The sequence below is a fragment of the Nymphaea colorata genome, chromosome 2 (genome assembly GCF_008831285.2).
Source record: "Nymphaea colorata isolate Beijing-Zhang1983 chromosome 2, ASM883128v2, whole genome shotgun sequence".
Taxonomy (NCBI): Eukaryota; Viridiplantae; Streptophyta; class Magnoliopsida; order Nymphaeales; family Nymphaeaceae; genus Nymphaea; species Nymphaea colorata.
The window spans coordinates 20,075,157-20,147,245 of record NC_045139.1 but is presented as its reverse complement, the minus strand read 5'-3'; the positions used below and the strand labels follow the sequence as shown (position 1 = coordinate 20,147,245).

Genomic DNA, 72,089 nt, shown 5'->3' with positions numbered 1-72,089 from the left:
TCCATGAAACCATAGCTAATGAAATAATGGTGAAGGCTCTACGTCTTAGAGGCTATGATGCATCTCCATGAATTTATGGTCCAACTTGAAGAAAAGAATGAACGACTATTGGAAATGCTCTGTCTAGCATAATTCATGTAACATAGTAGTTGTTCTTCATGTAGCATTGTTGGGACACTAGGGATCCCTTCTCTTTTTTCCTGCATTAAATAAAGAGATGATTTTGTTATGAAAGTTGTGTTTTGTTATGAAAGGTGTGCTCTCCCACTTGTCTGTTCACTCATATTACCACATTACTACTGCATCTCACAAAAAAGTGTTTTTGTAGGCCCAATATGGCATGCAAGTCTCGCAAGTTGATAATCAACAAGTTGATAATCAAAAAAGGTTTCAAATTAGAGTGTGTCCCACAATGCCAAAAATCTTTAGAGCGTAAAAAAAAAGTACATATTGAATCCGCTCATCCTTCAAATCCCAATATTAAGTAAACCACTTCTATTGTATATCTATGTGAATGACTTGGCTTGTGGTGGATTTTTGGCTCAGTATAAAGAAGATTGTAAAATTGAACATGCAATATACTATGTGAGCATGACCTTTGTAAAATGTGAAAAACAATATTCATCAGTCGAGAAAACTTGTTTAGCATTGGTCTTGATGTGTCAAAAACTCGGGCACTACCTTCTTTCTTGTGAAGTCAAAGTAATTTGTCGACTAAATCCACTCAAATATATTTTGGAACAACCATTTCTCAGTGGTTGAATCGCTAAATGGCAAGTACTCCTCATGTAGTAGGATCTAAAATACATTCCTCAAAAGTTTATAAAAGGGCTTGCAATAGCCGATTAGCTGGCTAATTTTCCCTTGACAGAAGAACTCAAGTCAAAGGATAGTTTCCCTAATGAACTTATCTTACATGTAGATTTTGCACCAGCATGGACCTTGTTTTTTGAAGGATCTAGGAACATGAATGGAATAAGAATATGAATTCTCCTACTCTCACCTGAAAATGAAATGATACCATGTTCTTTTAGGCTGGATTTTATCTACACACACAGTATGGCAAAATGTGAATCCCTTATTCAAGACCTCAAGATACTATTAGAATTTAATGTCATGTCAGAAGAGTTTACATTTACAAAGACACTCTTCTTATTGTAAATCAGGTCAATGAAGAATGGAAAGTGAAAGATTCCAAACTCATGCCATATTAAGAGATGACAAAAGCATTGGCCAAAGAATTTTACGAATTTCAGCTTGTCCACGTCATAAGAAAGTTCAATCAATTTGCAGTCGGTCTAGCAAGCCTAGGGTCTATTGTTACCTTCAAAAAATCTGAGCCATGTAGAGCCTTTAAAGTTGGAAGACTAACTCAACCAGCCGACGAAAAGACAGAATAGGTCAACCAAGTAGAATTACAAGAAGCACCATAGTATTAGAATATAAATAACTGTCTAGAAACTAAAAACTTCCCTCTAAACATGTCCAAGAAAGAGCAGAGAGAAATCCAAAGAATGTTTGGTCAATATTTCACACTCATTGGAATTTTATACAAGAAAGGCTTCAGCGTAGAATATTCCAGATGCTTAAACAAAGATGAAGCACAAGAGGCAATTAAGGAAGCCCATGGAGGAAGCTGTGGTGGCCAGACAAGCTACCAAATTCTCACCAAACAGTTAATTACAGCCTGTTATTATTGTTCGGCCATGCGACAAGATTGTCACAAATATGTCAAAATGTGCTTCAAATGCCAAATTCATGCAGACTTCATTCATGCGCATGTTGCATATTTGTACTCTGTAGTCTCACCATAGCCTTTTTCAATGTGGCCATTTGATGTTGTGGGGGAAATCAATTCATCTACCTCTAATGGTTATAAGTACTTCATTGCAGCTATAGAATACTTCACCAAGTGGGTAGAAGTTGTCACTCTCAAAGTGGCTTTCATTCACAAGAACATTCTATAAGATTTGGGGTGCCTCATGATATTGTTTTATATAATGGGACACACTTCAAAAATGAATGCATGTGCAATTTTTGCTCAAAATTTAGGATCAAACATCACTTTTCAGCACCTTACTACCTACAAGGCAATGACCAAGCAGAAACCACAAACAATATCTCGATCAGAATCTTAGAACAAATGACCATGTGCTAAGTTTGTCATTGAGAGAAAATTCAATGTAAATGACCTTGTGCTCAGATCAAACATTCCCTGGAGACATCGTTTGCAAAGAAAGTGGGCATCAAACTGGGATGGCCATATGTGATCAGAGATATTCTTCTTGGGGATTCTTACCACCTAATCAATGCAGACTATGTGCAATTACATGATCCTATCAATGCATTTCATTTGAAAAAGTTCTATGTTTGATGTATTCTTTTTCCTTTCATCAATAAAGATTGCATTTTCTGATGGTCAAACTTATCTTATCTCAAGTAATCAATTATTCATCTTTCTTTCAACTATAGAATTAAGAGTATCTTTTATTTCAATACGCCACATCACATTATCCAATGGCTAAAAATTTTTTAAGGAACTAGTACCCAGTCATTTTGGCACAATTTTCTAAATTTTTCTCCAAAAGGGAAAAGAATCTAGAGGTTTTCAAAAGGTCTTTGAATGAACATATGACTTCAAATTTACAATCATGATTTCAGTGACTCTTGAGTAAATGTTTTCAAGAATAACATGGAGCTGTCATGTGAAAATATTGAATACCAACATGTATAAAAACATACCCATGTTGCAGAGAAGCTTTTGAAACTTAGTCTGACCTTCTCTGTAAATAAAAAAAAAAAAATGAAACAGCAGAGGTCACAAGAGTATCACACTAGTGTCTGCATGCAAAACATCTCACATAGATACATCATTTTCTAGTGTTGAGGCACACCAGAGCCTCAACTCACGCCTAGATGCGCCCATTTTCTATTGTCTAGGCACACTAGAGCCTCGTCCCATGGCTAGATGTACCAACTTTCTAGTGTCTAAGCACATCAGAGCCTTGTCCCACTCCTAGATGCACGCATTTTCTAGTGTCTAGGTACACTAAAGTTTTGTTCTACACCTAGATGAGCCCATTTTCTAGTGTCTAGGCACACCAGAGCTTCATCACACATAGATGTGCCCATTTTCTAGTGTCTAGGTGCACCAGAGCCTCATCGCATGCCTAGATCCACTCATTTTTTAGTGTCTAGGCACACCAGAGGTTCGTCTCACGCCTAGATGCACCCATTTTCTAGTGTCTAGGTGCACCAAAGCCTTGTCTCAATTCTAGATGTGCTTATTTTCTAGTGGCTTGGCACACCAGCACCTGGTCTCATGCCCAGATATGCCCCTTTCTTGTGCTTAAGCACAAACCAGCATTCTAAAGTAAAGCATGTAGATTTCGGAATGGAATATCTCAAGAAGACTTGTTTATTGAATTTTAGTATTACACGTAAAAGAGAAACAACCTTTAATCATTGCATGAGGAGATTCAAGGAGCAAGTGCCTCGATAATGTCACCATATGGAACAATAAAGAAAGCTTAATGACTTTAAAAGAATTGAATTTAGGAAATATGATTGACTCAAATGATCAAAAGTTACCATGGGTACCTAATGAAGTTCATGAGAAAACAATGATTTGAATTGGTTCGGGCTGATCAAACGAGCCACTGCAAAATGAGTATTGAGAGATAGGCTCGAGGCAAGTATTGTCATTTCTCTGGATTAGTACTCAGGAGTACCAGGTAGGTGTAAAGCTTGATTTGCGTCTATTCTGGAAAGTTATGTGGTCCATGAATTTTTACCTAGTTATGTCTTCTACAGTTTTTTGAACTCGAGCAAGTAAGTGTGAAGGGTGTTTTGCACCTGGTACCCTAAGGCCAACTACCTGGGTGCTACCGACTAGAAAGCTCGTTATAAGGATTCCGTAGAAAGCCCAATAGACATAACATTGTACATGATAGAGCTATACAATATCACTAAAGCTGTGAGGCTCCATGGTATCCTGTGGGATGGTGAGGTATTTCCCTTGCATGGTGAAGGTTGACCTAAGAAAAAGCAAACAAAGAGTTTAAAAGCCAAATGGCCACAAATTCAGAGGAAGGAATGCAAAAGCAAAAGTGAAAGAGAAAAATGAGTGCCTGCTTGAAAGACTGCAATTGTTCGCAATCTAAAATTCTCTCGTGGACAACAAGAAATGCCTTGTGGTGTGAAAGTAATTGAATCAATAATCACTCCTTTATGAGATTCTTTATGAAGATGAGAATACACCATCCAAAATTTCATAAAATGATAATGAAGGGATCTTTATTCTATGAACCTCAAGAGGCTTTAATTAGAGTGAGTTTTTTAGTCCTTTCAAAATATGAAAAGATCAAAGCAAGTCCTTGAAAGGATATCAATATCGCAATGAACACGACTTACTCAAAATGTTGGATTTTGCATAAGCTCCTGCCGCTTTCAAAACTTATCCACCATAGGCACACAATATCACAATGAACATCGAGTTCACAACTGGGCATCTTGTTATTACGATCCTGTACTTTCACAATGTTCACCTAGTTCACACTACTGGAGCATTTTTTTTATCATGGATTTTCACAATGTCTACTTAGTTCTCAAGCTCAAGTATTTTTTGTTACAATGTTTGGAGCAACATATTCTCTCATCTTTCAATTTGAAATATTTTATTCTCACAACGTCAAGTTCAATCAAATTTCTAAATGATCGCCTAGTATTCACACTGGGGCATCTTTATCCTTTTAAAGAAGATTTTTCTTAGATCATTTGTAAAATGATTTTCAAGAGATGAGATCTTTTCCATACACTGGGGCATTTGTTTTTAAATTTGGTGTGTCTTACCTTTGCCACTAACTATGGCTTAACACCAAGGGGGCATATGTGAACACCCCAATTTTTTTATTTTTAAAATGACCATTTTATCCCTCTTAATAGAAGTTTTTTGTATTGATTTTCTCCAATTAATTCAATTACATATGCCAAGGATCACACTGACACGAACTTCATCATCCAAATGTTCAGCAGTTGCAACCAGATTACACAGCCCGCTATTGGACAAAAAATGAAAATTTTGCCCTTGATTGCCCTCATTTTGCCCAAATTTGATTCAACCTTCATGAAAATGCTCTAGAACCTCTGAGAATTATGTTCTACCATTTTAACTATGAATATTCTCACATTTACAAACCACCAAGAGCTTCCCCAACACATTTTTCAATTCACATTTGGTCAAATTTAGCTCAAATGACCCATTTTTGCCATTGTTCAGTAACTTCTTCACACTCGATTATCCGTTGATCTTAGAAACATTATGTTCAATGTCAGCAAAATATGTTAAGTGAAACCTTCAATTTCTAATGCCAAATTTCCATCATACATCCCCTTTCCCAACATGTCAATTGAAATGATCTCATTAGATCTTGATTGGCATAATTCTCAGTGCTGACATATTGTTAGCACCCATGGAGCTCACATTAAAGTTTTCTCAATGCTAGGAGAGTGTTGTCAAAGTTATTTTCTACTAATTCTTCCTAATTTGTGATCTTGAGAGTTATCCTAACACCAAAGTCATTCCTCTCCTCCATTTTGAGTGTCTTCTGAAATTCTCTTGATCTTGGGTTAGTTAGATTGTTCCAACCTAATAACAAGTTCTTTAGTTTCATAATTGACTGTCTTTAGCTCAATTTGGATTAAGTCATCAAGAATCTAGTTCATTTCTCACTTCTACTCACTTCTCGTACATGTCTAGAGCTCTTAGTGATAGCTCAAACTTGCCTGGGTGCCGCCCGACAGTATGGACAAATGGGCAGCGCCACTCGACAACCTGGGCACCGCTGTCGATGGCGAAGCTCCTCCTTCCTCCTTTCCCTTCATTGCACCACCCATTCAAAAGAATAATAGAATAAAAAGTAAAAAAAAAAACAAAGGTAAAAGGGAAATCAAATAAGAGTTTTCCATCAGAAAGATGAAAAGCTCATGGAGGACCCTCATTTGATCTCTATATCACTAGAACCTTGGTTGGATGACTATATATATACATGTATATATATATATATTTATTTATTTATTTATTTATTTGAAAGTGGATAAAACCAAACCACAAACCACTTAGGTAAAAGACAAAAATCAGGCCTATTAAAATTAATTAATAAAATATTTTTTGCAATATAACGTATAGATATTTCTTAAGAGTGATTTGATGAGAAACATATATTAAGTTAGTTATTTTTTTATTTAAATAATATTTCCTTTAATAGTTAAAAGGATGAACACTCTTATAACATCAAAATTTTGATTGTATAAAAATCAATTATTTCTACAAAAAATGGCTTGAACTAAAGCATGATTTGTATTAAATTACTGTTCTTAAGCACATTATAAGGTTCACATTTTGTTTAACATATTTTTTTTACATGAATTTGAGAGGTTTCATTTTTATCCCTTTCTCAGGCGGTTTGGTATCCACCAATCATTATATATATATATATATATACATTTATTGTATTAAATTTGTAGTTGACGTGCTCCTTTATCTCCCCCACTATTTTATATATATATATATATATAAACCCATAATTATAAGGACCAATGGCTTTTTCGGTAGCTAACATATAAGTACTTGTGGCTGTTGTAAATAACAGCCATAGCCAAGGCCCAAAACCATGGCCGATGTTTGCAACAGCCATAGTCTAAATCATGGCAAAAGATCAATAGCCACAATGCTATTACCTCTGCCACTTTGGTTAACAGTCATAACAAAGACCATGGTTGAAACCAAAATACTTTTGCTAGAAGCCAACAACAATGAATGTTAAGAAGATCCATTAATTCAAAAAAGGGATTGATGACGGTAATACTACCATTGATAACACAAACAATATATGTAAACCTTCTGATGTAACGTGTCTTGACATGAGAGAGACGCACAACCCTTTGTACTCAACATAATTACATTCTAAAGAAAACTCTCAACACAATTTCATCTATGAAGAGAGAACTATAGAGGACGTAGGTGTAGTGTTGCGCCGAACCTCTATAAACACTTGTGTGCTCACGTGCTTGTCTCGCTTTTTGGTGTTTTGATAGGGACGAGAGTGGCAACATGTTTTTGGTGTTGGGAGGATGATGGGGAGTGGGCGAAGGGAATGATGTGGAAACGGTGGAAGACTTCAACTTGCAAAAACGATTTTGCATTTTCTATCTGTCCAGCGACGACATTAACGTGCCCCCGCTTTTCACCAAACTCTTCGGCAGCCTTTGGATGGCCTTCGGTGAAGGTTTGATCTAATTTTAGTGAGTATTTTTGTCTATCTCTCATGTATTTATCTCTTCAACGCCTTCGGTTAAACTGTTGATGTCTATCAACAAGAATAGTAGATTGGTTGGTAGTTATTCTTGCTGGTTTTTCAAGATGTCACATGCTTTATGGTTCATCTACATTGCATTAGACATCTAAATTTGATATTATATTGCATGAAATTTATTTTAAGGAACAAAACTTGTCGACTTGATTTCATCAGTTATTGCGTACCTGCTCATTTTATTGGGTATCTTGTGTGTTAAAACTCTTTTATTTCTCATTTTACAGGTTTTATGAATTGAGGGCCAAGATTTTCTTTCTTTCATACAAGCATAAGAGTTAACAAGCGAAAAAAACTTTGGACCTTTGGTTTTTAAGTTTTCATGAAATCTTATTGTACTTTGAACAAACATATTTATCATTGTTTTTATTTTTTTCAAGTTGGAAACCATACTTCTATAATTAGTTTCAATTTATAGAAAACTATGCATAAGTAGTTTTTTCATATAATTTAGTTTCCCAAATCATTTAGACCTTTTTATTTTTCATTTTTTTAATAATATTATATATTTCAAAATTTTGGACCTGATGGTTATGCGCCACATCACCACATTGCACGTCGTGTAGCCTCACAGGCCTAACGAATCGCTTCCCACCAACGCACTTAATAACATTGTCCAAAACTAACCAAGTGAACAAAGAGTCACCAGTCGCAAAAGGTTGGGACATAGGCCAATGCAACATTAACACAACTTCATTAGAAGTCGAGGTGAAGTCTCTGAGAGGGGCTGGCCAGTGGACACAGCAGACAAAAAAGTACCGAGTATACTGGAGGGATCAGGGATGAGACAAAGGGAGAGTGGAACTTACAATGGTCCCACACATACAAGAGACCGAGGATTGTGAAGGCGACATTTAATAGTGGGCAACGAAGTCATAGAAGACCACAAGGGGCCGTGGTTTAAGATCAGGGACAAACCTAGCTGGGGCAGCCTAGACAGAAAGTTACAGTGTAGGATAACAGTGATTGCATTCATGGTGATGCCTAAAAATTCTGTAAAAACAGTGAGAACACCACAAGTTGCTAGGATAGGCAAGGTGTGATGAGGTCCTCTGAAAATGCCACTGAAAGACGACATCTGGCGAGGCCAAGCTAATGAATTAGTACTGCCAAACTATGAACGATTGAGCCTGAAGAAGAGTGCATCTAAGGATCGCAATGCCTTTGCCGAGGAAAACCTCACTATGAATGGAGTACACAAACATACGAGCATCTGCTAAGTCACAAAAGAAATAGCCATTGCTGCATTGAGGAAGCTTGAAAGAGTTGTGAAAACCACCAAAGAAAGTTTGAAAGGAACAAATAGGGATGTTGGGATGTTGAAGTCTGAAGCCAAGAGCCAAGCATTAACATTGACCACCATATTCGTTTCGTAGGTAGCATATGTTTGGTGGGAATGGCAAGGAACATATTCCAGAAGCGATCATGCAAAAGGGCAAAATCACCAGGAGTGGCGAGGCCGACTCATGGTGCCAAAGAGAGAGCTCATGTATGTGTGTGTGTGTGTGTGTGTGAGTATGCATTCAACATTGCAAATCCAACAATGTGTTGGACAATAGAGTACAAAACCGGTACATTACACAAAGAAACAAAAAACCAAAATCAATGAAAGTCGAGGCCAGACTTGCACGACCTGTGCAAGGCAATACAAAAACACCAACATGAACTATGAAAGATACCTAGGGATGCATCTCTACAACATATATGACTTTTAGTAAACCAGACGACCCTCACCTATGAAAGGAACCCATGTCAACACTCGACATTCAAAAAAATGACGCGCTATTTACGAATTCTTCTAGACGGAGGAGAGCAAGTGGTGTGTTGCCTCTTCTTGGCCTTCCCCTGCTTGACAGGCTTACCAATCCCTGGGGCTTCCCCTGCTTGACCGGCTTACCAATCCCTGGGGCCATACTATAAAGCATGTAAGCAAATCCTCTTCAATGCCACGCACCCCTGGAGCAGGGAGATCCACCTTAAGCAACCGGAAAACCTTATCAATGGTGTGCTGCAAAGGGAACTCGAGTTGTGTGTGTGTGTTAGATAAAGAGAGAGAGAGAGAGAGAGAGAGAGAGAGAGAGAAGCCGATAAAATGATAATGTATAACAAAATTTGAGGACAAGAAATCTCCTAGATATAAGAACAAATCGCAAAAACAAAATAAAAAGAACAAAATATACAAGTCAGCAGCATAATAAGCAACTGTGCTGCCTGCAAACAGAAACCCACAAAGACAGGATGTGAGCAAAGAGGAGGAATGAGGAGGAGAGGATCCCTGATGACTCTCATTCCAAGGGGATGTAACACAAGAACTTTAAGAGGTCATTCATGCTAGTACTACTCATGTTCAAGCACACTAATTAACACCACGGTGTGGAGTTATGATAAGATCCAATGACGGTGTTAGTGCTGGTTCACAAAGGCCACTTAACCACACAAATTAAAAGATTTCTTATACTTCGAGGGAGAATGGTATGCATGTCAATTGTTTTTCACCAATTTTCAAGGCAAAAATAAAGGGTTCCCCCTTGTAAACGAGCAAGCTCCTGGGGCTGGAGGGCCCCATTTAGCTCCTTATTTAATACAATGAGAAAAAATTACAGAAATTCCACTTCCCTTTCAACTTTAATGCAATGAAAACAGGAAAACCGATTAAGACAATGGAATAGACATTAGACTACAAGGAAACATAAGAAAACAGAAAAAGTTTCCCAAAAGTCTGTAGCAACCCGTGAAGGTTTTGACAGGTATGTGACTGACATAGCTAACAGCTTAACAGCATGCGGCTCAACGGGACACTCGATCTCATAAAACGCCAGCACCATACTTCACATGCCTGGTCCTTGTCGCAAGCGCCTCTTGTGAAAAAAAGAAAAAATGGCATCACTATATTCACGGGTTACAAAATAAAATATTAAAAAAAGTCATTGCATCCATAAAAGAAGCTCTTGTGCGACAGTACAGCTCATAGCTAATCATGAAGCTCTACTCTGTTAGCATCCTTGCAGCCATTCTCGTCACAGCGGCAGGTGATAATGAAGGAAGACTCACATCCAGAAGCATTACAGTCATTGGCAGCGTGTTCTGCGACTCCTGCTTGCAGAAAACCTTCTCTAAGCACAGCTACTTCTTACAAGGTAGGCGTTCAAACCTCCAGCGAAACACTTGATGACCATTTTGTTGTAATATCAACTTAATATTCGTAGAAATGTGGATTGTAGGTGTGGATGTCCATATAGAATGCAGTATAAAAGTGGGATTACAATCAACGAAGAGTTTAGCATACTCTGTGACGACAAAAACAAACAGGTATGGTGCTTACAGATTCAAGCTCCCCTTTGTGGACGGGTATGACTGCAGAAATGGCTATCGGAAGGAATCCTTTTGTAAGGCCACCCTCGGAAAGAGTCCTCCTGCTGCCTGCAGTGTTCAAGGTATTAACACAACAAGAGAGATGTACATCAGGTCCAGGCAAGGCAATTCTTGCATCCTTTGCGTGAAACCTTTGAATTACAGACCGCCCACGGTTGACCTCTCCATCTGTGGAAATGAAAGGCTGGAGTCTGTAAACAATTCGAAGTTCCTGTGGCCGAATCCATGGTTCCCACCGTTTACTTTCCCTTTCCCACCTCTACCACCAATGCCTCAACTGCCTCCTTTTCCCTTCCTCCCTCCTTTTCCTCCTTTTCCACCTCTGCCTTTTACAAGGCCCCCAACTTTGCCATTCCCATTCCCCTTTTCGCCGCCGACACCCTCATGGCCACATCTTCCTCCGATTCCATCACTATTTCCACCACCTCCACCTCCTCCTTTCTCGTTAGGCGAGCCACCATCTTGGTTCCCTTTTTGGCGTCCTCCATCCCCACCTCCTCTCCAGGTTCAACATCAGCCATAGGGAGAGTTCCTGTGTGTGCGTGTGCTTAAGACAAGCATCGTTTTTCTAGCATTTGGTACAACACTCGGAGTCTACTTAATAACAGTGAAATTAGTTGCTATTTCCGGGCAAGCTTATGATGATAAAGAATTCTGGCAAAGGCAACAACGATGTAAATTCTTACCAGCCAACATGTAAATGAATATTTTCATATTTACTCTGCGTGTGCGCGTGAGAGAGAGAGTACTGTAAGTTTCAACAGGCAAGGATCGTTATCTAGAACGTTAGAGCGCAATGGGGGATGTAAATTTTAGAGGCAAGCTCATTTTTTACAGGCAAGCTCATGTGGGAAGGAAATTGGCAATGGGCGATGTAAATTTTATGAGTCACATCTAAATGCAATCTCTCATACGTTCTCTTCTGTGTGCGCGCACGTTTGCTCCAGTGGGCTTCTGATCGGTGGAACGGCATACTGAAAGGCCTCCGATCCCTATCCAGTGATTTTAGAACAATAGAATTCAATTGCAAGTGGGGGTGAAGAGGGAAATGGAAAGTGTTAAAACTCAAAGAGAAACTAAGGAGAAAGTGACTCAAAGGAAAACAACGATTTGAACGTGGTTCAGCTTTATGCTTACATCCACGTCTCTGCAATTTCTCTCAATGAATTTGAAAGATGCAGGTTCCACTATTTATTTATGTGGTATTACATTTGGGTAGATATGGTTGCCTACAGAATTGCTGATTTTTAGCATTTGATATGACAAGCATATTTTTTTCTTTCCTTATCATGTCCATCACTAATTTTGTCAGGTATATCACGAGAGATTTGATCGTGATTTTCATTTATCTTAACATGCCCCCTCAAGCTAATCTCCATGAGAAGGAGATTGAGCTTGTCTCGAAGAAATATGAACCGAGGTCCTAGCAAAGACTTGGTTAAAATGTCTACAAGTTGTTCGTTGGAAAGAATGAAACGAATTTGAATCTCTTACCTTGCGACCTTCTCCCAGATGAAATGAAAATCAACTTCTGTATGTTTTGTACGGGCGTGAAATACAAGATTTGCTGCCAGATATGTAGCTCCCAAGCTATCACACCCTATTTTTGGAGTGACTGAATTTGTTACGTGCAATTCTTGAAGAATTTGTTGCAATCAACTGATTTCAGCAAATACTGCTACCATAGCCTTATATTCAGCCTCTGTACTAGACTTAGTCACTGCTCGTTGTTTGGATGAATTCCATGAGATAAGATTGGCTCCAAGAAAGGTAAGGTACCCACGAGTGGATTGCCGGTCATTCGGGCACCCTGCCCAATCAACATCAGCATACCCAGCTAGACCAAGATTTAGAGTGCCTTTAAGATATCTCAAGATTCGTTTGGCATAGATCCAATGCTCCTCAGTTAGATCATGCATAAATTGGCAAGCTGTATTTACTGCAAAAGAAATGTCAGGCCTTATAAAAGTGGCAGTCCAACAACTATACTCCTATAAGTAGAGAGCTCTTTGAAAGCATGCACATTATATTTAGATGGTGTGGAGTTAACTATTGCAGGAGTAACCGTTGGATTGGCTTCTTCCATATTGGATCAGTGAAGTAATTCTTTAATATATTTGCACTCAGATAAAATTAAGCTTTTTGCTGTTGTACCAATTTCAATGCCAAGAAAGTAGTGAATGGATACAAGATCTTTAATAGAAAAATTGGAAGCAAATGCCTTTATAAGACTGTGAATATGATCATTGGAGCTGCCTGTGATAACGATATCATCAACGTAAATAAGTACGAGTGTAGTTTGATTATTGCTATTAGCAATAAATATAGAGGAATCTGCCTTGGAGTTATGAAAACTTGATTTTTCCATATATATCCTCAATTTGTCATACCATGCTCTAGGAGCCTGTTTAATAACGCTTTCTATAGTTTGCATACATAATGTGGTATGTGTTTATCTTCAAATCCTGGATATTGTATCATATAGACATCCTCTTATAGTGCTCCATGAAGAAAGGCATTGTTGACATCAAGTTGTCGAATAGTCCACCCACGACTTATGGAAATAGAAAGGACTAGACGAATAGTGGTAAGCTTGACAACATGACTATATGTCTCAAAATAATCTACCCCTTCCTGTTGACTATAGCCCTTGGCAAACAATCTTGCCTTGTGTCGAGCAATAGATCCATCAGCATTGTGTTTGAGTTTGTAAATTCATTTACACCCAATAATATGTTTGTTGATCAGTGGTAGAACCAAATTCCAAGTTTGGTTCGTTCAAGTGCCGACATCTCCTCATTCATGGCATTTAACATTGTTTTGAGCTTGTTGAAGGGTGTGAGGTTCCTCATCTTTTTTACTTGCTCCGAGATGGGTGGATAGAAAGGACAAAGGAACTTTAAGGCATCTTGTGCCATCTTGCGATCTGGTCACCATGTGATGGGTGCATTGAGGCATGTGATTTGTGATTTCTGCATCATTGGATGTCCATGTAAATCTTGCTGAGGGATCAATTGGTTGTCTTCTTGTCTAGGTTGAGACCTAGGACTAGGTTGAGACCTAGGAAGAGTATTGTGAAGAGGATTTGGTAGCTCAATAATTTCATTGTTTGACATGCTTGTTGAAGGCAGTTTTTCCTCTAGAAGCCATTTAGCTATATCTGGAGCACAAAAATTCTTCTTTGGGAATAAAAAATGATTTTCATTAAAAACCACATGACGAGATAGATGGTTTTTCTAGAAATTAGACCATAACAGAGATAGCCTTCATAGCAAATGTCATATCCAATGAAAACACATGTCTTAGATTTAGGAGGAAGCTTATTTGACCTATAAGGCTCCAATGCATGATAGCATGTACGTCCAAACACACGAAGATGTTTTAAATCTGGTTTATGTTTCAATAGCATTTCATACGAAGACTTCTTTCCAAGATGGAAAGATGAAAGACAATTGATAATGTGTACTGCAGTTTTGAATGCATCATACCATAAGAAATCCTTTAGCTAAGCATGAGACATCATTGTAAGACCAGTTTCAACCACATGTCGATGTTTACGTTCGACGACGCCGTTCTACTGATGTGTATGTCGGCATGATATTCTTCTTTTAATTTCATGATCATTAAGAAATTGAGAGAACTCATGACTCATGAACTCACCCCCACCGTTGCTCTGAAAAATTTTTATTTTCTGACCAAGTTGATTTTCAACAATGTTTTGGAAGTTTTTGAAGCAATGAAAGGTGTCTGACTTCTTGGTGAGAGGAAAGATCCATGAAAATTTGGAGAAATCATCAACAAGCAACAAATAATACCAATATCCATTTCTAGAGACTTGAGGAGCTGGTCCCTACAGATCCGCATGCACAATTTCAAGAGGTAAACTAGCAACTTTGTTGGAACTTGCAAATAGTAAGCAAGAATTTTTCCAACCACACAACTAAAACGAAAATCAGCATATTGAAAGTGTTTAAATAGAGGAGATGTCTGATTCAAAAGATTCAATATTCTAGAGCTAGGAGGAGGTGACAATGCCAAACCATGGCATCTTTATTCCATGCTAAAGTAGACAATGCTTGATATGTTGATAATTTATCTTGTGTCAGCTGCACACCAGCCTGTTTCCCACTATGAGAGTCCAACAATAAGGTCTAGACATAAAGTACATGCTTATTCAGTCCCTGATGAAGTGTGTGTTTGGTCTGCATATCCTTAACCAAGAATTTATGATGATAAAATTCAAAGAAACAATGATTGTCTTTAGTAAATTTTGCTACAGACAGCAGATTTTTAGCAATTCCAGGAACATAGAGAACATGAGGCAAATTAAATTTTCTTCTATTAGTAGAGATAGAGGCATTACCAATATTCGAAATACGAGCATTAGATCCATTTGCGACCATCACACCATCTGTACCCATATAATCTAATTTATTTAGAGGATGTCTTCTTGAGTAGTCATATGATGAGAAGCGCTTGTATCCAGGTAACATGTTGTATCCGTAGGTTGTTGTCCCAAGGCAATAGTAGCAAATGCCTTAGGAATATCATAACATTGACAAGCTGTGTGGTTTTTCCTGCCACAGAATTGACATACTATAGGCTGATTCATCGAGTTAGAGTCCTTAAACCCATGGTTACCTTGATTTTGATAAGAACTTTTTGGCTGATTTCCATTATGTTGAGAATATTGTTGTGGATATTGTTGTCTGCCCCTACCTCGACCTCTATGGAAACGACTACGCCCATGTCCTCGCTAGCTAAAGAAGGCCACTAAATTTTCAACTTGTTGAAAGGAATGATGATTCATATTTTGAAGTCGTTTCTCATGGTTTAACAAGAGATCATATATCTCAACAAATGTAGGCAGATTCTTCATGGTAGTGATCGAAGTTATGAAACTTTCATATTTAGTGGATAACTCATTAAGAGTATGGTGTACAATAGTATCAGAAATAAATTCATTTGCAGCACATAAAGCATCAGCAAGAAATCTAACTTTATTCAAGTATTCGACCATAGGGAGATCTCCCTTTCACACGTCTTGAAGATCTCATTTTAGCTATAAAATTCACATACTGGATTGTGATGCATAAGATTTTTCCAATTGAATCCATGCATCTTTAGACGTGGGGGACCTAATGGTTTGACCCAAAACAGATTTATCTACAGTAGCCTTGATCCAGCTCAAGGCTAACTGATCTACTCGCTTCCAAATAATAAACTCAGGATTAACAACTTTGTTTGCTCCTTCGCCAATAAATTGATTTCGAGCAGGACAAGAACCATCCACAAATTTAATCAGATCTTGATTGAACATGATTCTATTTGTGATCTCCATAGCAAATAGTTGGAGCTATCTATCTTTACTGAAACAAAATTGGAGAAAGCATTCCATTGAAACATGGATTGAGACGAAAGAGAGATGGAACCTATATTTGATATAGGTGATGATGGATTTTATGCTGCCAGGACTCCAAACCAATGTTCGTTTTCCTTGATTCGTCATTGAAGGAGAGTGGCAAAACAGCGTGGCGGCACTTCTAAAGTGCCGTAACAGAGTGCAACAAGTGACCCACGCAATGGCGGCACTTCAAAAAATGTACAGAAAGATCTTTAAAAAATTTAAAATTGTGTGAGAATGCTCCTCAGACACTTAGGAATCCGATAGACTCCTGCTCGACAGCAAAAATCTACAGAGCAAACAGCGCCTGAGGATTTTGTTGTCGTCAAACCCTTGAACGCCCAAATCTGGTAGTAATAGCGCAGATGGCTGGAAAACAGGTGATTCTGGCCAGTACCGATGACTTTGGTGGTCGAGCTCAGGCTTCTTGGGACCGCCACTCGTCCAAGTCTCTGCCTAAACAATTTCACACCGATTGATGGCCGGTGGAAACAACGCCGAACGAAAGAAGACTGCGATATCTGGTTCGGCAGTCAGAACATGTGGGAAACAGGGTCTCTGATACGGGTCTGCCTAGGACTAGACCGGGACTAGCCTCACTCGCTGCCGAATGCCACCTACTACCCAAGACCCGGAACGCAATGCTCGACTGTGCGAACCCTTTGTCGCCAGGAGAGCCCGAGAGGCTTAGTGAGCGTGTGACTTGGCCACACGACGTAGGAGGATTAGGGGCTGTACTAACCCTTGTGGATGCAGGTCATAGCACTGGAGACGCCGCACCCAGCGCCGCAACACGTCACGTGACCTTGCCGGACCAGCCACTGCAGGTCGAGGCCACCCCACAGCTGCCGAGCGTGGCCGAGCCAGCCGCAGACGACGGACGCACTTGTCGCGGAGGGGACGACTGCCGAGGTGACCAGGAGAAGCTGCCGGGCGTGGCCGAGCACAGGAGCGCTGGCCGCAGCCAGGACGACCGTCGGAGTGGCCAGGAGATGCAGACGGGCGTGGCCGAGCCAGCTGCCGCAGCCCAGGCCGCAGAAGAGACGGTCGCCGGGCAGAGCAGACGACGCTGCCAGGCCAGCCGAGGGCGGGCGTTGCCGCACCAGGCACTGCCGTGCCGGACGTTGCCGCGCCAAACACTGCCGCGCCGGGCGCTACCGCGCACATGGAGACCGCCGAGCGCAGCCGGACAGCTACCACCGCAGCCACTGCCAAGCCCCTGCCGCAGACCACAGGGAGGTTGCCTTCAGCCGACGCCCTTGCCCAGACCTTGTCGAGGTTCATTGTGAGGCTACAGTCCATGTTCCAGACACCGTCCGAAAAGATAGGGAGGCTATCCATCGAACCCAGCTCAGGACCACCGAGCCCAGCGGTCCGTTGACCAGAGCCCAGACAGGTTTGACCAGAGGTGCGCAGCGGACCATGTTTGACCGTGGACTTGATACAGGAGATCCAGATGCAGAGATCCAGACCCGAACAGTTGATCCAGATCCAGACAGATTCGGAGCGGGTCCTGGAGCAGGAGCGACAGAGCAGATCCATGGATCAGGATCCACCATTCAGACCGAACCGGTTCAGTGAGTGAGACGGACCGAGACGGGACGATTCTTTTATCGAATCGGTTTTCTGAAACCGGTTCCTAGTTCTAGGAGTTTAGCTCGATACGTTGGTGTATCGACCCGGCTCAAGCGCCAACCTGGGACGAGACTTAGACCGTCCCGGCACGCGCAATAGTATAAGTAATAGTGCTACAGTGCTTTAGGGTAAGTTTTGAAATGGAAAAATAACCAAAGTTTGAGATGTTCTCTCTCATCCTCCGTTCTTTCCTCCTTCCTTTGTCTGAATCATCTTCTTCATCGTCTACGTCTGAAACGCCTTCACTTGAGAGCTCGTGTAGCTCAAACCTCTGCAACCGAAGATCACGGCAGTGATCTTCCCTTCTTCTTCACGCTCCTCTGGTGATCCTCAGCGACAGATTCCGACGTTAGGAGCAGCGTCGGGTAGAAGAGAACGCGTGCAGGCCTCAGCAAGACGACGCCTCCTTCTCCTCGATCAGACCCCGAATTGACGGTATCTTTTGGGGATTTTGCTCCCATTGCATTCCTCTCGGAGTCTACTGCAACTTTGCCTTTTGAACTTCTGGATTTGGTGAAGAATCGAGCAAGAATCGATCGGAAATAGGCGGCTGGTCTCTATCAAGCATTTCCACCGACCAGTTCCTGTTTTCGGTGACATTTCCGGCGATCGGACCGTCGGATTGTGTTGATCTCGGTGCCATTTTCTTCTTGACATCCTGAAGATCATTCCCACCAAGTTTCGCGTCGATCGGACCACGGACGGCACCTGGAGGCCATGATCTGAATCAGGTGGTTTCAGACGGCGAGTGGTCTTGAGCGCCGTCAGGCAACGGGCAACTTCTAGGCTCAACGAGTGGGCCTTCTGTTGCTTGGATTCTCCCCAAATTTTGGGCGTCCACTCCTGAGGATGTTGGCTTCCTCTCCACCAATTTTCGAGATTTTTGGACTCTTCCACAAATTGTTACGAATTTTGGAGTGAAGCTCACTCCGTCAGGCCTGAAGCTGAGTCGACGGACAGCCTCTTTCCGGTTCCGTTTCAATCTTTCCACAAGGAACAAGCTGAGCGAGATCTTGGGCAGTTGGGATCCTCTAGAGAGCGGCCTTCGACAGCCCTTGCAACCGGGGATCCCACCTGTTTGGTATCAGAGCCACTTGGGGCTGACTGAGCCGTCATGGCCAAGAAGAAGTACCCGTTGTCCGTGCTACGCGAATCGGAGATGGGAAGCGAAGACGCCGCAATCGAGTTGGCGCAAGCGGCGGGCGACAAGAGTGTCCCAAACAAAGAACGTTTTTCGCGCCTTGAGTCCAATCTCAACATCGTTAAGGACAAGCTCGTCCAACTTGAGCGCATTCCCCAAATGGAAGCGCAACACACGGGTTTTGAAGACTACATGCGCGATCAAATGACGCAAATCAACCGTAACTTGAGCATGTTGGCTGGCCAAACCGCCAAGATCGGACCCATGTCCGAAAGTATCGATTCACTTAACCAAAGAATGAGTAAAATGGAAAGGTCTTCACGTCAAGAAGTGAGTCGAGAAGAAAAAGGCAAAGGGGTGCTTGAGACTCCCAACACGTCTTACCAAGCTACCCAAACTCACGTGGAACCAACGTTTCGAGATCCTAAGACTTGGACCAACCAACAATTCGGGTCAATTCCCCAAAAAGGGAAATCAACATTGGAGGATCTCGCCCTTGGGGACCCAACGAGGCAGCCACCTCACGCCTCCCAACGGGAAATGAGTATGAGGACATTTCGGATGATGGCAGCCAAGAGTTTGGTCGTTTAGGTCCTAAGAGGGCAAACCAAAGTAATGATCAACCCACAATCGGCCCTAAGATGGACTTTCCTCGTTTTGACGGCAAAGACGTCCAAGGTTGGATGATTAAGGCCGAGCAATACTTTGAGTGCCAAGGAACAAGAGAGGATCGTAAGATCATTAACGCAATGATGAACTTCGAAGGGCCAGCCATTCGGTACTACCGGTGGTACAAAAAGAAAGGCCTACGAATGGAGTGGGAAGCTTTTTTCGAAGCATTGCTCACACGATTTGGCACGTCTACCTACACCAACTACCACATGGAACTCATTAACTTAAAGCAAACTTCTACGGTAGAAGAGTTCCAAGGGCGCTTTGAAGATCTATCTTGCATGGTAGATGAATGGCCCGATGATGCACTCATGGGTGCGTTCATGTCCGGGCTAAGAGATGACATCCGAGTTGAGTTGTTATCCGACGATAACCTCAACATTGGCAACTGTTTCGCCAAGGCACGCAAGGTTGAGGACCAACTCCTCAAGAGGGCAGCGATAGAGAAGGCCAAGGTACATCAAATGAACAAGCACAAGATGATCCACTACCAACCGCCCCCCAAGCCTCAACCTCCCGTTTTTCCAAAAGTCGAACCAAGACCGGCTTTTAGGGATAACGTGCATGTCCGTTACCTCACGGCAAAGGAAAGGGATGAACGATTTAAGGCAGGCATTTGTGTGTCGTGCGATGAAAGGTGGGTCAAAGTTCACAAGTGCCAAGGAATCCACATGATGGTAGTCACAGATGACGAAGAAAAAGATGAGATTCCACCTTCCAACAATGCGGACCCTCAAGCGACCCAAGAGGGCGAAGTCACAAACAAAGTTGTCCCAGGTGCCTGTTATTCATTGAGAGTCCTTAGCCAACCAAGAGCCAAGATAGTGTCTGGCAGCCTTAGAGAACATGAAAATAACCATGTTCAACAAGCTAAAAGATCATCAGCCTATGACATTGAAGGCGATGAACTCCGATTATTGTTCCAAGGAGACGAATTCGTCCAACAGACCGAGAGTTTGGAGACACATAGCCCAAACAACATAGGACTCGAACACCAGAGAATGTCAGAAGATAAGCACACCGAAGTGGTGGAGATGGTGTTGAGCAATGAGCAGCCTATCATGGTCCAACCAGCGGAAATTTTTGAGGAAAAGACCGTCACGACCGAATGCAAAGAAACGGCATGTGGAGCGTTAGAGAGTGGTCTTGACAAAAGTTGGACAACTCGGGTTGATAACGTGGAGCACCTACGACTACCAACAGTCGTTAGGGAGCAACTGTGGGTCCAAGGATGAGGACGATTCCGTGGGGAGTCCCCACGGCTGAGTGGCCACCTAAGAAGAGTGGCGATACCCCCACAAGGTTTCCAACAAAGTCCACACGTGGAGGGTCAGAGCAGAACACAGTGGTAGTAATTTTTGGGCATCCAATGGGCGGTATAGCAACAAGGGATAGACCAAGGCTAACGATAACTGAAGAATGGACAGATGCCACAGTGATTGGCAGGTCTTGGACGAACCATTGGCAGAAATTTTTGGAGCCTTCCCAAAGTGTTACTCACGCCCTAACAATCAGAGGTGCAGAACCTACAAATGAGGGCAAAGGAAGTATGAGGAAAATGGAGAATGCCACCAATCTTAGATCCCTTTTGGCAGCTTTCAAGGGTCAGCTCTTAGCCAAGCTACCAGCACACATGGGGCCAATTTTTCAATCGCGGGAAAGTGCAAGGAATGATGGCATCAAACACTTCCAACGAACTTCGTGTTAGGGGAGAGTCCCAACTAGACAGACTCCCTATGGATTATGGACTGTGCTTTCGTCAAGTGCTTTTCTTTTTACACGCCCTTACTTCCAAAACAAAAGTTGTAATGTGTGTGGGCGATCAATACACTGGAGCCAAGAGGCTCGCGGGTCAGGCTTACGACAGAGGGAAACACCGTGGTGAGAGCACCTGGGCCGATTATGCTTGGGAACTCTTCAAGAGGGTAGTACAGGACGTTCGGGGTACGAAAGCTTGGGGACAAGCTCAGTCTCAGCGGGGTGGAACTGATACGGGTCTGCCTAGGACTAGGCCGGGACTAGCCTCACTCGCTGCCGAATGCCACCTACTACCCACGACCCGGAACGCAATGCTCGACTGTGCGAACCCTTTGTCGCCAGGAGAGCCCAAGAGGCTTAGTGAGGGTGTGACTTGGCCACACGACGTAGGAGGATTAGGGGCTGTACTAACCCTTATGGATGCAGGTCATAGCACTAGAGACACCGCACCCAGCGCCGCAGCACGTCACGTGACCTTGCCGGACCAGCCACTGCCGACCGAGGCCACCCCGCAGCTGCCGAGCGTGGCCGAGCTAGCCGCAGACGACGGACTCACTTGTCGCGGAGGGGATGACTGCCGAGGTGACCAGGAGATGCTGCCGGGCGTGGCCGAGCAAGCTGCCGAGGACAGGAGCGCTGGCCGCAGCCAAGACGACCGCCGGAGTGGCCAGGAGATGCAGACGGGCGTGGCCGAGCCAGCTGCCGCAGCCCAGGCCGGACAGACGGACAACAGCGTCGGCCGCAGAAGAGACGGTCGCCGGGCAGAGCAGACGACGCTGCCAGGCCAGCCGAGGGCGGGTGTTGCCGCACCAGGCACTGCCGCGCCGGACGTTGCCGCGCCAGACACTACCGCGCTCATGGAGACCGCCGAGCCCCTGCCGCAGACCACAGGGAGGTTGCCTTCAGCCGACGCCCTTGCCCAGACCCTGCCGAGGTTCATTGTGAGGCTACAGTCCATGTTCCAGACACCGTCCGAAAAGCTAGGGAGGCTATCCACCGAACCCAGTTCAGGACCACCGAGCCCAGTTCGCTCCACCAGACCGAGCCCAGCGGTCCGTTGACCAGAGCCCAGACAGGTTTGACCAGAGGTGCGCAGCGGACCATGTTTGACCATGGACTTGATACAGGAGATCCAGATGCAGAGATCCAGACCCGAACAGTTGATCCAGATCCAGACAGATTCGGAGCGGGTCCTAGAGCAGAAGCGACAGAGCAGATCCATGGATCAGGATCCACCCTTCAGACCGAACCGGTTCAGTGAGTGAGACGGACCGAGACAGGACGATTTTTGTATCGAATCGATTTTCTGAAACCGGTTCCTAGTTCTAGGAGTTTAGCTCGATACGTTGGTGTATCGACCCGGCTCAAGCGCCGACCCGGGACGAGACTTAGACCGTCCCGGGACGCGCAATAGTATAAGTAATAGTGCTACAGTGCTTTAGGGTAAGTTTTGAAATGGAAAAATAACCAAAGTTTGAGATGTTCTCTCTCATCCTTCGTTCTTTCCGAATCATCTTCTTCATCGTCTACGTCTGAAACGCCTTCACCTGAGAGCTCGTGTAGGTCAAACCTCAGCAACCGAAGATCACGGCGGTGATCTTCCCTTCTTCTTCACGCTCCTCTGGTGTTTCTCGACCTGGAGTTCATAGGCGAGAAGAACCGGCGGGTTCTTCCCACCTCCGTCATCGTCCCCAACCTACAGGAACGGCGAACTAGGCGCGGGTTTGGTGATCACGACCAAACCGGGAGGGCTGGTTCGACAGCAGGGAAGGAGGCACCGAGCAGAACGCGTCTAGACGACCGTTCCAACCTCTGGTGATCCTCAGCGACAGATTCCGACGTTAGGAGCAGCGTCGGGTAGAAGATAACTCGTGCAGGCCTCAGCAAGCCGACGCCTCCTTCTCCTCGATCAGACCCCGAATCAATGGTATCTTTTGGGGCTTTTGTTCCCATTGCATTCCTCTCGGAGTCTACTGCAACTTTGCCTTTTGAACTTCTGGATTTGGTGAAGAATCAAGCAAGAATCGATCGGAAATAGGCAGCTGATCTCTATCAAGCATTTCCGCCGACCAGTTCCTGTTTCCGGCGACATTTCCGGCGATCGGACCGTTGGATTGTGTTGATCTCGGTGCCATTTTCTTCCTGACATCTTGAACATCATTCCCACCAAGTTTGGCATCGATCGGACCACGGACGGCACTCCTGGAGGCCATGATCTGAATCAGGTGGTTTCGGACGGCGAGTGGTCTTGAGCGCCGTCAGGCAACGGGCAACTTCTAGGCTCAACGAGTGGGCCTTCTGTTGCTTGGATTCTCCCCAAATTTTGGGCGTCCACTCCTGAGGATGTTGGCTTCCTCTCCACCAATTTTCGAGATTTTTGGACTCTTCCACAAATTGTTACGAATTTTGGAGTGAAGCTCACTCCGTCAGGCCTGAAGCTGAGTCGACGGACAGCCTCTTTCCGGTTCCGTTTCAATCCTTCCACAAGGAACAAGCTGAGCGAGATCTTGGGCAGTTGGGATCCTCTAGACAGCGGCCTTCGACAACCCTCGCAACTGGGGATCCCACCAGTCTCCTTTGCAGCTCTCTGTTTTCCTGGCTTCCTCACCGTTTCAACATGACAGATAAACCACTCTTGTGGAAAACAGAATCCAAATGAATATAGAAACAAAATCTGCTGTCGCAGTTTACAGTGGAGAACAGAAGACCAAATGCTCACTGTAAGGAACAGCAACAGACGCCCGACTTTGGCTAACGATTCACATCAAACACTTGTGCTTTGATACCATGTTAAAACTCAAAGAGAAACGAAGTGAAAGTGACTCAAAGGAGAACAACGATTTTAATGTGGTTCAGCTTTATGCTTACATCCATGACTCTGCAATTTCTCTCAATGAATTTGAGAGATGCAGGTTCCACTATTTATTTAAGTGGGATAACATTTTGGTAGATATGGTTGCCTACATAATTGGTGATTTTCAGCATTTGATATGGCAAGCATATTTTTTCTTTCTTTATCCTCTCCATCACTAATTTTATTAGGTATATCACAAGAGATTTGATCGTGATTTTCATTTATCTTAACAAAAAGGGGAGAGAGGGAGAGAATAGGCACATGGTAGTAAAAGAGTTTGTTCATTGGGAATTGAAGAGGGGAGAATGAGCAGACATCGACTGGGGTGGTGGGGAGAGGAAAAGTTTTAAAAATATTGCCGTCACCTAACAAGTACAGCTGCACAACTAGAGCTCAAACTTGACTCGAGCGCCACTCGTTTATAAACGAGCTGATCTCAAGTTCTAATGTATACTCAAAATATTAAACGAGTCGAGTTCAAGTAATAAGAAGTCGACTCGTTTAAACTCGACAAGAACTCGACTCGTTTAAACTCGACTTGACTCAAGTACATAATAAATGTTGAATTATAATAAAAAATAGTTAAATGAATGACAACTAAACAAATTAATCGAGTTAAATGAGTTAAACGAGTTAAAAGAAATGAGACATGCTTAATATAAATGAGTTGAGTTTGATCTTGATATTATGTTGTCGAGTTGAGCTACAGCTTGTTTTATTGATCTTGACTTGCGTTCGAGCTCGAGTTTTGTGAATTGAGTCGAGCTTGACTGGGCTCGTGTGTAGCGCTACTGACAAGGTGTCAGAGTGGCAAGAAAACAAGAAACCAATAAAAGTAATACTTTAAGACAAATTTGAAGTCTACTTAGTGGACATTGCCACTAGATAGCACGAACTGTGTCACTATGTAGTAATCGTATTGGAGATGTGATCAACTTTTCTTCTTCTAAACATTAAAAACTGAATTCAGCCTAACAAGCATTTCTAGTGAAAACCAAACCCATAGGGGAATACCATGTCGAAAAAGGAGTTTGATGCTTTCCTCCAAAGCAACATGACTGGTACATGCTTGGTAATTCAAAACCCACCTTTTTGCATCAGCTTGAACTCTGCCTTGAAGGATTAACCAAGCCAAAACAAAAAAACTCATTCTGGGAGGTGGGCATGTACCCCATAATAATCTTTTTGGAAACTAGTCCATAGCTAGAGGTAGCAACGAAAAGTACTCTAACTAAAACCTGAACTATAGATGTGGCTGCCTGCCAAGAGAGCCAAGAGAATGGCTGCATGATCATCGCTTCGATCCTTGACCCACTTGAAAGACTTCATCCATAAAACCCATAAGTTTGAACTGCATGGACACTATTTTCAAAGATCTTGAAAATTACACTCTCTCTCATTAAGAGGGTAGACGAGTTACGCGACATTTCCCAAATGGATGGGCAAAATGCCTAGTCCACCATGAGATAATGACTTTATAACCTCATCCCATATTATTAATTCGCATCACTTACGATGATCACTAGTCATGCCATTTCAGATTATATTCGATTTGACGACCATCTTGGTTGGCAAGAAGTGGGCGAACATGAGACCATCGACGGTTGTGGAGGTTTCTATGGCTCTCTCTCTCTCTCTCTCATGAGGGAGACAATGGCTAGTTTTTTGCCATCTATGTTGCTTCTTTCTAGGATTCCCACATGGATTTGCAGCAACGTTGGAAGAAACATACGCTTCTTACAAAAAAAAAACAGACTCAAGACGTTTGGAAAAGAAAAATGCCTTGAGGCAGGGTTGTGAGGCGCACGCGTCCCTTAAGCGTGCACCTCATTTGGTAGAGGCGTACGCCTCCATCTGTGGCACGTTTAATGCTTGAGGCATATGCCTCAAGGACAGTTTAGTTTCTTTAACTAAAAAAAATTAAAATTAAATAAAAATGGTTAAGTTTCACACGTAACCTTAATTAACCACATTTGTATCCCTAAATCCCTTATTCTCAATCCAAATCACCTCTGAAATTCAAACATCGCTGCTGCATGCTGTGAAATTGCTAGAGGCTAGAGGCTGGAGTTGTGGCTGGTGGAAGCTTGGAGCCATCACCCAACGTCAGAAATCCTTTGCAACTGTAAGTCTCATTGAATCTCTTTCTCTTCATGGATGATATGTTCCTCTTTGAGTCTCTTTCACTCCATGGCTGACACCAAACATAGGTCGCCACTTTTCTCTCTATGTCTCAATCTCTGCCCATGGTTGGCGCTGGCCATGGCCACCCTCTCGCTCTCTCAGCTCTCTGGCAGCCAGAGTTGCCGCCCTCTGCTGCTCTGCGTAGTGTGCATGTTGCTGAGTGACTAGTTGCTTCCAAACAGTGAAGAAATTTTACAATGAAAAGAAAATGGATTTTCCACCAAACAGCCCCTGCCTTATGGCTTTGTTGCAAAATGGTATCTGAATTTGTGTGGTTTGCAAATTAGTACCAATCTTCATATCTTGGGTGTATTTTCTTCTTCTTTATTCTAGCTCTGTCTTTCCCTCACTCTGCTTGGATTTTTTTTGTTTCAATTAAATTGCTGTATAATGACTAGGTGTGAACGGCGACTGTGCAGAATATACATTGTCAAGGGCATCAATTCAGGGAAACTCTGGTGCCTCTTGGATACCACTGAGCTCTAAATTTATCATTGAAAAGAAATTGAAGAATGTTGAAGGCCGATGCTGTGGTGAAGTTGTGGTTTGCATATGTTGTGTATTGTTCTTTATTGATTTGCTTAGTACTGTAGTTCTTTATTGATATGCTTAGGGTTGTAGTCATTTTTTCAGTTTTGTTATTATTTTTATAATTATTATATAATTCACAAATTTGTCCGTGAAGCTTACGCTTCAATTAACGCCACGCCACGCCTCGCCTCATGAGAGGCTCAACGCCTCGCCTTGCTTTCTTGCCTTTTACAACATTGATCTACAGAACACACAAGGATCAGAGACGCCCATCCGTTCCTAACTATAATCATGGGTCTCGTCCCTTTTCAGGATTTGAAATTCATGGCTTTAAATTATGATGTTTTATAAAACCCAGGCTAATCAACAGAACCAAAATCATATCTTAAGTCCAGGGGTATCAAACACAATTACCTAATTGACACATGCTCAGCAAATGCCAAAATACAAGCCTAAGCATATGGAAAATGATCATTTCCTATCTGATACATGACAACATATTAATCTACTAAAAATCAGAATTCTTATGCTTCATTGTAAAATCACAATATTTGAAACTTAAAGTAAAAACCTAGATACAATTCTATATGATGTGCTAGACACATTTTAAATAGCATCCACCACAAACACAAGATTCCAAAAAACCTAATGTAACCACATGCCATAATCAATGTGCTTACTCATGCAGCAAATATTGAAAACAAAGCATGCACTTGACATAATGAAGATGCTGGTAATGTGCTTACTCATGCATGCACATGCACATGACATAATGAAAACAAACAAAGCAAGCTTGCATCCGCTGGCTACGGGAAAACCTTGACTCCTATAATATGCTACATGAACCCTATAAACAAATGCAAGACCAACTACTACGATCTCTTTTGCTGCTAGGAACGAGAGGCTTTCAAAAATATTTGGTTTTAGACTATATACTATATTGGCTATTGAAGAGCTGTTTTCTTTAGGAAGCATGTCTAAAACTCTAGTATTTGAACATGTCCCAATATAGTATGCTCCAATATACTATATTCCTGTCTTGTGAAGGAATATAGTGTATTGGAGCATACTATATTGGCTATTGAAGAGCTGTTTTCTTTAGGAAGCACGTCTAAAACTATTTAGATGTCTATATACACCTATGGTTGCCATCAGATGTAAAAAATGCAAACCCTGCCCAGACAACTTATACAAATAGATGTTCAGACATTATGCATGCAAAAGTATGCTAGTTGCAATAGATGGAGCTCCTTAGTTGTCCCTTGGAATGCGAATGCGAATGCGAAGCCAACCACTACCACGCACTACAACATTCTGTGATGGCCGGGGGTTAAAACGCATGTCACGGAACGCGATCCATCTCTGATGATTGGTCACCGATGCACCACTCATGCTGTTAATGAAAGAATGTGTTCCATGATGAAGCTGCTCACCCCATCACTGAAATCATGTTTTCTGATGAAGTGCCTCACAATGTCAGTGAAATCCCTGTCTCTGATGAAGTTGAGAAATCGTCGAAGGATATTGGAGCATGAAGCCTTCAGTGAGTGCGTGTTACGGCTGATGCTGCCAATTATTCTTCAGTGGTTCACACCGTGAATGACGAGGCTTCGCCCCATCAGAGCTGCATTAAGGATAGAACGTCAAAAAGGTCAACCTTGTGCCTCATCACCCATTGCATCGTGGCCGGTAACCTTCATTTGCCTCATCACTAACGCCAACTGGAGGAAAGATTTTAGCAGGCGAATATTATTGGAAGGTATCTTTCTTTGCTGCCTAAAAATCCCTTGCAAAGAAATTAGACTGACTGGAGGCCGTGATCAGCACAAAAGGTAAACACAGACGCTTTGGCTCCTCTCGTGAACAGGGACGAAGAGGGGTTTTGAGGTTTTCCTCTCCCTCCCTCCCTCTCTATCAACATTTTTCTATTTGTTGTGTTTACTGTCTATCTTGCTCATCAAGTGTTTGATGAAGTGCTTGAGAAAAAGTTGTCTTTGTCAGATTTGTTGTGTTAATGTTTTTCCATGTGCAACCATACCGAGGGATAGGGTATCGTGTTGTTCAACAATATCTATTGATAGATTAGCAGATGGATGAAAAAAAATGTCGGTGCTCAAAGAAAACGAAGTGCATTCGAGAAGATGGGATATTTTGAACTGTCTGTCGGGATGGGATGGAATTTTAGCTTATCCTCAAGTGCATAAGATCCTTATACCTAGGTATCGAATCATTTCTAGCACTTATATTTTCTGGGCAACAGTCCTCATTATTGTCCTTTTTGTTGCCTTAAACTATCAAAGGATCTGTGGCTTGCTAAATGCACAATCAGCTTTCATTCGAAATACTGTTATTTTGGTTTATTAACACTATTTGCCTTTGTCCTTTTATGTGCAAACCACAATGAAGCAGACATGCATGTTGACGATCACTTACATCTTAGAGATAAAGTGAAAAGGGAACCTTTATTGCTGTTGCATACTTTCTGTTAGACGTTCACTCAAGTTCTTTAGAAAATGTTTTCTTGAGAAAATCAAATAGAAATAAAAAGTTCACAACCTTTGGTTAGAACTTTACAGAATTAATGAATGAGGAATGTTCAGTCAACGTCAGTAGTTTAACTCTGATTTTGTCGTTGTCCATTGATCGATTTCTCTTAGGTCAGAAATTTGTGGCCTCCTGTAGCTGATAGAAACGAGCGCCTTTTAATTTCCTTGTCTGATTAGTCCATACGTATCATTATCAGTTGCTTCTTTATTATACTATTATTTGATATATGTGTATCGGTCTGTTATTAGATGGATTCGAGTAATTACTTTCAATTTGCAGCTGAAAAGTATGACTTCATAGAGAGAGAGAGAGAGAGAGAGAGAGAGAGAGAGAGGTCCATCTATTGAACAAATACTCTGTGATCCGCTGTACATGACCTGCAAATATTAGTCATATTGAGAGATGATGATCCATCAGCCTTTGGAAGCAATAGCACTTCTTATTTATGATTGTTTTCTTTGATGCATAGAGCAAAGAAGCCGACCAAATGTCTCATTCCTCTAATTCCTTCTTTTTCTTCATAACTGGACTCTTCATTTATTTATTTTTTCCCTTGGATTGTCATGAAGCTGGGATATTTAATTTGGTGAACCGACATGGTATGGCAATTTTCCTTTTTTAATCCTAGATGGGGTAATGCTATTGATGAACCACTTTTCGTGCTATTTAACTACTTGCCTGATGATCAATGTGTGTGTGTGTGTGAGAGAGAGAGAGAGAGAGAGAGAGAGAGAGAGATTGGTATAAACCAGACACTTAGGTCAGGGATAAAAATCAGACCCTTTAATTTTTTTGCTAAAAAATTATTTTAAATAAAATATAAACATCCTAATCTATTTATAAGAACTATTTTGATATAAAACATGCTTTGAATAAAGCTGTTTTTATGAAAAATGTTGATTTTTTTATTATCAAAACATTGATGCTATGAGATCCATTCAGTTTTTGCTTATTATAAAAACACTATTAAAACCCAAAAAACAATCAACTTAATATATATTTTGCATCAACCTATCATTACATCATATTGGTAAGGTTAGATTTCAAAAAAAGCACTTTAAATATCATATTTAAAGGACTTGGTTTTGTCCCTGACCTATTGGTCTGGTTTCTACCAATCATATAGAGAAATTGGTATGTGTATATATATATATAGAGTATATATATATATATAGTATATATATGTATATACTCTATATATATATGTATATACATATATATACTCTATATATATATATTATATATATATATATATATATACACTACATGGTCTCTAACATTAACATATGTAATATTGAAATATGTACTGTAGGTGAAATTACACTGTCCACAAGGTTGAGGTTCAATATGTTGTGAAAATTATAGGGCTCAGTTATGCAGCCCATGTCGTGGGCACTAGAAGTTCTCATAACTGAACCTAAGGGGACAGCACAACTAGGGAAGAGGCCCGATCAGGCGACTACTCATGTGCTTAAACCTCAATATGGCCCTCTTGCACAGTGGAGCCTAACCACACGTGCACAAATTTAGTCTGAGTGAGTCTCTAATTCAGGATTTTACTGTGGGTGAGGCGGCTTGAACTTCATTTCAAGCTTCATGTAGAGAGTAGTATATCAGGAATTCTGCTGTTCAGGCCATTTTGCGCATTTTTAAACATTTTATTGAATAGGAATGATGTTATTTGTGTAGGAAGTAAACTCTTTGGTCTCAGTCCCACACTCTCATTCTTATGTCCACGTGCCAAAGAAGGAAGAACTTTGTTTGACTACAACATCATTTCATAGTTCAATTAAGTGTTGTGCAAAACATCATTTCTATATTTATCTTTGCAGCATGCAAATGAAAAGTTCATGAAGTTGGATAGTTATTTTCAAAAAACAATATTGCCACAATTTTTTTTTCTGCAAGAATCATCAGTTACATAATGATTGTTATATTCCATGCCAGATCATTTATATTAGTCATCCAGCATATGCATAATCATGCTGACATTTTGCGAAGATCTATGTAGATGGTCAGTTTTAATTTCTAATTTTCAAAAATTTCCATTATTTTTTTTGGAGTTATCTGTGTCGCACTGTACTGATGCACTTCATGTTCGAGTGAATGAACTACATAGCTACTCATGATGAGATGCAAAACATTATACAGGTAAGCAAATGAACTTGCCAATAAAAAAAATTCACAAAACAAACTGAGTGCGTTCATCTGTAAGTATTGCTGACTTCTGTTAAACTGCGGCAAGAATAACTTTGTGACTTCTTGTTTTGTAGAGTAATTAAGGAGAACGTACTGAAAGAAAACAACTAATTGGGAACCAAACGACTTGGTGTGTAGTTGAGTCTAGGGAATTGTAAAGAGGGTCATCTTGTCAATTACTTTTTTTTTCTTAATGTGTTGACTTCGATTTTGTATATGTGTCCATGTTTTGTAACATGCAATGGTAGTAAAGGGAGGGAGAGAGAGAGAGTATATATATATACATACATATATATATATATATATATATATATCATTGTACATTCCATTCATTCATAAAATGAGTGTCAGTAACACAATAAATGTTTGATATCTGATGGTCGTTCAACGCCATTATATATATATATATATATATATATATATATATATATATATATAGGGAGAGAGAGAGAGAGAGAGAGAGAGAGAGACACACGCACACAATGTGTGTGTGCGTGTGTGAGGGCCTCCTGATTCACCATCGAAATCTCACTCACATAGGTTTTAAGGCTTCGACTTAAGACCGCCAAATTGGAGGAGGAGAATGATTGAACACCCTGTCTACATATCTTTGCATAAACTAGTAAAAAATGTGCCCAACCGTGCCTTCCCATAAAAAAGCCATCTCAATTTTGGTAAAAGATTGGATTACTAGAAATAGGTAATAAATACCGCATTTGATGATTGAACTATTAAAGTGGCCATTGGTTCACAAAGAAACAAATGATCAGAGATGGCTTTTAGCTCAACGGTCAGTAGACCAGAGGTAGCATGTAATTCTACGGTGTGAAAAAGCCTATCTTCTGACAGTCAAACCGTCGTTCGGCAGATCCACCAATGTATTTGGGGTGGGCAAAGAAAAGCAGTCTGGGTATTGAAACATTGAAGTTTTCTACATGTATACAATGCCCTAGCCTCAAAACTGGTGCATGAACAACTTCCTGAGTGCCGGATGGCTAAAGAGCGGTGTAATTCAGTCGTTTACCTTGGCCTACGTGTGGACTCCCCGCCATTTTAAACCGTAGAATCATAGATGCCAATGGTTAAGATATGGTCACAAGTTTCTTAATTTTTTGTACTGAATTTAACAACGTTACTGTGTTAAACTGAATATAGTTTCAGTTTCTCTAGCTGTTACATGTGATAACTCAATAAAACAGAAAATATCCATGGCAATGAGAGATCCATCCCCTTGGCTACCTAAAGACTTTCAAGTTGAAAGAGGTTCTGAGTTCGATATCTACATCCCTGTTTAACCCGAACTTACTACCAAGAAAAAAGAGAAAACGAAAAATGAAAATTCAACTGGAAGGAATTCATGTCTGGAGTTAGCAGGCAACAAAGTTTTCGTTATGTAACTTCGGTTTCGTAGGCAATGGGATCAAAGGTCTCAATTTTCCGAAATAAAGCCTCCTTGTTTTCTTTTTTGGTAATAACGAAGTTCGGCCCTTGCTAACGGGAGAAATCTTCAAATATTTTTGAAAATAAGGCATGAGGTGTACACCCCTTTAACATTGTGTCATGTCGGCGTTCGTAAACAGGCACTGCAGCAAAAACAAAAGGCCAACGAAAATCCAGACGGTACCATCTCCAACTTGACATCCACCCATTCATTAACAGGACAACCGAGTATTGAGGGATGGGCACTACTTAGTGCAGGGACTGAGTGAAATTAAAAAGCCACAGCTGATGATACCCAGTGTTCCATAGTAAGGGAAAACAAACGGGTTCGTATATTTGTGCATACTTTCAAATTTCCACATGGAAATCAGGTTTGCAGCATCCATATTCGTAACTCCGTTAACATTTTAAATGTAACATAGTGCGGTTACTATGCACGAGAGAATAGCAAGTGAGTGCCCACAAAAGCAAGCAGGCGAATTCTGAGGTAGGTAAAGTCAAGCTTTCACTTGAAAGGCACTCTCTAAATCTTAAAAAGGGTGGGAAGAAAACACGAACCATAAGTACCATCATATGCACAGGTTCTACAACAGAAACATTACCTTAGATTTTGGGATAGAAAAGGACCAGTTGAATCTAACATGATATCTTAACGTGTACCCTAAATCCTTGTCATCCAAGACAACAGACTAAATAAATCTTGAACACATCTAAAAGGTTGATCTTCACCCAGAAAATTCAAGAAACATTGGCAAACACTGCTTTCTATTAAAGTATATTACTCCAGAAATCAAACCATGACTATGGAATTCGTCTATCATGCCACCCTTATGATACTTCCCAAGCCTACCAAATGTAGTATTCATGTATATGTCATCACCCTGCAACATAGGTCGCATCCCCTCTTACTAATCACAATTAGGATAACCAAGAGAATGCATCTCACAACTATTTTCCAAATTAATTTGTGTTTCACCTCTACATAAACAATAAATTCAACACGACTTTAACCTTACAAAATGGTACATCCACATCTGTTCTTTGGCAACTCCTCAACCTTCTTTTCTGTTGGAAAAACAATAATATGGTCAGCAGCTTCATGTATAAATTTGTAATAATTTTGGAAACTAGCAGTCAACAGGCAACATATAGAAATAGAGCTTCATGATTCATGCTTAATTATGATATTTACATGCCAAAATTTTACAATAATGTACCACAGACTTGAACTACGCAACATGGACTCTTCAAAAAGCATTCAGCACCCATGTCAACACACATGGGTGCTGGTGCAGCTCCAACTCGCACTCTATGTTTTTCCCTTAAAAAAAATTTTTCTTTCTTTTTTTCCTTCTCTCTCCCTCTCTCTTCTTTATTTACAGTAATAAAAGTTAAAAAAGGACAAATTAAGCTAAGAAACAACCATATACTTATATATATATATATATATATATATATACTCTTGCTGCATCCCCACCCCCAATTTTTTGGGGTATGCCGCACAGGCATCGGCACCCCGCATCTGTGTGGCGTAGGACTTGAGATAGTACTGAATATGTTAAAATGAAACCATGATAAACAACAGAAGAGACAAAATATTTGTGAAAATCACTAACAAATAGGTTAGACAAGGAACAGCTGCAATGCACTCCTTTCAAGGTGTCTATGTGAGGCAGACGAGAAACTGCCTCACCATATTCTCGGATTCTTTCCTCCAAAAGCTCATGTCTGTCTTTAACATGGATGTTGGCCAGTATTGGATATCAATTACCAGAGGCTACTCATAGATCTTAATAGGAGTCATACAGTGTTTCCTAGCATGCTGAAATTGGGGTATAAAAGGGGAACTACACATGAAAGTTAAAAAAAAAAAGGAAAATATATAGTGGTTTGAGAGAGTATCGAAGTTGGAACTGCAGATTGCAAGAACAAAATAAGATTTATGTTGCAAGGACACTACAAATAGTCGTAGAATAGTTTGAATTATTACACCATAGCTACCAATGGGCTTGTCATTGGCATAAGCTACTTCACAGTTCTACAAAAACATAAATCTGACTGAACTTGTCAAAATAGAATCAATGTCCATCTTTCATGGATATTGATTATGAAGCATCACAAGCAAATCACCTGTCTTTGCCTTTGGTAAAGATGGTTGCACAACAACGTGCATGGTGATGGTTCCACCAGGAAGTTCACCAAATGGAGTTCTGGTCTGGGCAACTGTCTTGCTATTTTCCAATATCTTTCCAGCACTGATGAGTTTTACATCATTCGCAGCCTTTGGTACAATTTTTTTATCTGAAAGAAACAAAGTAACTTCAGAATCATTGGCATGTCAACAACTGTTAAATGGTAATCACTAGTACAAATATTGAAGGCTCCACCCGAACTCTCTCTCTCTCTCTCTCTCTCTCTCTATATATATATATATATATATATATATATATATATATAAATGCAGACACAGATACATGTGTATGCGCATAGACAATGCACCCCTCCAAGCAAGAACCACAACTGCATACATGATACAATTTGAGAATAGAAATAGCAGAGATCAGGATAATATAAAAGATTCTAAATAACCGAATGCATGCAGAATACAAGTTACTACACAATATACAAGTTTCTAGCCAAGTCCAGTTAGAAACTTTCTAGTCGAATGTATGCAGCACAACATACTACAAGATATTCATCGACACACTCAAGAATTTCCACCAGGTCCACCAAAACATATGAAATGAACTCATAAAAAAAGTGGTATAAGCAAATCTTCTATAAGGTCTAACTTTGAATTTCACCTCTTTCACAGTTATTATGTCAAAAGTAAGTCACAATGATCCCAACAAAAGAAAAAAGTGAATAACAGTGGGCAACTTAAGAAACAAAAGTGTATATTCATACTACACATACAATTTATGAAAATGTCAATATTATTTCCCTAGATTTTGTGCCACCATAGCAAGACAGGCTAGAGTTTTTGGAGTCACACACACCTTTAGCAAATTCTCAAAAAGAAACCTACTTCAATAATCAACAGATCATTAAAAACAAAAAAATTGATCCTATGAAATATATCCAACAGCGAGGAAGACAGTTACCCAATTAAAGACAGTCCTAGATGCTTCATTCAACAAATGGGTAGATAATTAAAATTTTCCTAGTCAAAGCATTTTGAGCATTCCTCTTCCAAAGGATCTAAAGCTAGGCAGAAAACCTTACACCTGTCTTCATCCAGGTATCATATTAAGAGAAATATGAACATTGTCAAAGCAGCATACTAAAATTATCATTTAGTTACTTGGTCAGGCAAAATGCCAAAGCTCATTCAGTCATTTAAGTTACACCAAGCATGTCCGACCCCAAGAAAAAAAAAAAAATCATGTCTCACACAGATGCAGCTCATAACAATGTTATCTATATCGAATGATAAACCTATACGATACGCTTGTGTATTGTTAGTGTATTGCCCGTATTGTTGGATACGGCCAATACACCCCATATCATACGATACAGTAATGAAATGAATTTTCACGGTTTTTTTAAAAAACCCCTCCCTACCTCTTTCTAAACATGTCCAAGAGATGCAGAAGGGGGATGTTTGGTTAGTTTTCAACAACAGTCGCCCATTTAAGTGATACATCGTCAAGTTAAGGGAGAACTTGCCAATGTGGAAGAATGTTTTCTCAAGGCCCCACGGGGCCGATAGGACTTTGATTGATGATAAAATGACTTTTCACGGTTTTTCTAAAGAATCCATCCCTCCCTCTTTCCAAACATGTTTAAGAGTTGAGGGAGGGAGATGTTTTACTAGTTTTCTATAAAAGTCAATTTAAGGGAGACCTTGCCAATGGAGTGAGAATGTTTGCTCTTTGATCATGGCCTCGTGGGAACAATGGGACTTTGATTAATGATAAACATGACATATGTCGTGAACTTGTAATGTTATTTAACACACTTTACAATTGTGATGAATGTGTATTATGTTATTATGATTGTTGATTTATCATTTTTTAATGTGCTATCAATATATTATGGCTTATGAATGATGTGATGATTTTTTTATATGGAATACATTTTCTTTACTTTTTATGTAATTTTCTCTATTTTTCTGATCTTGCCTATTTTTTCTAACTTTTTTCTACTTTTCTGATTTTTTTAATTTTTTTACTAATTGAAAGATTGATTTATGATATGCTACACTAAATTTATGATACATTACGATACAACATATAGGTCGGCCTGACCGATTCTTGTTATGACACGTTTTACAATATTGGTTCACACCATTGTCATAAAAAACATGTATGGGTATTATACGACAAGGAATTTCTCAGGTATAAAACCGCAAAGTTGTATATCTCGAGAATAAAATGGAAAAATCTTGGCAAATTTTAAAAAAATTAAAACATTTAACAAATCCTAAAAATTATTAAAAAAATAAAAATCATAAAAAAAACGAAAAAATGCAAAAAAAACGCATATAATACGCGTATAATATGCATTTTTTCACGCTTTTTGTTTTCTGCCGTTTTTTTAAAAAAAGACGCATTTTTTTCACGTCTAATACAGCTGACTCTGTTTTGATGTATTAGACGCATCTTTTTCCAATAAGACGCGTTTTTGCAGGAGTGCATCTTGGAGTTTTAAACAACAAGATTTTTCTCAGGTATAATACGACGAAGTTGAAAAAACCGGAAAAAAAAAGGAGAAAAATATGGTAAGCGAGGTTTTTCTCGGGTATAATACAAAACTTGAAAAAACCAGGGAAAAAAAGAGGAAAATAATATAAATTTTAAAAAAATTTAAAAAACTAAAAATGAAGGAAAAATAAAATAAGGGAGAAACTAATAACACAAGCATCAAAGGATAAGTAGATTTGCAACAAATAAAAAATAGAAAATGAAAAGAAAACTGGTTGGCATTAAAAAAACTGAAAAAAATGAAAAAAGTGGAAAAAGGTGAAAAGAACGCGTTAAAAACGCAATGCGTTTTTTTCGTTTTTAACGTTTTTTTTTAAAATGCGTTTTTTTTTAAGTTGTAAACGGCCATTTAATTTACCGCGTTCTTTTCGAAAAAAACGCGTTTTCTGTGACTATTAACACAACATCACTGCCAAGTGCCAAATTCATGATTATCATCAATCAACGATAATCATAATCATCATCTTCATCATCATTTTCTTCGTTAATTGTTCCAATGCCTTAAAATGAAATTTCATCACCAATATATGGTCACTTTTTCTAGAAAACTAGCAAAATCTCCCCCTCCCAAAGCTCCTAGAGATATTTAGAAAGCGGGAGGGAGGAGCTGCTTTAAAAAGAAGCACAAGAAAAAGGGCTCAATGTTTTTCTTCATTTTGTCCTCGTATTGTAAGATACGTAGGTGTACCGCCCGTATCGAATGATACGACCTAATATCGCATGGTACAGGTGATACACTTATGATACAAGGGTGTATCGTGCATCGTATAGATTTTCCAAACCTATACGATACGTATCATGGGCCATACAGATAACACAGATCAATACTGTTATTATAGTTTCAGATGTTCTTGTCATCTGGTGAGTAACAAATTTTCATCTAAGTTTGGACTCCTATTTAATTGTTTTCTTGAAAATTGCCCAACCCACAGCTTGCATCTGCATCATAGAATTTTCTACTTATCCATTGATCACTACAAACAATTTCTTTTAATATTTTTGGTTCCTAACTTCAAATTCCTTTTTTGTTTTTCTTTTTTTAATACCAGACGTGCCCCATCCAAATTTTGCTTGCATGTTGACTGCTTTTAATATAGCTTTCTGACTTGTAAACTATGGGAAGAAACCAATAGCTGAACAAAAACTCCTGCTGCTTACAATCCCCTTCCTATGACGCACTTCTGTATGTCAATCCAATTCCTCAGCTTTCCAAGATTCAAAGAATGCCCTACAATACTCAAAAGCAAGAAATAAAGTGAAGACATGCACCACATACCCAAAGAATTCTTAATTTCTGGTCAGAAACTACCTGCTTGAAAGCAATGTCAAAACTAACAAGCATTACTTCTGGAACAAACGAAGCTACAATGGGTAAAAAAAAACAGCACCTACAATGGTAGAAACTCCAACAACTGGAGTCATTTGAGAGACTGATTAAATGTTGTATTTAGATACAGAACAAAAACTTAATAAACAAACATCAAACATGTGATGCCCATGTATGAGGAATATGGAGATATGTATAGACTGGTCCACTGGTATACTAAAGGTTTGACAGAACATGATTCTGTCAAGTTAATTTGGTCACAAAGACATTTGCCACATGAAACTCAAACTACCTAGGAATTACATCAGAAAACCTTGAAATTAAACCATGATTGTTCATCTACTCTTAAGCTTCATCCCATTGTCCATCATTTTCAGTAATTCAAAACCCTCTTCAAGAGGAACTCTTTGATTATTACCCCTTTCCATATTCTTTCCTTGAAAATGGCCAGAAGAACTTGTATAAGCCTTACTCAATGATAAGAATATCAATTAGATTTGGTGAAAAACTAGGAACATTTTATCACCCTTGCCAAATTTTAAAAAATGGGAGAACATTCTTTCAATCACTCCAGAAGCAGCCCTTTGATTCTCTCTCTCTCTCTCTCTCTCTCTCTCTCTCTCTCTCACCATCTCACGTGCACACACAAAGAACTAAAGATCTTCTTACCGTACTACCCAACCATACTGAATTCAACGCTCCAAATAATTCAGCCAAATGCACCCAAGAATCATAGAGCTTTTACACCAGACTACAACAAAGAAACCCACGCTCATCTCCCTACCCATTCATCTATTCGAAGTTATTAAATGATTCTACTAGACCAACGTCACCATAACAGACAGGCTTTTAGGAAAAAGAAGATGCCACAAGGAGGTGAGGGAAGTCAGTGATCCTAGGTTACTTCCTTTTCACTGTACCAGTAACAAATCAACATCCAGAACATGTATTTCGTGCAATGAAAAGGGAAACCACATATTTAAGTTTGCGCAGGAAAAAGAAAACAAAGTTAAACCAAGTTATAAAATCTAATCAAAGCCAAGGAGAAGGCATACACGCAGAAGTGATGATATTATCAGAAGTAATACCATGTGCTTAGTTCTGGGTGGGCATCTAACTTCACGTACATCCCCAAAAAAAGAAAGTCGTGAGAAACTGCCTGCTTCCGGTTGGGTTGACGGCCCTTCTCGTGAACCAACCGAGAATAACTTACCCATGTCCAAATCTCAAGGTGACCTTTCCACACCAAACAAGTCAAACTATGACAATACTAACAAATGATTCACACAAAGAGACAACATAACAAGTCAAGAATGGGCATGCAACTGAACGATTGTGGTAACAGTCACGAAAATGGTCAGATTCAGAAGGCTATTGAACAACCATCGAAAGTTCATTACCATATAACCATATGTCACCAGACAAAGTATAGTTGGTGAAAAACCAACCGATACTTGTCGGAAAGAAGGAAGACACGACCAGGCAGAACCATTCACAAAGAATCCATCACACTATCGCCAGAAGTTCAAATTAGAACATCGACAGAAGGCATATAAGTTCAGAATGTATTAATTCACCACCATCATTTACACATGAAAAAAATCACCTAAATGCAACACCAGATGACAATCCAGACTCCAGGAGAGTACCGACGTTCCATAAGCCTCATAAACAAAAAAAGGGATCAACCAAGTAAATTCCAGATTAAAAACCTCTGGGCCACTCCGCAACGATCCTCTCCTTGAGCATTGCAACCGTCGCAGATGGTGCGTACCGGAAAGGGCCAATATCCGTGCCATCGAAGAGCCGGAACCTGAGCTCCACCAGATCCTCCTCCGGCATCGAAGCGTTCCCCTCCTCCTCCTCCCCTTCGAATAACCACAAGAAAAGAAAAGAAAAACCCAAATAAGGGTTCCGCAGAACACCATAAACCAACCTGAAAACGACCAAAATATCCTCCAGAACAACCCTAACCAGGGAATCCCCATCCAAGGAACAGAAGGAAAAACAACCACAAAGAGAAGAAGGGATCACCTCCGATGCTATTGGGGTTCCCCATGAATCGATCCCATCGAAATTTGGGGTTAGAGAGAGGGAGAGATAGAGAAAGAGATAGAGAGTGCCGAGGTCTTCGGGGGTCGCTGACGCTGAGGCCAAGCCAAAACTTTTTTTATACGCGCACGTATACGTATTGACAACATACTTAAAAAGTCGGTTTTTAAAACTTAGTGCACAAATTGGATGAAGACAAAAAGGGAGGGGGAAATATGAAAATGGAGGTAGGCCGGTTTCTCACTCTTCTAACAAAATTAGATTTATGGAAAAATTCATTTTTGATGTCAAACAAACCTAACTAGGCGTCTTTGAAAGCAAAATCTGGTTATTGGGATGTCATCTTCAAATATGTGTGTTATGCATAAATTATCAAGAAAAGTGCGAGCAAAGTGAACAAAATTACACGAGTACACGAAATCAGCACACGCATATAAACAAGCCCGTTGACCGTGTCAAGGCGGAATCGGAACTTACCATGGTTCAATGTTGATCGAAATGAGTCTAATCTTCAAATTGGTTCTGAATCGCTTTTAGAATGAATTATTTCGAATTTCACGCATTCAAATTATTTAATTACACAAATTTTGGGAACATTTCTTTTACTTGAACTGGAATCTCTTTTTCCGCTATCTCAATTATGCCTTGCTATGCATGAATATGCAATCAGGTCCAAAAACCTCACACCAGTTACCACGATAGGACATGTTAGTAAAGAAGAATTTTTTTTCTCAACAATTAGAAATTTCAAAGAATTACAACCCTATAGGAAATTAAGTGGGTTCCACCTCTGGGGAGGACATTTTTCGAAGCTGGGTTGGAGTATGAAAACAAAATGCACATCAACTACCTATATGCCATGTGTCAAATGGGTACGTCAGTCTAAATCAATCGTGTGGAAGCCGAATCAGAGGTTGAAATTGAAAGACAAAAATGTCCCAAAGAGGAAGCAAGAATTTTGATGTCTGTTTGTATGAAAGGTTGTTATGGCCAATATATCCCTTTGAGCAGCAAAGAAGCAACTTCAATTTCAAGCAAACGGAGTATGAAGGTCATTGGTCCTAGAATAAGGAGAGTGAGCGGAAGGAGACATCATCTGTCGGAGAAGAGAGAGTAGAGGCGGTAAATGTAGTTGATCGGAGCAAAAATGAGTGGAGTTTCAAGGACATCAACCTAGAAGAAAGACTTGAGGTGATGCTAGCAAAGGTCATCAGCCGAAAGTGCAAATAGATGATGTCCACCGGTCGGTGAAAGAATCGATGGTGACAGATTAGGGCGGCTTCAACCAAGTTGGTTTCCCATCCCTTTTGTTAACTTGCATGGTATAGCAGGTGTTATCAAAGACAGGATAGCAAGCGGTTTCTGCAATGTTGGTTTTCTATCCTTTCCATTATCTTACATGGTCTAGCACGCATTATTGAAGATAGTATAGGTTACCTTACATAGTATAGCATGTGTTAGTGAAGACAGTATAGTAGGCAGTTTTAGCAAGTTAGTTTTTCCACTCCTTTCATTCTTTGACATGCTATAGAACGCATCATCGAAGACAATATGGCAGGCAGTTTCTGCAAGGTTAGTGTTTTTGCCCTTTTCGTTATCTTACATGCTATAGCAGGCATTATCAAAGATAGTATAGTAGCAATTTCAGCAAGATAGGCTTTTCACTCTTTTTGTTATTTACATGTTATAGCATGTGTTATCAAAGACCGTATAGCAGGCAGTTTTTTGTAAAGATTAGTTTTCTACCTCTTTCATTATCTTACACTGTATAGCATGTGTTATCAAAGACATTGTAACATGGGCTTTTAGCAAGGTAGCTTTTGTACCTCTTTTGTTATTTTATATGCTATATCTCACACATGATCAAAAACAATATAGTAGGCAGTTTCCACAAGGTTTGTTTTCTGCCCATGTTACACGCTATAGCACATGTTATCGAAGACAACATAACAGGCAGTTTTTGCCTTCCAATCCTTTTGTTAGCTTACACAGTACAACAAATCAAAAACAATATAACAAGTGGTTTCAACAAGGAAGGTTTTCGCCCCTTTCGTTTTCTTACATGATATAGCACCCTTTATCGAAGACAGTAAAACATTATAGCATGATTCATTTCCTTTCTACATATCAACCATGTTTGCTTCATCAAGCCATATGAAAGAGTATCACACCAAGCATTCATTGTATGAAACCTATTGGTTTGAAGTTGAACAGTACGTTGGACCAAACAGAGAGAGCTTCATAAGAAATGGATTGATAATTGTCCACAATTCAGTGAAGTTCTCAATGCAACAAAGGTGGAGAATGAGAATAATGGAGAAAATCAGACATGTCTTCTAGGCTTGACGGAGTTCGAGTTTGGGAATGCTATTGACTTCAAGCGAAAGTTGACGGAAATCAGGGTGGCAGTGCTGCAAAATAAATGACAGTACGTACAACTTGAAGAATTGTCAGAAGAAGCAAACCAAGCTTTGAAGTCTTTTATTCTTTATTTATTTATCTTGACCCAATTACTTTGCAATGGTATACTATGATTCTTTTAATGCATCTAGAGTGATCATGGCTTCATTTAATAATCTCTACATATAAGACTCATACAATATCCATGATAAATAACACCAACAGAACAATTACATAGATAATATCAAGTTATATGTTCATAATTAAATCAATCTTCATTGAGATGTGGATAACAAATGTGTGTTAATAACTTCCACATATAAGACTTAGACAACGATCAATGATGAATAATATCAACAGAACAATTACATAGAATACCTAGTTATAACCTCAACTATAAGATGTAAACAATGATCGATGATAAATATTGTCAACAAAACAATTACATAAATAATATGAAGTTAAAAGTTTCTAATTAAATTAATCGAATCAAGTTTGATTAACGTATGAGATGACAAATGTGTGTTAATAACCTATACATATATGACTAATACAATGTTCAATGATAAATAATATCAATAAAACAATTGCATAAATAATACGAGGTTATAGGTATAACGACCCGATCTACTCCTTGGCTCGGGTCCTTGGTCTAGCGGGATCACAACCTGCACTCTAGCAGTTTCAGTTTCAGCCTAAAAAAGGCTAAGAACCAGAACAACCAACTAACTCATTAACCCTTTTTTATAAGCCCTTGAAGGTATCTCAAATTCTTCAATACCAGACTAAACTTTTGGGGTGTTATAATCCACCCCCCTTAAGGTACATGTATCTACTATGAGACCCTAGGTTTGATGTTGAACTATGCTCTAATACTGTTATGACGACCCGACCTATTCCTGAGCTCGGGTCCCTGGTCTGACAGATCTCAACCTGCTCCCTAGTAGTTTCAGTTTCAACCCAAAAAATGATAGGAACTAAGATAACCAACTACTTCAACAACCCCCTTTATAAACCCTTGAAGATAACTTAAAATCTTCAATACGAGACTCAATCTTTGAGGTGTTCCAATAGGTTCATAATTAAATCAATCAGATCAACCTTTATAAAGTATGAGATAACAAATGTGTGTTAATAACTGCCACATATAATATAGAAACAACAACTTATGATAAATAATATCAACATAACAATTACATTAATACGAGAGATCACAAATGCATGTTAATAACTTCCACTATAAGATGTAGACAATGATCAATGATAAAATAATATCAATGAAACAATTACATAAGTAATGTGAAGTTATAAGTTCATAATTAAATCATTCAAATAATTCTTCATTAACATGTGTGATAAAAAATGAGTGTTAACAACATCCACATATAAGACTTAGATAATGATCAACGAAAAATAATATCAACCAAGTTATATGTTCATAATTAAATCAATCGAACCAATTTTCACTAATGCAAGAGATAACAAATTTGTGTTAATAACATCCACATATAAGACTTAGACAATGACCGATGATAAATAATATTAACAGAACAATTTATGTCTCCGTAATTAAAATAATCAATTTTCATTAATGTGTGTTAATAACTAGTACTATAAAATTAGACAACAATCAATGATAAATAATATCAACAAAACAATTATATAGGTAATACCAATTTATAAGTTCATAATTAAATCAATGGAATCAATCTTCATTAATGTGTGGGATAAAGAATGTGTGTGAATAACCTCTACATATGAGAATTTGATAATGATCGTTCATAAATAAATATCAATAAAAAATTATATAGATAACACGAAGTTATAGGTTTATAATTAAATCTATCAAATCAATTTTCATCAACAAGTGGGATCACTACAACAATTATACATGCCACTTGTATCGGTCGAAGACCGTTCCTAAATTTTTCTCTCATGCTTTAAATATTTTCCCTCTTTTTTTCAATTAATGCCACTACCCGTGCAAATCTGTCTTTAGTCCACCCCTCCATCTCCTCTCCCCCTTTTCCTCGTCAACCCACACCTCCCACCCCTGACAGTCCCTTCAGTCATTTTCCTTCCATCATACCGGTCGAGTGACAAATTTCTCCATTTTGGACTCCAATCCGTCAAAAAATTCTTTTCCATTTCATCTAGTTCCCCCAATTTCTGCGTATTCCCCCCCTTTTTTGACTGATTACAGTTATTCTCACCGATTTGCGACAATTTGTAACATTCGTCATTATTTTCAGGTGGGCCGGATGGGGTCCAGATTCGAACCCAAACCCCCTGGCATGAAGGAGCCCGATGCGAGGGCTCTTCTCCCTCGCTTTTCCCTCTTCTCCCTCATCTTCCTCCCGCCTCTCGTGCCAGTGCAGAGAAGAAGAAGAAGACAGAGGTGGTGCAGGACGGTGACGAGGACGGCGGTGGTGGCGCTGGTAAGCCTCTAATCTCTCTCCACCTCTTCCTCTCCTTTCTATCTTCTTCTCGTCCTCCCTCCTGCGCAGCCCTTTCCCCTTTCTGTTAGTACCCTCCTTTTTCCCGTGCCCTCTCTTCCTCTCTGCTCGAGCTCCCTCCCCGTCTCCTCTGTCCTCACCATCTCCCCCAGTTCCCTTGCTTGTGCTATCCCTCTTCCTCTGCGACTCTCACACTCTCTTGCTCTCTCTGTCTGCCTTTCCCTCTATGCACACTCTCTCTCTCTCTCGCACGCACCTGCCCCATCTCCTTCAACCGAACCATCCATCTCACCATTGAATGTCTTCTTCTGTCGGCAGACCCTCCTTTTTAACTCTCTTATGCTATTTTTTTTCATCTACTTATTGTCGTTGGGTTTGGAATCACAGCTTGGGGACACCTTTTCCCCTCATACTAATGAAGTGAGGGCGTTAGTGGTGAAGGCAGCCAGCAATCTTGTCGGTAGCACTCAATCGAACAGTCGAGGTGGCTGCCGAGAACATTGCAGCAGTTTGGATTCTAAGATTGGGGTAAGTAATGCCTAATCGAGCTTAGATTGTTGTAAATTTTCTGTTGGAGCACGTATAATTTTTGTTTGAGCATGCTAGAGTTAAGAATTTGATGATTAGAATGCATGCTAGAGATGTCGCTATTTTGGGGAAAGTTTATGCCCATTTTGAGAAGCACGAGTATCTACGTGTATTCTTCTAACATGTTGGGTTAATTTTCGAAGCAATAGGGAGGCATGGTAGAGATTGTGATGTTGTGGTAAAGGTTTAGAACCATTTTAGTGAGCTTAGGAAATAGGCTTCTATTGATATACATATGCGTTGTATGTTGAGAATCTTAATTGCGGGGAAGACGCCTCAACTAAAGAAAGTTAATGAGAAATGTGTTAGTGATAGATTGATCGAAGCATTGAGTTTTGATGTTTGGTGGCAACGTCAAGAAGTTGGGAAAAGGCCTATTGGAGGGCCTTGTGGTTCGACATTACCCGTTGACACCCTTTTGAGGCAATGACATGTGCCTCAATGATTTTGTTTTATATTAGTATGCATTGCGAAACTAAACTAGTAGAGAATTTACCACTTGTGCATGTTTGCAGGTACACCGGGCACGTCCAGTAGACTTTGAACAACTAGACGTGAAGTTCGAGACATTTCAGAGTGTTTGTGGACACACGACGGTATGGCAGCATTCCAGGTAAATCTCTGCCTGGGGCCAACGTGTGAATGTGTGTTCCTAGGATCGTGAGATCCTAGGATTATGATGTGATTGAATGATTGGTTTGTGAGTGAATGTATGCATGCATGTAAATAATTTGATATATGATAAGATTTATTTTGAAAAGCTATTAGAAGCTTGTTTTGAAAATGTTGTGCATTGCATGTGCACGCTAGAATTGATAACTACTTAGGATAGATGAGGTAGGGTATCGAGTTGAGTGTCTCCTCGACCCCAATTGTGCATTAGAAAGCATCCTAAGATGATAACAGCTACGAGTCAATCACGGATCGAGACTACTCTCCGGGATTTGGCTAAGTTTTTAAAGATGTGAATGAAGTGTTTGATAAGATGTGAGTTTTATGAACGTAAATGTTGTGATTCGTTGCATATGCATTGCCGCATGCAATGATGCAAATGAATGAATTGGACGGTAGTTGTACCCATACTATATGACGGCTAGCTAAGAATGTAATGATATGTGTGCCCCTTGTGTGGAGGCAATTGGAGGTGTGGGTGCACTCGTGAAGTGTACCAACCTCATGTGCTAGCCAGTCATTTTGTGAACGTGCTATTATAATGAATAATAATAAAATAATAAGAGATGAGAGGCTAGTGAGATGTGGCTATGTGTTTAGGAGTTGTCTCGCCTTCGCCACTGGTCTCGCCTGTTCGGAGCGCAGGCGGTGCAAGGCCCCAGGGTACTATTGTGTGATGTGCTTGGAAAGTTGGGCTCCCGCCTTCCCAACCTGGGTGTCCTAGGGAAGGCTGAGTATCTCTCCTTGGAATTCATACACCCATGTATGAGTGCTCTACCGCTGCAGCGAGAATGGATCCATACTGTTATGGGCCACCACGGGGGTTGTCTCTCGACTGTAGGCCACCAGCGGTGTGCACGTGCTTGTGTTTGCACCCACAGGAACTGTCAATTCACTAAAGCTAATGAAAATAAAAGTATATGAATGAAATGTATGTGAATGGTATACATGTAAATTAAAATTGTGCTATCTTGGCCATTGAATGGCCTTTACATGTCGTGGTCTATGTGAGGGGTCTTCCTTGGCAAATGATGTGACTATGCCTTGACACAATATGATGCTTATTTGCTTTTATGATTGTGATTATCTCATATTTGAGGCCTACCTAAGAGGGTTTGGGATTTTCCTGGCTTGTTGCCATACTGTGAAGCCTAAATCTTCAGTTGTTTCTTTTTTTTCAGGTTTTGGCAGACCCGGGGCAGCAGGTTGATCAAATGGCTTCAATCACATCCTACTGAGGAGGTTTTGGGTCCTTTGCAGTGTCGGTGCAGCTTATTTTGATTTTATTGATGTCTTGTTTTTATCAGGCATCAATTATGTGGTTTGGGGCATTTTTGTCATACATAGATGTGATTTTGTATGAATTGAAATTGTTATAAAAATGAAAGTTGCCCCATTGTTTCGAATGACATAGCTCCCCCTATTTTTTTGAATTGTTGTGTAGTCGCACCTCAATGCTTTATGTTTAGAAAAAAAATTTTTGTTTGAGGGTCAAAAGGTTGGGGTGTGGCACAATTAGTGGTGCAAGGCCACCATTGAGCCTACTCTCTTATTGCCTCCAATGACCCAACACCTGCAGTGAACTCCAAGCCCCACCGATTGGTCATGTTGTTGTGGGTGTGTGTGCAAAAATGCTTGAAGTTAATAGAAACTCGCCCTACAACTATTTGTGGAAATTTGTGCAGACCTTATCTAACCTACTTTTCACTCGCATCTTTGAAGGGGTTCCAGCGGCCTGGTGCATAACCGCTTGTTGGAAAACCCTTTCAGTTGTGTTTCCAACAAGTGGTCAGTTGCTTCAATAGGAAATCGAACGACTCCATGGTGGCAGATCCAAGCTTCCCAACTGATCACTAGTCAGAGCCTGTTGGCAAGTTATTTAAAGGCACTATTTCCATGATATTCAAGTGGGTTCCTATACTTTGATTTCAGTGAGTAAGAGCTATTTGAAAAGAACCTAGGATTACCTATCCAACAAGTACCTATATGCCTCAACAGTGGCTCGAGATTTGCTTGCCAAAAGTAGTGAGTTATTATTGTTGAAATGGATATTGAATGGTCTTCTTGGACTGACTAAGGTCAACAATAGAAGAGTAATAAAGATATCAAATGCTTTCATGGCATTCATTTCAATTTTTGGTACTTGTGCTTATTTCTTTCTCATGACCATCTAGTCTACGACATGTAGATTATATTTTGATGTCTAAATTGATCTATTTCACCTAGATGTCACTTCTAACAAATGATTAGGCCCTTTGATTCTAAAGCAAGGGGAAAGGAAAGTAGATATCGTCTGATAGCTCAGACACATAAGATTTGTGCACATAGAGAGAGAGAGAGAGAGAGAGAGAGAGAGAGTATATATATATATATCAAGAGAGAGAGAGAGAGAGAGAACATGAGCTGAATCCATGGGATGTGACTAACATGTGGAACTTATAGGGGTTTATGATACTAAATAGTAAAGTTGCTAGATATATCTACAAATGTGTTACTTTCAGCTAGTCTTGGAGCTTCCATATGTTGTTGTGAAGATGAACAATGATTCCTCTGAAATAAGAGAGTTTATCTAAGCAAAGGAGCTAGTGAAGGAATGTATCTTACTGAATGAGGCTTATGGTACCCAGCCGTACTCCATCTCGTGGGCAGCACTAATACACAAAGGGTGTAGGTGAGTCCTATGTTCAAATTATGTGAAGTTAAATTTAATGAAATCGTGAAAGTATAAAAAGCACCTGCAGAAAACTTCAAGGCATGCATAAAAATATATTGCACAAAAGTAACTTTTAAGAATCATTTGTGCCCAACTTCATTGTTTCACATTATGTATACCTTAAGTGAATCATAATACACATGGTTATATATGTGCATGTGAGCATGCTTTTCCATTGTTTGAGTTCATGTACCATCATGCCAATGTTTCATGAAAACATGTTCGTGTAGGCCATATAAAAATTAACTGGGCTGTGTAGGCAAGGATTTGTTTATGCCATGATTTATTTTCCATAACAAGCTGCACGAAATGCTTGTTCAATTTCTGTTGCTTCTGCGGGATCAGTATGACATTTTGGAATGAGTTGGCTTATGTGTCTTTTCAGCCATTAACACCCTAAATTTTTTCACATCAAAATTGAAACAATGTCAAAATTTTACAAAAGAATTGTAAAAAATTACAATTTCAAAACCAATTTTGAATCTAAAGAACAATTTATATTCAAATCATGAATTTGACTCATGACATGAATCCCCAAGCAGGATCACGAATCCAAACTAGATCCAAATTAGGCTTTGGAATCCAAATCAATTACAATTGTCATTTGGAATCCAAATCCAATTACAAATATCATTTGGAATCCAAATCCGATTGCAAAATTCAAATTTTGATTTAAATATAAGAATTGGATCTAATTCGGTCTAGAAGACCATGTGGGACCCACGTATGGGCCCCACCTAGCTCGTGTGGTCAGAAGGCCACCACCCAAGAGTTCACGCACCCTCCTTTTAAAAAAATATCTTCCCTCAATTAAATAAAAAAAAATCATTTTCAAAAGAAAACAAACAAGGGTTCATAGAAAAAGAGTGACATGAATCTCTCTCTCTCTCCCTTAGTTAAAGTAAAATCAAATTCCAAGGAAGCAATAAGTGTTAGAATTAAACTCACCTAACCTACTTAATCCAAGTAGGTTTGACCTGGGTGCACCCAAATGTGGTGCCAATTTCAGCTAGGCTCGATCAACATGAGCTCAGCTTAGTCAAAAGGGTAGGTCTGTCCCATGACCCAATCAGTGGACGAAAATATACCTTGACCGGATCAAATTCACTTCAACTAAACTCAATCGAAGTACAATTTAGCTCAATTAAGAGCTTTTTTAGCTCAAATTTATCAAATTACCTCAAGCAAAGTCAAACTACTCACAAATGAACTTTGACTTTGGTCAATTGGTCAAAATTAATCAATCTGGATAATTTTACCATTTTACGAGCAAATTGAAATTATAGAACCTAAATTAGGATTTTATGAAAGGCAAATATATATTTGTATTTGTCAAATGCATAAATTAAACACCAAATTAACTTCAATATTTCAAACCAAAGTTTGATTCAATTGAAATCCATCTTCAATCAAGTTATGGATGAAAATACTCTTTTCGAACCTAATTTGATAGAATTTTTAAATTTTATTCAAATTTTAATTGACTTGTCATAATTCAATAATATTTAGAGCTTAACAACTAGGTTTTAACCTAACAAGCTCAATTTCAAACAAAGAAAAAAATAATTAGAACAAAATAAGGTAAAACCCTACACAAGGGCATTTTCATCCAAAATTTTGGTCAAAGATGGACAACTAGGTCTAAACCAAGGTAGACCACACCAAGCCCAGCCCACCTATCTCGTGTAAATGAGCTAGGTGTGGTCATCTAAGATCATTAAACCGTATTTAATCCATTTTACAAGTCCCTAAAGTCTTAAGTGAGTTTTCAATGTGAGTTAAGAAGGTGGTTGAACCCTTCTTCTCTTCTATATAAACTCTTCCTTGGCAACTAAGGGGGGATGGGGACGAATTTTTAAAGTTTTTATCAAGTTGCTGCACCCAAGGAGCTAGGAGGGAGAAGCCAATGAGGAGAAGGAAAATTCGTTCAAGCCCTCTTCCCCCCTTTTTCTTATTCTCTTCTTCATTTTCCTCTATTCTTTCCATTAATTTTGCTATGTTAGGGTACTTAAATGAACCCTTACTTAGGATTTTCATGGTGAGAAGCTCTCTCTTCCCCACTGCAAATTTCAGCAAGTCATACTTCTTCTTCTTGCTTTGCTAAGCTCGAATCCAAGCTTGGATTCTTGCTTAGGATTGCTTGATTTAGAAAACAAGCAAGGAGGAAGATCAATCATCAAGACCGACCACATGGTAGGTGATGCTAATCCATTTTCATTTATTTCAGTTTATTGCTCTTATTTTTCATTTAAGCACTCATGAGAAGGGTTTATTTTCATTTATTTCATGGCTGGGAATGATGTCCAGCTAGGAAAAACTGTGATTAAATGTACATGTTAATACATAATGCATGCATGAGTCAGTTTTTCTAAAAGATGAACCCATGAATTAAATTTTGAAAAGGGCCCCAAGGCCATGTCCCTAAACATATCCAATTGAGTCAGAAGGAACCATCGTGGAGTGTGAACTAGATACCGAAGAGTGGTCCAAAATATACACATATGCCCAGCAACGTTGGGAATAATTTGCTCACTTGTACCTTATCCTTGGTCCAGGAATGGGTCTTGAATATGTAAAATGGTGAGATGAAGTCTACCCATCTATCCTTCTGTCCTAAATCATCATGTCTAATTCATTATGGTTAACCAAGCCAAATTTTGTCATGCTTTGTCAAGGCATGTTGAACATTGTCAAAAGTCTTATCAATATCATTGTCCTTTCAATGTACAATCAAAATTTGCCATTTTGTCATCTATACAAATTATCTCTCATCAATTCAAATCTTGAAATTTTCAATTTTTCTTCTTACAAGGTGAACATCTGCTTTATGGTGGAAACCAGAAGCCAACAAAAGAAGAGAATTGAGATGGAACTAGAACAAAGCTTTTTGGGAGACAAGGGAGAAGAATCCTCCTCCAAAACACCTCCCAGAATAGAAGCCAATGATTCTGAATATGAAGAATACAAGAAATTTCGGAGATACATGATTATGTTCAATGAAGAGCAAGCCTAGGCAGAGAGGGCCAAGAAAAAAGGGAAGAAAATGAAGAAATCTTCATCGAGCAGTTCTGACTCTTCTGAAGATGCTACCACATAATCAAGTAGTGAGGAAGAACCAAAGTCTTCTAAGAAAAAGAAGAAGGGAGAATCCTAAAAAGCAAAAATCCAAGAAGTTGAAAAGAGGTTGAACGCAGTTCAACTTAAAGGCAAGAACAAAAGGAATTTCACCTACGAAGATTTCTATGAAAGTTTCGAGAATGACAAGCACATAAAAAACTTGCCTAAGAAATTTATCAAATTTGATGGCCATGAAAACCCAAAGGCACATTTGGCCATATTCTTTGTGGAATGCTATAAATTTCGTCATAATCATAGAGCTCTCTTCCGATGCTTCCCAAGGAGCTTGGAAGGAATTGCAGCACAGTGGTATCGGGAGCACATCAATCCTGTTGAATTGAAAAATTTTGACAAACTAATCAACCTTTTCATTGAAAGGTTCATCCAGAATGTTGAAACGGTACCAACGATCACCACATTCTGTTACCTGAAACAGAGGCCAAGTGAAAAGGTCAGGGACTTTATTCAAAGATGGAGGTCTTCTTGCAGCAGAATGAGGGACCCAATCTCCGAATCCCATGCATTAGAATTGATCGTCAATAATTTGACACAACCATTGAGGAGCCTCATTTCCAATGCTCCAAACAATTTTTTCATTGATCTTGCTGAAAAAGCAGAATGCATGGAAGCAGGAATTGAGAATGAAGCTTTTGATGTCGTCTTCCCGATAAAGGTTAGGAAAGAAACAAAGAAGAACAATAAGAGTCAAAATGGTCCAGCCAACATTATAGCCAATGCCACCGCCTTAAAAAAAAAAGCAGACTATTCGAAAAATAAAGGGATAGCAGACAAAGCTAGCAATAGTAACAACGACACAAAAAACAAACATCCTGGATGAGGATACGATAGAAAACTCACCACACTACAACAGAGTTACGAAAAAGCATACACATGCTGATTGAGAAAGGTACTTTGTTTCTCCCAAAAGTTTCCAACCCTCCACCAATGATGGGGGAAAACAAAGAATAGTTCTGTAAATTTCATCGCGCTCCAGGACATGATACAAAAGATTGTCTTGTGCTCAAAAATATTATGCAAGATACAGTCGACAAAGAAATTGTCAAGGAGGTTAGTGAACAACTGGAATTTCTCAAAAACCCTTTTCCTAAACATGAAAAAGGAACAGTTTCAATGGTCAGGTTTTCAACAAATCATCAAGTCGTGGTAGCAAACAAAATGGATAAAGCATCCCTGGATTTCTTTGGGTTACTTTCCAAACATGATAAATGATCCATCAATGCACAAACCAGACCAGGCAAACAAGACAGTCGGACAAAGATCGATCAAAAGTCACAAATATGGGATCCTGAACTTTTGGAATCCATTTTCAAGGAATTAGACCCCTTACCTCAAGTCAAGAAGGATGGATTTAGCTCTAACCAGGAAAATGAATGGGCTTTTGGACTATACAAAAATGGTCTGATCATATTTTTTGATAAAGATCTACCAAATAGAGGCGCAACACATAATGATGTCTTACACATAGTGGTAGAAACAAGGGGCACCAGAGTTTCCCATGTCCTAATCATTGGAGGAGCAAGCCTGAACATTTGTCCACAGCAGACAACTTGTACATTAGGCATAAAGCAAGCCGATTTTATACCCCGTCATCAATTTTTCATTCATGGATATGATAGAATGAGACAACTTTGCGTAGAATGTATATGTCTGGATCTAAATTTCTCTGAGACATATCATCAGGTTCTATTTCATGTGGTGGATATAGAACCCTCATTCAATCTGTTGCTTGGCAGATCATGGATCCACGCTACCAATGTGGTTCCTTTCACTCTACATCAGTGCATCAAGTGGACTCATAACATGAATACTATAACAATTTATGCAGAGGACACGCAGAATCATCTTGTACATTCAATGATTTTGGTACCAACATATACAATCGAAGCACCTAGTATTTGAGTATGCAAAGAAAAAGAAATATCTTAAGGTCTTAGCAAATTGGTCATTCAGAAGCCAAAGAAACAAATGTGGGTAAAAAAAAGTACTAAGGCTGAAACAGGTTACAAAAGTCATCCATTATTCAAAAATTTCTACCAGAATGAGAAATGATTAGATTTACTCATACGCGATGGCTACCAACCATTCACTGGCCTTAGCAAATATGAAAATAGAATTTTGGAACCAATTACCTTGACAGGACCATGAGGCACTCAAGCCTTAGGATGTCAAAGTTATGTAAAAGTGATACCAAGGAAGAATTCAAGTCGGTACCTTTCATCAAGTGCAACACCATAGGCAGATGTTCACCATCAATCTGAATCAACAAATCCATTATCATTTTGTCATTCGGTCATCATGTTGTTGTCGTTGTACTCCAATAGACCAAATGTCTTTATTTTGTATACCTTCAAATATGCAATGCCATGCAATTTACTTCCATATAAAATGTCTCAAATTCAATCTAACCTCTTTATAATCTTTAGGATGACACCTGAGCATCAAACATCAAAATCTTTCAAAGAGGTAAATCCAGAACTCACTAAGGTGGAATGTCCATAAATAAAAAGACAAGATCAACTGTCACCTTTGATTAATGATCCAATTGAGGAAATTAGCATTGGCACAGAAGAGAATCCAAGGATTTTGCAAATTGGAACAAGTCTCTCGGCAGAAGAAAGAGAAAAGTTGATAGACTTCCTCAAAGATCATCAAGAAGCCTTTGCATGGACTTATGAAGACATGCTAGTACTCGATACAAAATTGGTTGAACATCGATTGCCATTGAAACCAAAATGCAAGACAATCAAATAAAAGTTGAGGAAACTAGACCCTCATCCTTAGGGGCAAGTTAAGGAAGACCTAGAAGACCTACTAAAGGTAGGATTCATCCAAACAAATGACTATTATGAATGGTTAGCAAACATCATGGTAGTCTCAAAGAAAAACAATAAAATTCGATTCTGCATTGATTTTAGAGATTTGAATAAAGCCACACCAAAGATGACTATCCACTTCCAAACATTGACTTGTTGGTAGACAGTATCGCAAACCACACTATGTTCTCCTTTATGGATGGATATTCTAGTTATAACCAAATTAAGTTGACTACTCAAGAGTAAGCCAAAACATCATTTACAACCCCATGGGGCACCTTCTGCTATACCGTAATGCCGTTTGGTCTGAAAAATGCTGGGAAAACATATCAAAAGGCTATGGTAGCAATCTTTCATGATCAAATGCATCCAATCATGGATGCATATGTGGATGATCTGTTAATTAAGTAAAAAACAAGGGAGAATCACATCAGCATTCTTTCTCAACTTTTTGATAGACTCTTACAATATAAGCTTAGATTGAATCCACAAAAGTGTATATTTGGTGTGAAATTTGGCAAGACTGACTGCTTCTTTGAGACCGCAATCCTCTAAGTGGTCCGAAAACATACACCAAAAAGTTGGGTAGCATAAAAGATATCACTAAGGTCAATTAAGGGTCACATAAATTAATTAAGTGTTAAGCCATTACGGATCAATTGGCAGATTTTTCTTTATCTGAAGAAATTAGAAAAATGATGATTTTTCAGATGAGCAAATTCTAACGATCGAACCAGAGCCAATATGAAAGATGCATTTTGATGGATCTAAAAGCACTGCTGGGGTAGACATTGGGATACTTTTCATTACACCAGAAAAAGAAATGATTCTTTAGTCCCTCAAACTGAATTTCTCCTACACGCATAATATGGTAGAATACGAGGCCTTAATCCACGGAATCAAAATGCTTCTCAAATTTACAGTGCAAAGAGTTCACATTTTTGGAGATTCTCTCTTAGTTGTCAGTCAGATCAATAGAGATTGGCAAGTCAAAGATCAAAAATTGATCCCATTTCAAGAGTTGGCAACTTTCCTCTTAACACAATATGAGGAATATCAGCTATTACATGTTAAAAGAAAATTTAACCTGATTGCAGATGGTTTGGCCAATTTATGCTCTACCATCTCCTTCAAACCTGAAGAATCTATTAGATCTTTTGAAGGCGTAAGCCTCAAAAAACCATCTTTTGTCATACTAGAACAAGTGTTACAAGCAAAACGCAAAGAAACACCATGATATCAGAACATCAAAGATTTTCTCCGAACAGGAACACTTTCACCTAAAATGTCTTGAAAAGAGCAAAGAGCTCTGAGACACATGTCTTCAAGATATTTCATTTTAGCCGATATCCTAAATAGAAGAGGATTTAGTACAAAATACGCTAGAGGTCTCGATGCAAATGAGGCACTAGAAGTCATTCAGGACGCTCATGAAGGAATTTGCGGGGAACATGTAGGGTATCAGACCCTCATCAAGCAGATAGTCAGAGCAGGGTACTATTGGCCCATAATGTAGAGAGACTACCACCAATTTGTCAAAAAGTGCATCAAATGTCAGTTGCATGCACCATCAATTCATGCTTCAGCAGTATACCTTCATTCAGTTAGCTCACCCTGGCCGTTCTCTATGTGGGCCTTCGACTTGGTTGGTCCAATCAATCCACCCGCCTCAAATAGACATAGGTATTTTCTTGCAGCTACTGATTATTTCACCAAATGGGTCGAACTAATCACCTTAAAAATAGTCGAAGGATGACATGTAATGGCCAGTGTAGATTTGGCATCCTGCATGATATCGTTTTTTTACAACGGTATTCATTTTAAAAATAAGAAAGTGTGTAATATCTGTCACAAACACAAAATACAACATCACTTTTCTTCCTCATCTTACTCTCAAGGTAATGCCAACAAGATTTTGATTCGTGTCTTATAAAAGACTATTGAAACAAGCCGATATTGGCACGAGAAAATACACAATGCACTTTGGGTGTATCGAACCACAATTCGAACTCCCATCAATGCTACACCAACAAAATTAGTCTATGGATCAAAAATTGTCCTTCCATTACATGTCCAAAAACTAGCAATGAAATTTGTTGCGCTCGTTGAACTCCTAATTAGCAAGTATCAAAAAAAGAAACTTACTCAATTAGACCTCTTAGACGAGAAAAGGCTACAAGCAATAGAGCATGCTGAAGTCTATCGCAAGAGAGTCGCCCGACATTATGTCAAATCAGTCATCGAAAGAAAATTTCAGGTAAATGATATTGTACTAAAATCTATAGTTCCACTCAGAAGTAGACCCGAGAGAAAATGGGCACCAAACTGAGAAGGACCCCATATGGCATCAAAGAGGTTCTACCTCACAATTCTTATCGGCTAATTGACGCCGATGGGGTCAAAATCCCTAATCCAATTAATGTTTTGCATCCCAAGAAATTCTATACTTGAATTTGCAATTCAAAAATTTCAAAACAATTGTGCTTTGATTAAGCACATTCTTAGCAATTTTCAAACCAACTAAGGGGCACAATATCCCTTACACAAAGTTTCAAAAATGCATCAAAAATTTCTAAAATTTTCAAAATCAGCCCAAGTCTTGAGGACAACAACAAGGGATTGGCTGGAACTATGCAAGAAATTTAATGAAATTGTGGGGTTAATGTATAGAAATTAATGTTGGTCCCGACAATTGGGCACTTGTAAAGGTCTAGCATGAGACACCATAAGAAAAAGCCCTTGTGACCTAAAAGTCCTTGGCAAGATGCAAGAAAAAGCTATCAAGCAAAACAAGTTGAGCAATGAGCTCGGGGTGAGTGTAATTGTTCCTCTGGTTCAAAGCTCTGCAATTGCGGGTGGGCATACGACCTATGCTTCCGCGGTGAAGCTAAAAAGCAATCCATGAACATTTTGCTTATATTAAGTCTTCTGAAGCTTTCTGAATTTGAGTAAGTCCGAGGAGTGTTTTACACTTGGTACCCTAAGGCCAACTGGTCTGGGAGTTACTGGCCCAAAGCTCGATACAAGGGTTCAAAAAAGAGCTCGATAGACTTGATATTGTACAAAGCAAACTACACAAAACCACCAAAGTGGTGGAACTCCATAGTAAGTTTTGGTGGGGTGAGGAATTTCTCCCAATAGTGAAGGGTAGCTCAAAAAGAAAATCAAAATTCAAAAACTAAAGCCAAAAGGTGAAAAACTAAGCAAAAAAGAGAGAAAAAGCATTTGCCAATGGTTAAGAAGGTGTCAAGGGCTAAGTTCTCCAAGTATAGAATGCAAAAACTTTCACAATTACAAAATTCTTCAACTAACATTAATTTCTCTATAAGGTCTCCTATGAAACGAAGAAAAATATTCTTATTTCAGGTCTATGACAAGCATTCCCCCTCAAGTGAGGATGGCTCAACAATATTTGAAAACTAGATTTTTTAAACAATTTACAAAAATTTGGTGTGTGAATTTTAAGCAAAGTTTCCAATGTGCTTAACAACAAAGAGGGGCATCTGTTAACACCTCAAATTTTTTCACATCAAAATTGAAGCAATGTCAAAATTTTACAAAAGAATTGTAAAAAATTACAATTTCAAAGCCAATTTTGAATCTAAAGAACAATTTAGATTCAAATCATGAATTGGACTCGTGACATGAATTCCAAAGCAAGTTTGCGAATCCAAACTAGATCCAAAGTAGGATTTGGGATCCAAATCCAATTGCAAATGTCATTTGGAATCCAAATCCAATTACATATGTAATTTGGAATCCAAATCCAATTACAAATATCATTTGGAATTCAAATCCGATTGTAAAATTCAAATTTTAATTTAAATCTGATAATTGGATCTAATTCGATCTAGAAAACCATGTGGGACCCATGTGTGGGCCGCCTAGCTGTCGTGTGGTCAGAAGCCCACCCAAGAGGTCACGCACCCCCCTTTTCAAAAAATATTTTCCCTCAATTAAATAAAAAAATAATTTTTAGAAGAAAACATACGGGTTCATGGGAAAAGAGAGACATTAATCTCTCTTTATCTCCCTTAGTTTAAGAAAAATCAAATTCCAAAGAAGCAATAAGTGTTAGAATTAAACTTACCTAACCTACCTAATCCAAGTGGGTTTGACCTGGGTGCACCCAAATGTGGTGCCAATTTCAGCTAGGCTCGGTCAACATGAGCTCAACTCAGTTAAAAGTGTAGGTCTGTCCCATGACCCAATCTGGGGATGAAAATGGACCTTGACCAGATCGAATTCACTTTGACTAAACTCAGTCAAAGTGCAATTTAGCTCAATTAAGAGCTTTCTTAGCATAAATTCATCAAATTACCTCAAAAAAGTCAAACTACTCTCAATTGAGCTTTGACTTTAGTCAATTGGTCAAAATTGACCAATCTGAACAATTTTGCCCTTTTATGAGCAAATTGAAATTACAAAACCTAAATTAGGATTTTATGAAAGGCAAATATACATTTGAAATTTTCAAATGCATAAATCAAACACCAAATTAAAATTCAATATTTCAAACTAAAGTTTGATTCAATTGAAATCCATCTACAAACAAGTTATGCACGAAAATACCATTTTCGAACCAAATTTGATAGAATTTTAAAATTTTATTTGAATTGTCAAACTTCAATAACATTTAGAACTTAACTATTAGGTTTTAACCTAACAAGCTCAATTTCAAACAAAGAAAAAAATAAATAGAACAAAATAAGGCAAAATTCTACGCAAGGACATTTTCATCCAAAATTTTGGTCAAACATGTCCGGCTAGGTCTGAACCAAGGTTGACCACGCCAAGCCCAGCCCACCTACCTCGTGTAAATGAGTTAGGTGTGGTCAACTAAGATTATCAAACCCTATTTAATGCATTTTACAAGTCCCCAAAGTCTTAAGTGAGTTTCCAATGAGTTAAGAAGGTGGTTGAACTCTTCTTCACTTTTATATAAACCCTTTCTTGGCAACCAAGGGCGGAAAGAATTTTTAAAGTTTTCATCAAGTTGCTGCAGCTAAGGAGGATAAGGAAAATTCATCCAAGCCCTCTTCCTCCCTTTTTCTCATTCTTTTTTTCATTTCCCCCCATTCTTAAGTTAGAGTGCTTAAGTGAATCCTTATTTAGGATTTTCGTGGTGAGAAGCTCTCTCTTCCCCACCACAAATTCTAGCAAGTCATTCTTCTTCTTCTTCTTCCTTTGCTAAGCTCGAATCCAAGCTTGGATTCTTGCTTAGGACTGCTTGATTTAGAAAACAAGAAAGGAAGAAGATCAATCATCAAGACCGACCACAAGGTAGGTGACTCTAATCCATTTTCATCCATTTCAGTTTCTTGCTCTTATTTTTAATTTAAGCACTCATGGGAAGGTTTTATTTTCATTTATTTTATAGCTGGGAATGATGTTCAACTAAGAAAAACTACGATTAAATGTACATATTAATGCATAATTCATGCATGAGTCAGTTTCCTAAAAGATGAACCCATGAATCAAATTTTGAAAAGGGATCAAAGGTCGCGTCCCTTTCAAAACAACAAGTTTAAAAATATTTCGAACTCCCTACCAGTAATCACCCCAAATTTTTCTAAGAGACTACGCACTTTTATCAAAACACAAAATGCCATTTTTGGATCCAAATTAGATCCAAAACCCAAGTTCAAATCCAAATCAAGCATTTGAGACCCATTTGCCCTTCCTTTTAACAAAAAACCTCTTTTTAGAGGAAAATTTTGGTCTTTTTGGTAAACAAAACCAATTTGCCCCTCCTTTTTGGCAAATAACCTCCTTTTAGAGGACAATTTTGGTCTTTTTGGTAAACAAGACCCATTTGCCCCTCATTTTTGACAAAGAACCTCCTTTTAGAGGGCAATTTTAGTCTTTTTGGAAAACAAGACCCATTTTCTCCTTTTTTTTGACAAAAAAAATACCTCCTTTTAGAGGGTAATTTTGAATTTTTGGGTAAACAAGACCCATTTATCCATCCTTTTTTACAAAGAACCTCCTTTTAGAGGGCGATTTTGGTCTTTTACAAAAAAAATTCAAATTTTAGGTTTTGGCTCCAAAATCTTCTATAAATACCCCCACTTCCCCCCTCTTGGGCAAGAGTAGTCCTTGGGAGAAACCTTAGAGTATTCTCACATGAAGACTTAGGGTTTCTCTCTCTCTCTCTCTCTCTCTCCCTTTTTCTCTTTTCATTTCTCTCCAACTTGGAGCAAACTACAACCCTTTTGGAGGCATTATCTTGGAGCTTCACTCAAGGGGATCTTCAAGTGAAGTTGTTCATCTTCCTTAAGTCATTTTCTCATTTAGAGGTATGTAATCATCATCCCTCTCATTTCTCTCATATTTTCTTTCCTCTCTTCTTCATCTCCCCATGGCCAAAAGAGATAGTTCTCAACTCTATTTTAGAGCCAAGAGGCTATGCTCAAGTGCATCGGGAGCATGAGAAGATGAGATGATCTTTCATTTTCTTGTTTGAGTTATGTTATCTCATTTTTTGAATATATTCTTGTTGTTCTTTTGCTTTCTTTATTTTCCTCTCTTTTTCATTTCCCCATGACCATAAGAGATAGCTCTCAACACTATTTTAGAGCCAAGAGGCTATGCTCAAGTGCACCGGAAACATGAAAAGATGAGATTCCATTCCATAGTTGAATCATGTTGTCTTTCTTTTCTTAAATATTGTTTTGATATTATCCATGCATGATATTATAATCTTTCTATTTACATACCAATGAACGGTGAGAATGAGGGTATGGATTGAGGCTCTTTATTTTCATATTAATTTTTTAGGTTGGGGTTTGTCCAACCCGGAAAAACCATCACGAAAATATACATGTTAAAATGCATTTGCATGTCATTTTACGCTAGTTTCTTTCCTAATCACCCCATTAAGAACCCTAAAGAGTGCCTCGATGTGTTGCTAGATTTTCTTTCATACCCAATGGTGGAAGAAACATATTCCCTTGTAACCAAACCATAAATATTCTATGTTTTCATATAAATCATATTTTCCAAAACTTTTTTGAAAGAAATCTCTCTAATGCGGTCTTGGAGACTTAGCTTAGGCTATTGCATGAGTCCAAGCTCTCTTCCGGCCTATATCAAAATTTGAAGTCGGCTATTTTCAAATCATTTCATGATTTTCATATTCATGAAAACGTATGCGTATATGCATGTTATATACGTATGCATGCACATGAATATCTTTCTTTGTTGTTTCTCTTTCTATGATTTAACATACTTTTATAAACTCTCGTATACGTATATATAAATATATATGTACGTGTATTTCATTTTAAAATCTCTCTTTCCCTTTCTAAAATGAACTTCTCTTCTCTACTAGATATAAACATCATTTTCATAAGCTTTCATATATGTATACAAATACATATTTTTCTTTTTCAAAACATGTGATTTTATGATTTTCAAGATCTTTTTCTTTCTCTATATCCCTCTTTCGATGTAGTCCTTCATCTTTTTTATTCTTTCAATATCTTACCATTTAAGATTTTAATTTTTTCATTTACCGACTTCATTAAGACCACAACTTAAGTAATGACCTAATGTTGGATTCATGCTTGATGGTCTACAATCCCAATCCATTTTCAAAAAATTTTTCTTTCTTATATATGATAATTATAAAAACAAAAATCTTAGATGTATGTTATGGTAGGAATGCCTTAAATGAATGTTGTGGTAGGAATGAGTTATTTTTCTTTCATTCATCTTAGGATTGATGCATCAATGCATTCACTTCCACTCAATATCACAAATGAGCACAAACACATCTCTAAAAGAATTCAAGCAAGATGATGTGAAGTTCTAACTAGGTGGTAACCGAATTAGAGCAAAATCTCAAGTTTACTTAAAGTCTTAAGAGAACACTAAAATGGCTTCAAAGTGATTCCCCAAGCTTTTCAAATGATATTTAAAAGATTTCACAGCTCTAGTTTTCATCAAAATGTTTCACATTCTCAAGCAATTGTTCAAGAACCTTTTCAAAAGTTTGAAACATCAAACTTCCAATATTCTTCTACACCGCATATAGAAAATATGTTTAAGCCAAAATGAAATGCATCAATAATAAACATAACCCTTGGATTGATTACCCCCAGTAAAGGTGCCGGGAACGGTTGATCCTCGTACCGACGGGCGAGTCCTTTTCTCTTTTATTTTCAAATAAAAATCTCATTTTTTTGGAGCACTCTAAAAAACCAAAAATTTTGGGGATGCAAATAGATGGAGACCGTGATGGGTCCCGTCATCGTCTGGCTATGATTATAATTGATGCATTTTTATTAATTTGAACATCTCACATATTGCCAATGATAAAGCATGTCTCTTATTTTGACCTTGACCCCATTGGCACATCATTGCATTGCTTGGTGATTGTGTTTGTTTTCTTGCACATAAGACTAATTGTGGAGGATCAATCATGTTCACCTAGATCTAGCATCGAATACAACCCTCTTTAATTTAAGAGTTGTTTGAAGACAATGTTTGTTCTTCTTCTTATTTTAATCATCATCTTAGGCAACATTGAATTAGAGACAACTCATTTTACATGATTTCTCATAATTCAAAATTTCTCATACCTATTTTGTCCTGGTCATCATGTTGTCGGGTTTGGTCTTAGGCGATAGCACAAGACTAAGCCTTACAACTATACCACACCTTGGGCGGGAAAGCCCCATCGTTAGTACCTTGAGTGGTAACTTGTGGTATATCGATGAGTGTCCAATAAGAAGTTGATAAACCTTACCCTTAGTTGCCAAATCAAGAAGTCTATGCTCGTACTAAGCCTCTTGGCTAAGCTATATTGGCATATCTTATATGAAATAATTATACTCAATCAAACCCAATTCAATTAGGGTCCTATGCTCCTTTTCCAAATATATGCAAGATAAAGGTGACTTTCAAAAATGTTGGATGTTTATCATTGTATGATGATTGCATGTTCGTCTTTCATACAATCTTTGATCAATTGAATAATTTTACATTCCATTTTATTATTTAAATCAATGTCTTCTTCGATCATCTCTATATACTCTTCAACATGATCACACCATAAGCTCATGCTTTAACCGTACTATCTAAATGACATTGATTTTTTTCAAATACTGTCATCCATTTTTCAGAATCACTTTAAGATTTGTATTTTATCATACTTTGTCAGTCTCTCATCTATTCATTTGTCCAACTTCATATTTTTAAACATGATAGCCAGTTATTGGCTCAATTATAAATTTTGTTTGACTTAGGTCATGCATTCTTTTGCTCTCATTTTAACCAAATATTTTTTTCCAAGTTTCAATACTTATGATGTGTCTTTCCTCACATTTTACTATTTTCATAATTTCATTGGATCATCAATTATTCATTGGCAAGTCTATTTCTCTAGAGTTGCTTCAAAATCTACATTTTATTATACATTGTCAATCCCTTATTTATTTGTCCGACCTCACATTCTTGAACATGATGGCCACCTATTGGCCCAATTATCAACTCACTTGACTCAGGTCATGCATTATTTTTACCTCATTCATATGCAGCCCAATAACTTTCTAGCTTCAATACACATAGTGTATCTTTCTTTCCATGGGTCATTAATTATTCTTTGACAAGTCCATCTTTTTGTTGTAGAATTGCTTCAAAAATCTACATTTCATCGTACTTTGTCAATCACTCATTTATTCATTGATCCAACCTCACGTTTTCTAATTCAATTACCGACTTTGCTTGTCTTAGGTCATACATTCTTTTTCCTCATAATTCTCTATCCTCAATACTTATAGGGTGTATTTCTTTGTATTCTACTACTTCCATAAGTTAGGACATCGATTGTTATTTGTCAATCCATCATTTATTTGTCTGGAATCACATTCTTGAACGTGACTCTGCTTGACAATTTTCTAGCATCAACACCCATAGTATCTCTTTCTCCCTATTTTATTACTTTCATAATTTCATTGGACAATCATTTATTCCAAATTGAATGTCAATCTTTGCTTTACTCGATTATACTCTATTTTCAATCATTAGACATGCATGAATCAAACATCATGTATTGATAAATTGCTCATAGTTCTCTCTATTTTCCAATATTATCAACTTGATATCTTGCTATGAAAATCACTATTTAACAATCATATTTCTATAACAAATTCCTTTCATATAAGCTTTGTCCCAATTACGTGTCAAAATTCTTTCATATCCAAGTGCAGACACGTGATATTACCTTTCACCATCTCATATCAATTTTTATGCATTTGAGGCAATTTTCATTATTTTCTCCGCCTCAATCTCAGTCTGTGATCAACATGTGCTTGACTCAGGCCATACATTTTTTGTTTCCACACTTATATTTAGCCTAATAATTTTTTGGCTTCAAAACATATGGTCTGTCTTTCTACCATTTTTCTACTAGGTCATCATTTGTTCCAAGATTTTTGCTAATGCTCTCATTACATTCCATTTTCATTCATCGAACATTTGATTTTTGACTTATTCATTCACCCAGTTGAATCTATATTTTCTTGAGTCAAACCTCATATATTTATACTCTACTTGAGATTTAATTCTTTCGAAATTGAGATGTTCCATTTTCCTATATTATCAACTTGATATCTCGCTATGAGAATTATCATCTACCGATCATATTCTTATAACAAATTTCTCTCCTACAAGCTTTGTCTCAATTTCTTCACCTCAGAGACAAAACACAAATTCTTGCATACCAAAGTTCATATATATGTCACTACTACCTTACACCCTCATTTCCCCGTTAAGGGAACATATACCTCATTTTTATAATTTTGCTCATTTGATTGAGGCAATTTTCATTACTTTCTTCGCCTCAGTCTCAATCCAAGACATCAACCTTTTATCTTCTACCCAGCAATCTATTTTGAATAAGATCCTATCAATCATGGCAATTGCTAATACTGGAGCATTTTTTTTAATATTTTAAGGACATTTTTAAATTTCTTTTGCAACAAGTTTTTCTCATGAACAATTATCATTGTCCATAGAAAAAGGATCATATTCCAATCAAATCAACCAGCTATTAAGCTAAAGATTTGATAAAGCGCAATCCGGCCGCTAGGTTCAAAGCTTTCTAAAAGCTAGCTCAACCATGTCACCAGACAAGGGAATTTTGTGAAGCAAGCGCAACTTGGCCTTTTGGCTAAGGACTTTTTTGAAGCAAGCTCAACCCAAACGCTAGTTTGGAGAATTTTAACAAGTTCAAAATCCAGCCTTTGGTGAAAACAAAAATTTCACCAAAAGGCACTCGAGGTGACAGGAAATTTTCTTGTCACAACCAATGAATGAGCAATAGGGTCTCAGCCATTGCTTCAACAAAGGTGTTCAAGGTGATGAAGGTTATTTCCTAGCATTGTCACTTGTTATTGAGCAACCCATTCAGGAAATGGGTAAAACCTGAAACTATGGACAAAAGAGCAACCCACGCAGGCAAGGGGTTAAACCTGCAATGCAAGCCAAAGCAACCCACACAGGTAAAAGGGTTAAACCTGTACTACAAGTCAACGCAGCCCACACAGGTAAGCGGTTGGACCTGCAAGCTAACGCAGTGCACACAGGTAAGGGGTTAAACTTGCAATGCGAGCCAAGACAACCCATTTCAAGGGTGTTAAACCTGAATTCAATACTGGCAAACCCATGTAGGCAAGGGGTTAAACCTGCAATATAAGCGTAAACAACCCATTCAGGTAAGGGGTTAAGCCTGAAACATCTCTCCAAAAATGTTTGTGGTGCTTATCTTTGTCACTAAGCACGGATAGCACCGACTTAGTAACAAAGAGAGGCATCTGTAATCACCCCAAATTTTTCTAAAAGACTAGGCATTTTTATCAAAACACAAAACACCACTTTTGGATCCAAATTAGATCCAAAACCCAAGTTCAAATCCAAATCAAGCATTTGAGACCCATTTTCCCTTCCATTTAACAAAAAACCTCTTTTTAGATGGTAATTTTGGTCTTTTGGGTAAACAAGACCAATTTGCCCATTCTTTTTTGACAAAGAACCTCCTTTTAGAGGACAATTTTGGTGTTTTTGGTAAACAAAGCCTATTTGCCCCTCTTTTTTGACAAAGAACCTCCTTTTAGAGGGTAATTTTAATCTTTTTGGTAGACAAGACCCATTTGCCCCTCCTTTTTGACAAAGAACCTCCTTTTAGAGGGTAATTTTAGTTTTTTGAGTAAACAAGACACATTTGGCCATCCTTATTGACAAAGAACCTCATTTTAAAGGGCGATTTTGGTCTTTTACAAAAAAAATTCAAAAATTTGGGTTTTGGCTCCAAAATCTTCTATAAATACCCTCCACTCCCCCCCCTCTTGAGCAAGAGTAGCCCTTGGGAGAAACCCTAGAGTATTCTCACATGAAGACTTAGGGTTTCTCTTGAGTTCTCCTTCTCTCCCTTTTCTCTTTTCATTTCTCTCCAACTTGGAGCAAACTACAACCTTTTTGGAGATATTATCTTGGAGATTCACTCAAGGGGATCTTCAAGTGAAGGTGTTCATCTTCCTTAAGTTATTTTCTCATTTAGAGGTATGTAATCATCATCCCTCTCATTTCTCTCATATTTTCTTTCCTCTCTTGTTCCTCTCCCCATGGCCAAAAGAGATAGTTCTCAACTCTATTTTAAAGCCAAGAGGCTATGCTCAAGTGCATTGAGAGCATGAGAAGATGAGATGATCTTTCATTTTCATGTTTGAGTTATGTTATCTCATTTTTTCAATATATTCTTGTTGTTCTTTTGCTTCATTTATTTTCCTCTTTTTTTCATTTCCCCATGGCCATAAGAGATAACTCTCAACTCTATTTTAGAGCCAAGAGGCTATGCTCAAGTGCACCGAAAACATGAAAAGATGAGATTCCATTCCATAGTTGAATCATGGTCTCTTTCTTTTCTTAAATATTGTTTTGATATTATCCATGCATGATATTATAATCTTTCTATTTACAAACCAATGAACGGTGAGAATGAGGGTATGGATTGGGGCTCTTTATTTTCATATTAATTTTTGAGGTTGGGGTTTATCCAACCCGAGAAAACCATCACGAAAATGTACATATTAAAATGCATTTGCATGTCATTTTATGCTAGTTTCTTTCCTAATCACCCCATTAGAAACCCTAAAGATTGTCTCGATGTGTTGCTAAATTTTCTTCCATACCCAATGGTGGAAGAAACATATTCCCTTGTAACCAAACCATAAATATTCTATGTTTTCATATAAATCATATTTTCCAAAACTTTTTCAAAAGAAATCTCTCTAATGTGACCTTCGAGACTTAGCTTAGGCTCTTGCATGAGTCCAAGCTCCCTTCCGGCCTATATCAAAATTTGAAGTCGGCTATTTTCAAATCATTTCTTGATTTTCATATTCATGAAAATGTATGCGTATATACATGTTATATACGTATGCATGCACATGAATATCTTTCTTTGTTGTTTCTCTTTCTATGATTTAACATACTTTTATAAACTCTCGTATACGTATATATAAATATATATATGTACGTGTATTCCATTTTAAAATCTCTCTTTCTCTTTCTAAAATGATCTTCTCTTCTCTACTTGATATAAACATCATTTTCATAAGCTTTCATATATGTATACAAATACATATCTTTCTTTTTCAAAACATGTGATTTTATAATTTTCAAGATCTTTTTCTTTCTCTATATCTCTCTTTCGATGTAGTCCTTCATCTTTTTCATTCTTCCAATATCTTACCATTTAAGATTTTAATTTTTTCATTTACCGACTTCATTAAGACCACAACTTAAGTAATGACCCAATGTTGGATTCATGCTTGATGGTCTACAATCCCAATCCATTTTCAAAAAAATTTTCTTTCTTATATATGATAATTATAAAAACAAAAATCTTAGATGTATGTTATGGTAGGAATGCCTTAAATGAATATTGTGGTAGGAATGAGTTATTTTTCTTCCATTCATCTTAGGATTGATGCATCAATGCATTCACTTCCACTCAATATCACAAATGAGTACAAACACATCTCTAAAAGAATTTAAGTAAGATGAGATGAAGCTCTAACTCGGTTGTAACCGATTTAGAGCAAAATCTCAAGTCTACTTAAAGTCTTAAGAGAACACTAAAATGACTTCAAAGTGGTTCCCCAAGCTTTTCAAATGATATTTAAAAGATTTCACAAATCTAGTTTTCATCAAAATGTTTCACATTCTCAAGCAATTGTTCAAGAAACTTTTTCAAAAGTTTGAAACATCAAACTTCCAATATTCTTATATACTGCATATAGAAAAGATGTTTAAGCCAAAATGAAATGCATCAATAATAAACATAGCCCTTAGATTGATTACCCCTGGTAAAGGCGCAGAAAACGGTTGATCCTTGTATCAACTGGCGAGTCCCTTTCTCTTTTATTTTCAAATAAAAATCTCATTTTTCTGGAGCACTCTAAAAAACCAAAAATTTTGGGGATGCAAACACTACCATGAGAGAATCCCACAGTGAGAGAGTGATTTTGCTGCAACATGTATGATGAAAATGCTTATTAGGGATGGATACATTCTTATGAATGTGATTCACCTTTGCATGACAAAATTATTGATGAACTAGCTTGGGCATTGTCCTGTTTTTCTTCTCATTTAAGGTCAGTTTGATTCTTGTATTTCAATTTAATTGATCAAGGGTGGTAGAGGAGATTAGAAACTAGTTTTCGATCTTTCTACATAAAAGAACGTAGCCTTGAATCATCATGATTCATGAGTCATTCCGTCATTTGATAAAATTTCATTTTGATGAGTAAGATACGTATATATATATATATATATATATATATATATATATATATATATATATATATACACACACATGTGCAATCTCTTGTTAAAAGTCATTTTCTCTTTTAAATTCAGGTTGAAACACATTTCCAAACTGGTTAAGAATTTATTTCATCTTAAAATTTATTTAACTCTAACAACTCATATATAAAGTGTATGCAAGTTGCTGAATTGGATCATACTTTGCAAGAGTTAATTTAAGAATTTTAAAGTTTACAAACTTTACCAACATTCAGCCACAAAGCGGCTATGTCTTCTATAACAAAAAAAAAGATTCTAATCCTACCTAATCGGCTCTCTAAAAGCCTTTTAGAAATTTCTGATTTTATTAATCAATTTTTAGACTCAAAAATGTTTCAAGAACAATTTAAGATCATACTTAAGACTCTAATCTTTGTATCCCCTAAAAAACAAGATCAAAAGTGTTTTAATAGTCCAAGAAATGAATGGATCTTTTAACACAAGAATCTGGAATTTAATTTGATTTTGGGGAGAAAGAAATGTTCTTAGAACTTTATGGCATGAATGAGAGCACATGACACATTCTTTTTGTCGATTTAGGTGTTTAATTCATATGTAGACAGATCATAACATGAATAAGAGTAGATGGCACATGCTTTTTGCAGACTTGGATGTTTAGTTTGTATGAAGTCAAACTGAATGTCATCATTTTCTAAGAGTCAAACACTCTTACAATCAATATTTTAATTTTAAGCCATTAAATCAGAATAAAATCTGATTTTTATGGCAATTTTGAGACAAAAGTGGATGTCATCTATGTCTCCCATCTATTTTAAAAATTGATTTTAGCATCATTTGTATATTTTTCATCATTTTGACAATTTTTTGTTAAGTCTCAAGCTTATGGACTGCATCTCTAATTCATGCGCTTAATAATATGATAAGCACATTTAGAGAAAGTCCTACATTTTAATTAAAATCAATCTTTATGTATAGATTGTATGATGTGTAATGAACTTTGAGAGATTATAAAAGGTCGAAGCTTGCATTTTCCAAATGAATGAATTTGACAGATGATGAGAGAGTGAAGCATGTATGCATCATCTAGTTTCCTTTCCCATTTCATATATTCAAGACTCACTTAAAGCCAATAGCACCACATGCACTTTCTCAAGAAATTAAGTGGTCAATTTAAGTTGCAAAAAGGTGACAAAGTCATATTGCAATAAGAATTTGTAAACTTCACTTAACTTTCAAAGAAAACATAAGCAATGCATTCATAATCTTGGCCAAAATATGTTTAGAA

The 72,089-nt window shown here is 38.5% G+C and overlaps 2 protein-coding genes across 2 annotated transcripts; one reads left to right on the top strand and one right to left on the bottom strand.

Annotated features, from left to right (window-relative positions):
* The first annotated feature begins 10,199 nt into the window (after nucleotides 1-10,199).
* LOC116248523 (proline-rich protein 4-like) lies at nucleotides 10,200-11,461 on the top strand. Its single transcript, XM_031621369.2, has 2 exons — nucleotides 10,200-10,507; nucleotides 10,592-11,461. The coding sequence occupies exons 1-2, from the start codon at nucleotides 10,348-10,350 to the stop codon at nucleotides 11,263-11,265; spliced, it is 834 nt and encodes a 277-aa protein (XP_031477229.1). The 5' UTR covers nucleotides 10,200-10,347; the 3' UTR covers nucleotides 11,266-11,461.
* Nucleotides 11,462-33,844: 22,383 nt separating this feature from the next.
* LOC116249038 (membrane-anchored ubiquitin-fold protein 4-like) lies at nucleotides 33,845-41,329 on the bottom strand. The gene is made up of 4 exons (XM_031622140.2): nucleotides 41,175-41,329; nucleotides 40,853-41,008; nucleotides 35,238-35,408; nucleotides 33,845-34,172 (listed from the first exon to the last, which is right to left on the bottom strand). The coding sequence occupies exons 1-4, from the start codon at nucleotides 41,197-41,199 to the stop codon at nucleotides 34,120-34,122; spliced, it is 405 nt and encodes a 134-aa protein (XP_031478000.1). The 5' UTR covers nucleotides 41,200-41,329; the 3' UTR covers nucleotides 33,845-34,119.
* Between the last annotated feature and the right edge of the window lie 30,760 nt (nucleotides 41,330-72,089).

Bases quoted from the DNA above. Each gene is read 5' to 3' on its own strand.
- LOC116248523 (XM_031621369.2), top strand. From the start codon at position 10,348: ATGAAGCTCTACTCTGTTAGCATCCTTGCAGCCATTCTCGTCACAGCG. The intron at 10,508-10,591 runs GTAGGCGTTCAA...TGTGGATTGTAG, and splicing joins GCACAGCTACTTCTTACAAG to GTGTGGATGTCCATATAGAA.
- LOC116249038 (XM_031622140.2), bottom strand. From the start codon at position 41,199: ATGGGGAACCCCAATAGCATCGGAG. The intron at 41,009-41,174 runs GTGATCCCTTCT...GGTTATTCGAAG, and splicing joins GAACCCCAATAGCATCGGAG to GGGAGGAGGAGGAGGGGAAC. The intron at 34,173-35,237 runs GTGATTTGCTTG...TTTTTCCAACAG, and splicing joins TTTACCAAAGGCAAAGACAG to AAAAGAAGGTTGAGGAGTTG.